This window comes from Phyllostomus discolor, chromosome 8 (genome assembly GCF_004126475.2).
Source record: "Phyllostomus discolor isolate MPI-MPIP mPhyDis1 chromosome 8, mPhyDis1.pri.v3, whole genome shotgun sequence".
In the NCBI taxonomy this organism is placed as follows: Eukaryota; Metazoa; Chordata; class Mammalia; order Chiroptera; family Phyllostomidae; genus Phyllostomus; species Phyllostomus discolor.
Genome location: NC_040910.2, coordinates 24408869 through 24480957, shown reverse-complemented (window position 1 = coordinate 24480957; position 72089 = coordinate 24408869).

Sequence of the window (72089 nt, the reverse complement as noted above, 5' to 3'; positions counted from 1 at the left end):
CTTAAGAAAAAGTGGCATTTAGTAGATAATCACAATGTCTAATACTGTCATCATTTTATAATAGCCAGTTGTTTTTTAGACTATTGCTGCTAAGAATATCAAATTGAATCTTGCTCATGTTGAAAACATGGTGATAAATTTGGGGCTCCTCTTTCAAGACTTAATGGGGACCAACTTTGTTAGAAGATAATCTCTGGTCACTTAGAGTTGTATTTAGGTTTATTCAAATATATTTTGATGTATAATCTAATAAAACCCGTTATTTCTAGAGATAATTCTCCCCATATTTTATTTCTTCAAATGAAATTCTTAGAAGATGACTTCAATTTTAAATATTTAAAATACCTTACTGTTGCCTTCTGCACTTTGAGTAAGGTCAAAATTTTGTTTTTGCCTAAAATGTGCACAGTATAATCCAGGCTAAGTCATCTGTAGATAACTAATATGTACCATATTCTATACTCAATTTTATCATCCAATATAATTCTACATTACTATAAAGCATCCACATATTAATTTAATGTGGCTGGACAAAAATTAATCATATACATATGTATGTAGAAAATCCTTTCATGGATTTTAATTTGAATTTGAATTAAAATGATGAGGGAAGTTTTAATTTTATTTACATTTTAAGTTTATTCATGTCTGTATTTCTTCATCACTTTGTATAACATATAGTTAATTTTATTTGCCTTATCTTTAATTCCACTTCTGTGTGCTTTATGAAATTTCTTTTCTATTATTTCTATCTTGGATATAAGATTTTGACACAGTATAAATGAGAGTTTTTAATGCATATTTCTAATGTTTTCTTACAGTGTTATTTGTCACTAATTTTACTATTTTATTACCACTTCTGAAATATATGAAACACATCAGAGTTTGCAAATGCATTTCTTGTTTACATGTAGCATAAATCACTCCATGTGATTAATAGCCCAGAAGGAGGCTAGAAAGTAAACGCACATTAATGTAATTATTGTTTAACACCTAAGAATACATATCTTCCCCCTACTGGAGGAAGGAGGTACTACTGTGAAAGATGAGAAGGCTGAGTATTGTTGACCTGTAATCTGAGGGCAAAAAAATGAAATGAAAGAGTCATCGCAAACCAATGCTGATTTAACTCTTTCATTCTGTGAGGGAGTTCAAGTATTAAAACTTAACATTGCCATTCTTGGGCATTAAAGAAAATAGTAAAACAAAGTATACATGGATGTGTTAGGCGGCTTCAGCAGAGTTCTGCTCTCTTAATGGTCTTTTGTAATTCAACCTATTGAACAAGGGGAATGAGTTTGTTAGCAAATGGCTATGCTTGTCAAGGAGACCTATGCTCCCTGCCATCAGCCAGGAGAGATGGGAGAGAAAACATCTCAAAATGATTTCTTTCTACAAATCATTCTATGAATAAAACTTTCTAAACATCAATGATGTTTTAAAATGAAATTTTTTAAACCAATTTTGGGACTCACATATGTTTGATATTTTAAAATGGTAATGTGTGAAAGAAGTACTGTCTCTCAACTGATGGCTTTTCCTTACGAAGCTGCAATTTACATATCTGTTCAAATCTGTTCCTTGGAGGACCCCTCCCTCCACACACATACACACAGATGCACTTGAATTCAGGTAGTCATAGCTTCATTTAGTATTTTTTCTCCCTCCCCGAATTTTTTCTTGGTGACTTTGCACTCAGCCTTAACACTGTTTTATCTAACAGATCTGCTTAAAGAGAGGACTGAGGCCAGCCATATCATTACTCAGGAATTCATGGTTCCCAGGCCCTCAGAGTAAGTCTGGTCACTTTCCAGCATCTGTAATTTTAATTATGCAGTTGTTGAAAGTCATTGACAGGATGTGATGAACACATGGCTGATATGTTTTAAATGATAATTCTCTCATTTTTATCTTCGGGATCAAAAGGCTGTTTATTTCCTCTGATAACACTTCTGTTACAGAATTCTGTGGCTCTAATATTCTATTTGAAGCTCCATGTTATTGTATTTAGGACATGAAATAAATTCCATGTTTTAAAGTTAACTCACTGGGCAGACATCCCATTATAATATTTTATCATAATTTGGCATAGATTTGATAAATTTTGAAGCTGCAATATTTATATAAAAATAATTTATATTTGGCCCTGGCTGGTGTAGCTCAGTGGATTGAGCATGGGCCTACAAACCAAAGGGTTGCCTGTTTGATTCCCAGTCAGGGCACATGCCTGAGTTGTGGGGCAGGCCCCCAGTTAGGGAGCTAGCAAGAGGCAACCACACACTGATGTTTTTCTCTCTCTCTCCCTCCCTTCCCCTCTGTCTATAAAAATAAGTAAAATCTTTTTAAAAAGGCTAAGAGATCCTGACTTAATTTAAAAAATAAAAATAAAAAAATAAAAATTATATTTGAATTTAGAAAACAGGATGAACATGAATCTAAAAAATACATATGTATATATTTTTTGAAAGACATGGAAAAGCAGTATTTGTGAAAGACAATGTGGTGCTGAATGTAATAAATAATGATACTACATAACCATATATATATATATATATATATATAGTTATATGTGATAGTTGACATATTGAATATTTACTGTAGAAGACACTGGAATAAGGTCTTCATGTCATTCTATGCTTGCAAAATCTTAAAAAATATATCATAAGTCTTATGAATTCAGATTTTGGAGAGATTTCTCTATGTTAAAAGGACTAAAGTTACTTGTGGAAGGTGAGAAATTTGATCTGAGTCCTTAAGTGTCTGGTTACTAGAACCAGACATTTCATCATTCTAAAGTAGAGAAGGGGGCGTTATACTGAAGAACTCAGGTTTGGGAAGGAGATGTGGCAGCAGCTTTGTGAAGACGCCATTTGGAAGTGACTAACAAGACCAGTGTGGCCATGGGAAACCGGACTTGGTGGCTGGGAACAGTTTTAGTTTCAGAGTGAGGCTTCAGAGGAGTTTGTGCACAGGGCTAAGATTGCCAATCTTAGGTATCGCTTAATATACATCAGATATTGTGTGAAAGGCTTATACGGAAGAAATAATAACACACTTATACTTATCAACCATATGAAATGGGTACCTTTATCTTCATTTAACCATTGGCAAAACTGAAGGACCGAATTGTACTTGCCTAAGGTCAAATAGTCAGTTGCAAAGTGAATGTCCCCAAGTCAGGAATGGGGAGTCCTGGCATGTGATCAACTTCAACAAGAAAGGGAGAAATGAAAGATGAAAGATGACAGTTCCTGAGACTAGTAAAGTGTCAGAAAATATTACCACTGTCAAAATAGGATGTTGGAAAGGGAATCCAAGAGGGAAGACTTAACTGAAATGACATGCTTTCTTCTGCATTTTCATGACATGAAGGAACTAGAATAAATTTCTCAAGGGCACTATTATAAAAATTGAATCAAGACCTACTCTCCTTTCTTGTTAATTTTACTTGACTTTCTAGAAAGATGGAATCCCCATAAAAAGGTTTAAAATCTTCAGAGAGATAGTTCTAGACAACGTATTATTGGAAAATAATCTCTAGTATACATGTAAGTGTCAGGCTTTGGTACACAGCCAATTTATTCATATAATCTAAAGTTATACAGTGAAACATGGTCTCAGGAGAGGAAAAGAGGGAAAAGCCTGAGAGTATATTTGCTCTAAAAACAATAGTGCTGACAACAGGTCATTTACATATAATTTTTCCGTTACTGAAAAGATTGTATGCTACAGTGTTACTGAAAGATATGTACCATCTCCTGGGGAGTAAGGCCAAGCTGATCATCTGTGGAGAGAGAAACTGTATATTCAAGTCTGGTCCTAAGACTTACTAATTTGGCACCAGGCCGATCTGTTTTATTGTCTCAATATTTTAATTTGGAGCATGTGAATAATTAAAGATGGCTAAGATTATTATTTTAAATGATAGTACTTGTTAATGTGCTTCAAAAATTATTATGTCAATGTGGAGAGTTCATATTGTAAGCCCATGGGTGACTGTGCCAAGTGGCAGACAGACACTGTTAGCAGGGAGACTGCCACATTGCAGTCCTCTTTGTTAGATGAAGAAAACTGATTTCAGTATGATATAGGATCAAACTGCCTGAGCTTTGAGTTACACATTATAAAATGTAGGTAGCATTTTGAATTAACAGCCAAATTTAACTTTTGTTTTGCAAAAGTGCCTGTATCATCCCATGTTTTACTTTTTTTTACAAGAAAAGGTATTAGGAACAATTTATTTTCTACATTTTCTTAGCCATCAGAGAAAAACAAAAACAAAAACATGAGTGTGTGTGAGATTCTATGTGTACCTACTACATTTTTAAATCAGTCAAATAAATAATGAATTACTTCTGTAATCTCATTCTATCAATCTGGATACCCATTTCTTTAATTTTTAATTTCCTGATATTTTTATTTTATTGCAGCATACTTATACTGGATTAGACTTTGAAATAGTTATTTTAATAATTTCTGTCTGGTTGAAAGTGTTCCATTATCAATGTAATATTGCTGACCAGTCACAACTCTCCAATTTGGAGTCTCTGTAATTGAGAATTAATTAGAAAAAGAAAACATCGTAATGGTTGAACTTCAGCCTTTTCCAGGCTGGAATGCCACTGGTAAAACACTCTTGAAAACTACATAATCAAACAACATCCACTGGGCTGGCAAAGTCTAAGACTGACAATTACACCTGGTTGCTGCTCACCGGGTCCCTGAGCATCCTGCCATTTTATTTACCTCATTTCAGTGAATGAGATGTACACAAACCATCACCTGAAGGCTGAGCAGATTGAGTTGGACATTGTATCCTCATTGGAATTCACCAGAAGAATGAAAATGAGAATATAGTAGAAATAAAATAAAAGATTGTCACAGAGAGAGAGACAGAGAAATAAAGTGGAAATAAAACAAAAGATGGTCATATAGAGACAGAAATCTGTCATTTCTTAATTAATGTGAGGAACAAAGTATTTTTTTATGACCTTAAGTTTTGTTTTTCCACCACCTTGTAGGTTGGTTGGCATATGACTATAAACTTAATTGCTTTGAATATTTCTAGTTATTATTCATGAAACCTTCAAGAATCAAGCCCGGTCAAAAGAGGAAGCAGATGGAGAGGGCATTGTCATACACCCTTCCTTCAGCGAGCATTGTCATGGCGTTGTCATTCAAAGCGTAAGTCCACAGACCTGAAATAGCATTCCAAAAAGCATGCACCACCCACAATAATTGAGCTGTATACAACTGTCATAAAACATAGATAACATTTTAATAAAGAACCTCAAGATATTCTAATGAGTGATTTTCATTAAATTAAAAAGATCTGTGGAATAAATCCAGTTTAAAGAAAGCAGATGTTTTATTTTATATTTACTCAGGCTTGGAGTGACACTTCACCTCTGTAGTTTTACATGTAAGTCTAGAAATAAATATGTACTACAGTTTGTTTCCAAGAATTAAAAAAAGTTGACAATTGGAACAACTAATAAATATGACAACTACTCTGTCTTTGGGCTGTCATGAATTTTAGTTATGAGCTATTGTCACTAATTTAGAAGCCTAGAACTAGTTTGGATAAATAATATTAAATATAGCTGGCTTTTGGGGGACAACTTTATGATTGAGCTAGTTAAATGTATTTTTAGTCTCACAAATTCTTTGAATACATGTACAGCAATGGAAAAAATCAACCTGAGACTAGTGGTGAATGTGGATTGCATATATTAAAACAAAATGTATTTTTATAAAATGATGACTGTTCCATCTCACTTCTCTACTAATTGTATTCATCTTTCATAAACTGTGGCTTCATGTATTCAAGAATCCAAAGTACTCTTTGAGAACATATTCCAAAAATTTCCTTGTGTTTTTCATATCATTTGAACAATAAACATTCTTTTGTAAAAAATGTCTATATCTAATTCACCTAATTGGGAAACTGATTTCTGGGAACAAAGTATTTATTGTTCCTGTTTTAAATCAATCAGAACATGACAATTGACATGACCACCAGCCTGCAGTGACCGAGGAACGCTGCGGATGGCTCGTTGAAACACAAGAAAAACATACACAGAGACAACTAGGTCCTGTGGAGAAATAGGGATGGAATGGCCACTCCCTATAGCGCCTCTGCCACCCTCCCTAGGGGAGAGCGCCCTGTTCTCCCACCTGAGCAGGCTTGTATTCGGTTCATTCACACAAGAATTCAGGTAATGCTCATTAATCATTGCCAGGCAGTAAGGATCAAACAATAGATAACAAAGAACTCTGAGGACCTATTTTGAGTCAGGGTCAGATAGCTAAAGAGCTGTAAAACTTTGAGGGACAAACTTACTTCTTGCTTGGATCCTTATCATTTAATTGAGAGCATTCTAAACAAAACAGGTTTCACAGGATTTTACATATTCTTTTTTAGTCCTGATTGCCCGGGGAACCCGCCCTTTCCAGCACAGGGGTGCACCACCCTCTGTCATTATTTCAGGCTTAGGTGGAACAAGGGAAGTAAGGCAGCCAAGAGATTAGGAGATTTCTCACAGACAATGAGGATTTAGGCTTTGTCAAAGCCGAGGGGCAAGGGTCCATCACCCCCTTTGGCTGTAGCCCCCAAAGTCCTTCCTTGGAGGCCCCCTACATGATCGTGCCTGTCTTAGATCGTTTCCCCCTTGGGAAATCTTACCCATTATTGGCTAACTGACCAAGCTTTGGGGGCCAGGCAGGGTGAAGTAAAAGGAGCAGAAGCGGTGCTCCTGCTAGGGAGATAAGCTTTTGTCTCCTTGTTGGCTTATGGTTCAAGGTCATTCCCTCAGCCTTAGCCTTGGCGGGGGTTACAGCTTCTGATACCGGGCAGGGAAGTTCCCAATAGACAATGATATATACTGGATTTAAATCTCTCTTAGAAATTTGTGTAATGATTTTTTAATGAGTACCCTAAAAGCATTTTCAACATTTTATATTATTTAGGCTAATATTGTTTCAAATTAACAACTAGTTTACATGATCTATATTGTATGATGATGCATATATAATAGTAGAAAGGAAACTATATACATTTAGATTAAATATTTAACCAAGTGGAGATATAATTAAAATGACCATTTTAGGACATAAATGGATTACTCCTTGTCGACTGAGCTTTAGTTTTTGTATTTGTTCCTGTGACTATTAGTCTTGAAGTGGTTAACAATAAAGCAATATTATTTATTAAAGAGATTCTAAATGTAAATCTATATTACATACTAAACACTGCCGAAGTAGTTTGATAAAGTTACAGGGGATTTAAAATTACATCATGAATAATCTCTATGCTAAACAGATTTAGTAAAAATCAAGATATGGATTGAGAACTAAAAGCTGAGGTAGCAAATACATACCTTTTTCTAAAATATTTCATATGAAAAAGAAAAAGAATGACATATATTAGTAGGTTAAGGCTATTAGACACAGAAAGAATAATGTGTAATTAAGGTTTGGTGACAGAAGGTTAAGAGTTTATACATGATGATTCTAATTTTACCATTAAATTGTGAAAAAAAGATAATCAGTGCTTGGGTCATAGAACTTGAATTCAGTGATGAAGATATAGAAACAACACTGGGTAGGATTAGATTTCTACAGAGGAAAAATAAAAAAAAAGAAAAATCTTTCTGTCATTATTGAAAGGCTTAAGATCCTGCCCTGGCTGGTGTGGCCTCATGGATTAAGCACCAGCCTGAGAACCAAAGTATCACTGGTTCAATTCCCAGTCAGGGCACATGCCTGGGTTGAGGGCCAGGCCCTCGGTTGGGGGCATTTGAGAGGCAACCACACATTGATGTTTCTCTTCTTAGCTTTCTCCCCTCTCTTCCCCTTTCTCTAAAAATAAATAAATAAAATCTTAAAAAGAAAGAATCCACCAAAAAAAAAAGTATGAAAGACTTAAGATACTGCTTTCTCTATGTTACTTCCATCCTCAGTTTCTGTCTTGAAACTTCTGCGTGTCTCCATGCGAGGTGAATGCAGCAGCAAACTCTCCAGTCCCGGTGGTGGGTCTGCACAGTCCTTTCAGCCTCCTCACTGTTACAACGGCAGTGCCTGTGTTCCCAGTCAACATTAAAAAAGTCAAAGGAGGCCGATATGTTTTACTATTTATATCTGAGTCAAGTTCTTTCAAGTACTAGTCTTATTTTCCTGGCAGAAAGTGGGTAAAAGAGGTTTAGTGTCTATCTTCAGATGGAAGTTACTGGTCATGCAGGCCCAGGCCTCACGGCTCCGTGGGCTCTGGGGGCTCCAGGGGCTCCTTGTGGAATATGATGCTGCTGCTGCTGCTTGTGTGGTAAGTCTTTGGTCATGAAAATGAGCCATGCTTTTGTAGGTGTTCTTGTTTCTTTTTTGTTGTTGTTGTTATTCAATCATATTGATAAAGGAATGCAAGTGAAGGCATTCCAAAATTTTATACAGTGATGTTTAAAGACATTTTGGTGGTAATGAGAAGTTTGAATTGTTGGTTTAATGCACTCAAAGTCTATTATTTACAACTCTTTATGATGAACATAGAAACATATAGGGAGAAACTCTCCAAATATTGACTTATTAAAGGGAAGAAGTATTATATTACAACGGAGGTGAAAGTGCAAGAATAAGAGTGTCTTTTACACCTGTCCTGATAGCTGGGGTTAGAAATGACATAGTGTAACATAAATAAGACAGTGAATTGATTTTGAACTAGTCAATAAAAGTTGCATATTACTTCATGAAAAGCTAAAATAAAAAAATCTGTGTAACATCATGACAGAAAGCACAGTTTGCCTTATACCACTTTGAATATGGGCAAACTTCTTAAAAACCCAGTCTTCCTTAATAGGTCACCTCATAGAAAAAAAAAAAGACATCTACCTCTCCCTAACCCTGAGCATGAAATGAGGAGTGTCACTAAAAACAGCATGGCTGTTTTTCTGTGAGAAGAGGTGATATTGTCACCACAGATGCTTAGCTTCTCTCTCAGTGACAGCACATATCAGTGATTTCAAATGGGGCTGGCATCTCCAAGAAAGCAATTAGGTTCTTTGTGAGTGATGGTGGTAAAGACACCAAAGTAATTAGGACAGATTAAAGCAAAGAAAGATAAATATCTTGCCCAAAGGGAGGTCAAAGCCTCATAGCTGCAATAACTTTGGCAGGAAGCAAAGCAGTGCATATGGTCACGGGCAGCAATGCCTTTTTTCCTACTGTACATTTCATTTAACGTGATTATTGAAAGGCTTTCATTTAAGATGTCATATATAGTCACATCAAAAATATACTTGATGAAAATACTTGTTGATTGTCTTTTAACAGAGTTAAGTGATGTATAGGAATGCTTCAAAACTATTATTTTTGAGAGGAACTTTTAAATTTTAGAACAGACTCTGGGAGATCATTTATGAGTTTGAAATCTATTCTATAATTTTGTACAGGCATTGCCTAACTGGACTGTAGAAACTTTTTTTTTTTTTACAGATATACTTGCCTATTTCTACATTATTGCTAGCCTGCTATCATGATCTAGTGGGCTAGCATCTTAAATATGATTTGCTGGTGAAATACAGGTACATAGACAAGAATATGTAAAATTACTTAGTTTAGGTATCAAACCAATAAATGCACCTAGAAGAGTGCTTTGTCATAGTTTATTTTGTTTTGGTAGTTTTAACATCCAAAATTAAAGGTTAGAGTGTTTCAATGGTTCGAAGATTAGAAAAGGGAACAGTTACACAAGATCTACTGTCAAAGGCACAGACTGATAAACCAGCCTCTTTCAACAGGGAATACATTTCATGGATACATGAATTTCATGGATACATGCATTTCATGGATAGCTCTAGGCTGATAGGAATAATTCCCTTCCATCAGAGAACACCAGTCTCTTCTCCTATAGCGAAACTCTTCCTCCCCCAGCATAAACATGGGTAACCCTTCCAGATGGACCCTAAGACCCTGGAAGATATGTACTCCAGGGATTCAGAAGAAAATCTTGAAACTACTTAGGGAAAATGGACAAATAATAAAGTGACAATTTTACAGCTACTAACTCTTCTCACATCCTCTTTTTATACACACAGTTTAGATGTTTTGGCCCTTTGGGGTCTGAAGAAAATAGAGCAAGATTGAGAGACACATCTATTTTACCATGGGATTCCAACATTTTTGTGTCCAAAGCTGATTTTGTGAAACTGCACTAAATTTACATAATTTGTAAAAATTTCCTAGGGCCTCTAGGCTCTTCCCAGTTCCATCTCCTGCCAACGCCATGGCTACACTCACAACTATACATGCTGTTGTCAAGACTTCTGATCCTGCTTTTTGAAAGACTTTCTTAATTTTTTTCTTTGGTAATTCACTATTTGTAGACTTAATAATTTAGCCGTTGTATACTAAATATTTCTATAGATTTATATTTCCTTTTTTACAATATAGAAGTAAAGCCAACTGACTAATATAAGAAACAACTCTCTTTTATTTACTCTCTTTATGTATCATGGCTTAGATTTAGTAAATTTATCATCTCTTATAAAGCACAGAAAATTAGTGGAGAGATAAAACATTCTTTTGTTTTAAATTAGTCAGTGTCTAAGTTATTCCATAAAAAATTCACATCTAGATTTATGTTGAGAAAATTATCATTTTCAGTCCTTTTTTGTTTAGCTCACTATGTGGTAAACTGACAATTTTTGTTTGAGTATCTGTTTAATAGAACTGCTTTGCTGATTCTATTGCTGGAGTCAACATGCATAAAATGAAACAGAGTTGACAAAAAGAATAGCAAGTCCGAAGCATAGATTATATACTCAGAAAACCAGCATGTAGGAATGATAAGGCAAGGGAAATAGAAATGGTTATCTATATATGTAGAGTGACTGGTACTGCATAATGAATTCTTATGAATTGTTGGAGAACATATTAAAGGTATTACAGATTTTCAGTTTGCATAAAAGAGAAAACCTTGATGCTATCTTCTAGGAAAGAGAAGAGGAGGCTGTTTTCCCATGTTTTTTTCTTTTTATCCTCTCAAAGAGAATTTTTCATCATTTGCATATTCTGATACACCTCTAGTGATACATATTTTTAGGCTGTTGAAACACTATCAATGAAAAGATGTCACAAGGCTGACAAACAAATATTGTCTGTCCTGCCTTTTTTTAGCCACTACTTTGTAGGTGGTTTGAACAATTCCTGGTATCTCTTACACCCTGCTTTTGGAGCAGATGTTCAATATCCTGTAGCAGAGGCCTCATATTGCAGAAGAAAAAATTACATAGAAAGTCTGGATGTTTTTTTCTAAGTATCATTTCTCTCTCTGAATTATATGACTTATGAGCTAATGATTTTGTGTTAATTCACAAAACAGAGTCAGGTTGGTTATTTAATTGTCCATATATTACATGGACAAAGTTGGACCTACCCCTGTTAAAGTCCCTGCTTATAACCACACACACTTTTACTGTGCTCTTTCCCCATGTTAAAAAACACATAGAGTTCCATTTATCTCTTCTGTATGCACTCACTTATCTCTCTATGTTCTCTTTCCATTAGTTTCTGATTTTTTCCCTTAACTTACAAGGGATTAATCAAAAAATAACTGACAGTTTTCCTGAGTCATCCAATGAAAACCCCTTAGTTATCCCATCATTTGGCCCTTAGGCACATTGCATAAATCTTCAATTCACATATTTTTAATATCCATATATGATACGCATGATGCTACAAAAGTGATATGAAAAATTTCTGTGAATGAAATATAACATGAAAAGGAAAGTGGTCTGTTGTGTCCTCCATTAATTATTAAAAACAAAGACAAAATCCAGCACAATGTTCAATTCTATAAGCATGAATGCATGGTAAAAAGCTGGCCTCTAATGGAATGTTCACCATTGTCACATGCTAAGTGAGATAATTACATAAATAACTGCCTAAGATACAAGATGTTGAAACATTTTTTGAAGTAAGACTAGATTTTGTCTTTGCCAGGTTAATTTTCATTCATTTTTTTCTTGCTTTCACTATTCCAAGTTACTACAAACAATAGTCTGTGGGAAACATGCAAAAGCCATGCAGAGAATGTATCTGTTTACCTGCTTTCATTCCTGTCTGAGAGCATAACACATATACTCCAAATTCGAACTGTTTGGGAAGACTGAGTAGAATAATATTCCAAGCAAAGTCTCTAAGATAAGAATGTGCTCTATACGTTAAAAACATGAAAAGAAGGGCAGTGTAACTGGACCATAGAAGCAAGAGAAAGAGAACTATTGGGTGAAATCATCTTTCAAGTCTTGTGAAGAAGGCAGATGATTTAGAGTTATTTTAGCGAGAAGAAAGTTTAGAGTATATTTCTAGTGCCAATGGAAGACATGTTGAAGAATTTTATGCAACTATATAAAGAATAGTATGCAGGGGTAAAATGTGGTTATGAAGAGAACAAATAGGAGATGAATTAATGAATCTAAGAAGAAATTATGTTGACTAGCACCGTGCTAAAGAGCTAGTACAAAGTAGAGATATTAGACATTACGATAGATTTTGAAGACAGGGAAGACTAAGAGTTACTGATGTGTTGGAGTGAGGGGCAGGTAGTACTTAAAGACAATTCCTCAACTTTTAACTTGATTAACTGATTGAAAGCGATGATCCCTATTGAGCAGGGGAAGATGAAGTCAGAATGAGATGAGAGTGTCAAGAACAGGAATCAAGACAATTTTGACATGTAAAATTTGAGATCACTAGAAGTTCATATAAACAAGCTCAGTGATAAGTCAGAGATTCAGAGAACTCAGATATAAAATTAGGGATCACCAACATAATAGCCCATGTTGACAAAAGCCAGTTAAAATGGAGAAATGAATAGTGTAGAAAAGAGTAGAATAACTTTTTAGAAAAAAAAAAAAGAGAGGGGAGAGAGCCCAGAATATAAGTGAAGGAACTAATAAGTGCAGGGTAAATGCAGGGATATGTCCTCCATGGTAGCAAACAAGAGGCAGAGAATGCATGTGAATGTGCTTTCTTTCTAGTAAGATGAAGTTCAGATTGTTTTCTCAGTGAAGCATGAGCCGAGGCCATTAGCTGAGTCTGAAGAAAGAATAGCAAAAAAAGGAAGTTAGAAGGGAAATAGAAAGTGAGCAATAAAGATTTGGGGTAGTAGAAAATTAAAGAAAATGTAAAAATATACTCAGATTTTTGAGTAATACAAAAATAATTATATGGCATGTGTAGTCTTAAATTTCAGGTGGGGAAATTCAGTCTGATGTGGGCAGATATGGAGAAGTTAGAAAACTGAGTTTAATTAGGTATCAGGTAAAACATGGTGAAGAGGAAAGGGAGTTAAAAGTGCTTGCAAGGGTTTTGTTATCATTGTAAAGCACTGAATCCAAACTGAGGAGAAGAGGAAATGAAGGCATGGGTTGAAGAAAGCATCTCATAGAAAAAAGTCAATTGGAGTTTTCAATAAGGCCAAAATGTTGATAGAAAAGAAACTGAATTAGAACGATAGGAGCATGTTCAGAGAGTATTTTTGTGGTTGTTTTCCTGTCTCTGAGTCCTAATTTGAGTGGTGATTTAACAGAAAGTAATTTTTAAAATGTCCATTTGAGAACTGTCAAAATAGCAGTGTCGTCAGATTACGACAGTTTCCGTTATAAAGCGGTAGATGGACGTACAGGAATAGTTTGAAAATTTGCTTAATTCGCTGGCGGATTATAGATCTGCCAGTCACTGTAAACCATAGGATGATATTAAGGTTGTATAAGTAGAAGTAATTATGTCAGATTAATAAATATGTATCATGGAAGTGTACCTGGAGGCTGGGTTACTAATGAGGTATAAGGCATATGAGGTTCATAAAGTTAATTGTGGTAGCCTCTCACAGGGAAGGCAGGGAGCCAGTTCAACACGGGTGGTGTGGGCAGTATTCATTTTAGTCCTGGGGGAGTGGTAACCAAGGTGAAGACTGTGTCTGAGGGCTTGCTTGAGAGATGGCTTCTTTTTGGTAGCTGGTTCTTCTGAGGGCCTTTATATTCAACTGTCTTGCTTTATGTCTCATGGCCTCTCTGCTGGCAGAAGCTAGGGAACTTCCCTCCTTTCTAAAGGAGCAGGATATATTTGTGGTTGGACAGGTAGGGGCTTGCATGCAGCTTTGTCTCTGTACAACAATGACATGAAGATATAGATAGATAGATAGATAGATAGATAAGAATGAACCTGGACAATAAAATAGATAATTTTCAAGATACTAAACTTATTTTCAACCCTGTGAAATCTGATTACTGGATTTACTGTTTTTTCCGTGATATTTTTGTTTGTTTGACGTTTACTGCTTACAGAGTTAGCAGGTATGCACTTTAAATGTGTTTTCTAGTGCCCTAAATTTTGTGTATAAACATAAATCTAACATGTCACACAGCGTGCGATTTAATTCTTCTATCCTCAGCTCCACTCCCCTTCCACAGCCCCGTGGTCAGTACTTGACTTGACCCAATCACCCCATATTTGGTTTGCTTCAATAGACTTCTTTTCTATCCATTCACACTCCCTTTCAGCTTTGACCCCATCTGTGACCCATCTCCACATTTCTTCTAAATTTAATTATTGTACTTCAAAACTGCCGTGATTGCTACGGTGCTGCTGATACTTATCACATTGGATTCTAATCCCTCAAAACACATTTATCATCCTCAAAAGTTTAAAAAAAAATCACCTGGGTTTCTATTATTGAATTTATCTTCCTTTATATACAAACATAAAACCTTTATTACAAAAGTTTCAATTTCCCATTTTACCCTACAGGGTCCATTTTTATTTCTTATTCTGAGTTTTGTTTGATCTTTTCCATCCAAGCTTCTCTTTTTGTGATTCAGTCGGTGTATACTGGGAAAAATATATATGTCCCCAAATTCCTCTTTAAGAACACAATATTGTTTTTAAGAAATTAGCTCTAGTGAAGTTAGAAGCATGATTATACAGAAAGACACAAAGTGGTCTCTAAAATTGCATTCATAGGAAAATGGATCTTATAAAAAGAAAACACTTTTGTTTGCATTGGGATATGTAAATTTAAAGGTAAGGCATAGGCTCATGCTGAGATGTTCTGCATAATAAAGAGGAGAAAACTTCGAAAGTCTCAAAATCTGGGAGCAGAAAAGAATGTTTCTAGCAAGGTTTTGCACTGCATAGGAATACTGGAGAGGAAATCTAAGAAAAAATTACATTTTAGAAACATGTTATATAAATTTTCTTCTCTGTACCCATACTTTAATAACATTGACATCACCCAATTAATTTTTTTTGAGTTATGCTTTTGAGGAGAGTGAAAACAGTGCTGCTATTCAATCTTGGGGGGGGTCATATGAAAAAAATAAAATAAAAACAGCATGCACAGCTTTAGAAATAGAAGCTGAGAGATTTGTGGTAATCTTAGCCACAAGTGCCTTGTAAAGTACATTTTAGGTACCACAACTTTCTGTATTCTTCCTTAACATTTTCACCTTAACATTTAACATAATTAGTGTGTCAGGAACACAAAACGGAGACCAGCCCTGCCTGTGCTATTGGGAAACATTGCTAAGGAAACCTAACGTACACTAATCACCATTCTCCAACTCAGCTTGAGCTAGCTTTATTTTCCCTAAAAAATAAGACCTTATAGCCTCAGAAGGAAATCCTCAGCCTCCTAGCCAATCACACTGTTTCTGCATTGCCTCTTCTAAGGTTCTGCAAAATCAGTCTTGCTCCAAAATCTCTTGGGAATAGTGCCCCCTTGCATGTGACTCACGGTAGTTTCCCAATCCATGGATTATTTTCCTTTTAACAAGGCCATCTGACTGGTTACTGAATTGTTTTAGTTTTTTCATTTGACATATCCTGCAATGCTTTCCTCTTAATTTAACTTTCCTATAAAAACTGTTTTAGCAAATATTACAGCACTAAATATACTGTTACCTATAATATTAGAATTATTTTATACATCTTGTTGTCTCCATTACGCTGTAAGAAATTTAAAAGCAAGAATATATAATGGAATTCTTTACCTTTAGAGGCAACATTTTGACACAATCTTTTCATAATGCTAGTATTTTAAGTTTAATATGTGCAAATTGAATGTATATACATGGTTTTTAAGTTAATATTGCATCATTCACAATATACAGCTTCTTTAAATATTAAGTAGTAAAAATATTATACATTAACTTTTAACAGTTATTACTTACTTTTCATGGTTTTTTTTCTCTTTAAGTAAAAGTGGTAGAGGAATGTTTTGTGTGCACGCAGAAAATATTGCCAGGAACCTAGAATCTTACATTATTTGTCTTCATTTTTTATTTTAAGCTCGTATTTTGTAAGCTATCAGCAGATTTAAGAAACCCCAGGTATGGCTCCTGAGGATAAGTTGGTGAGGACAGATGGATAAATGCTAGCAATAACTATTGAGACATCTGGGGAGGGCTTGTAATTTTGGTAGTTTTCCCCCACCGCCCCAGAGAGTCTCCTCTATCAGGCAGGAAATGTCATTGTAACTAAGCAAAGAAAGACCATTTCCAAATACTGGCTGCCAGTAGTATTGCTGTCAGTAAACATCCTCATTAACCTTTGGGGTATTGTTTAAATTGCTTGGCTTTATTTATTGCTTCTTTCCCTCCATCTTTTTTCTAAAAGTTAATGTGGGAGTAAACCAAATTATTAGTTAACTAGTTAAATTGTTAAAACAAGAAACAGAATATGTTGGAAACTTAAATGACAGGAATCATACTTGATTAAGAAAAAACTCTTTTTCACGTGACATTTTTTTTGAATTTATACCAACAAATAAATTGCGAAAGTGAAGTAATATATACATTATAGTTATAAAGAGGACCTATCCTCAAAGAGTAAAATATATTACAAAATTTTTGGCATCTTTGAAAATGTATTTTTAGCATTTTATATATTTTTAATTTTATATTTTTGTTCCACAATGGAATATGTAGAGACTGGACTTGAAAAATCAGTAAATTTTTAAAATGAAGATAAAATTGGGTACATTGGAAAATCTAGTTATTCCCAGGACACTAGAATTGCATTAAGGACAGGAATTCTAAACCTGTTATTACTAATATGTTTATTTTCCAGTAGCTAATTGTATGAAAGAGTAAAGTAAAATTAAATAATATACTGAATAACTGAACAAATATTATTGTATAACATAAATTGTCATAGCACCCCATATATGTTGTCAACGAGAATGTGTGGTACCAGAGAAAGCTCATTGAATATGTATGAAAACCTGCAAGCACCCTTAGCAGTGGTGTTAAGGTATAATACAATAAAGTGGAATCCTTGAGAATAAAATTACAATGTCAATAAAAATATATATTGATAATAATGAACCCTATCAATTGCAATCAACTTATCCAAAATTTGTTGAATTCTCTTGAGCAGTTACCGGTACTTGGTTCTGAAGCTTTACAGATAATCTTGAAACCCATTTTCTACCTGATTTAACTAAGAATTGGTTTTGTTTAAGTCACTTTACCCCAAAATAGTTTTTACACTGGGGTCACATTTGTTGTCACAAATATATGGCTTTGATAATAAGAATCTTGTAGATTCTTGTTATTCAGGAGCATTATTTCAAACAGATATGTCCCAAAATTATTCAAAAGTAACAGAAGGCACATGCAAAACACAGGCACCGTCATTATTTCCTTCCTGTTGTTAAACTCATTTAATGACGATAAAGAGGATTCTGGAGGTAGCAGCCAGGTTCAAACACTGCCAAAGGAACCTAAAACGTCTACCACTGCCTCTGTAACCGCTGAGTGGATTGCTGCAAGGCATCCCGATTTCACTCTCTTTTCCCAAGCTGCTATTTAATTAGAGTCTCTAGGATTGATTTTAGGATGGATTTAACGTTCTTCTTTCCATTGAATTTATTGAGGTCACATTGGTTAATAAAATTATTTAGGTTTCAGGTGTACAATTCTACACTATATTGTGTGTTCACCATCTCATGCCATTTTATTCCCCCTTTGCCCTCTTCTACCTCCCTAACGCGTGCACACACACACACACACACACACACTACCTCTCTCTATATACACATACTCATGTATATATATTCAACATAAAGTGGTAGTCTTTTCTTGGTTCAGAGAAAATCTTTTAAAATGAGACATTAAGGATTTTATATTTAAACTAAGTTATTTGATTTAGAAGAGAAATTTGGTTTAGAGAGAAATCGATCACATTCCAAGAGACTGGTAAGGTATCATGCATTTAATAGTTGTCCATTAAATAAATAATAAATAATATACAGATACAGGGGCTGATAATCGCATTCACCATTATATATTTAATGACCATAAAATACCTATATTATTTTCAAGTGTGTTTCCATATTTAAACAGAAGACATAATTATTATAAAGCTCTTGAATTAATGACCAATAACTTCGTAATGATATTTTAATGATCTTGATTAAAAGTTACCTGTTCTGTCAAACTTCTTTATAAATTGTATACATATGTGTAAAGCAATATATGTATATGAATGTGTGTTTATGTTTATCTATGTCTATCCATCTATTATCTGTTAAATCATCGATGACCATTTTAGAAAGTGAGAGAGACTGAATTGAATACAACACTTTTATCACTAGCATAATTATTACACTGTTATAGAAAATGATAACATGTTTTTTAGTCTTTTAGGAAAGATAAACTTAAATATTTTGAAATGTTTACTTTTTATTAAACTTTTTTCTTTTTCTTTTTACTAAACTTGAAATAAAGTAAATTAAAACAATAAGAAATTTTTTTACATATCAATAAAAAAAATATGTCCTCACTGCAACTGATATAAACACAGCTGTTTTTGGTTGTGCTGTTTCTATAAACAGGTTGGAAACAACCTCTAGATACCCCAGATTGATCCGGATGGATTAACCTTTACAGAAGCTAGAAGTAGGGCCACAGATCATGCCCTCCATACAAGACTTTGCCGTGGAAAGGCTGCCTGAGGCAGCATATTAAAAAGACTGCAGTGTTACTTAACACTTTGAAATGTTAACCATTCCTTAGACTTGGCTACAACTGCTCACTTCCCCCAATCAACGCTTTTACTATCAGATGACTGCTCCGTTTTTCAGCACCGTAGACTTTATGGCCATTCACTGCTACATCATACCCTAAAGGCATTAACGTTTGGAGATATTCATGTTGGCTGTATTTTCAGTTCATGGTCAGAAATTACTTCAGCTCAGGTCAGTTTTATTCTCATTGCTTTGTAACCTAGTTAAATATAGTCTCTCACCATTTCCTCAATAAACAACCAGTTTACCGTGTTCTCATTAGTTCAATGCCACATGTCCAAATTCCACAAAAGCTGCTGCCCACTACCCTTTAACTTTTTTGTGTTTTTTTTTTAATATGCAAAGTGTCTTCCATACAAATTCTAACCTACAACTGCTGCAGCACATTCTCATTGCCGGGCTTGAGGCCGTGGCTTCGTTCTTCTAAGCAATGTGAGTCTTTCCAAGTATGTAGGGCTTTCCTCCTTTAGTATCGCTATTGCAGTCTTCTCCAAAACTTATACACAATTCATATCAATCAATTAAATAATGTTTTGCTAAAAATTTACTGAGTGCTTAGTACGGGTGGAAGCATTAAGGGAGATTATGTATAAAATAATGCCCAAATCTAAATGTGCAATACTGACCTCACAAGGTTTAACCCTAATATGTATTTTCTTGATATTTTCTATGTGTCCTTTTAGTGTTTTGAATTATTTACACATATGCTTTAGAAGAATATATCTTCTTTCTCTACAAATGTTTTTTCATTCTGTGATGTTTTGAAATTTCAAATTTAATATGAATTGTGCTTCACCCTTTTTCAGTCAATGGGAAAATTCTGTTTTACCATAATAAAGACTTTTAAACCCACACTCTCGTCTAGCATACCGATAAACAAATTCAGGCCCTCATTGTCCCCGACTTCTAGACATCGGTAGATGTGCCCTAAAGATTTTCCCTTCCTTTTCTTGGTATATCCCATTCTAAAAATCCATCTAGATTGGAATTCTTAGAGTTCAGAACTGTCACTGCCCAACACCTGGATCAGCTTGTGACAAAAAGAAGGTATTTCATAAACAGCTTCCATAGAATTAAATATACTTTGGTTTCCAATTTGACCACGGGATCAATTTTGCACCAACTTTATCAGTGACAGGCACGTCACTGTGTGTGCTGACACAACCACCCACCTACCCCCACTGCCTACAGTGTTCCTGCCCTAAGCTATCTGCATTGGCTTTTATTGGCTAGGTCCTATAGCCAATAGGCTCTTTTTTTTTTTTTTTATCCTGCCCTTCTGAGACTAATACATATATCTTATGTTGTTTTACATTATTCCATAAGTTAAAGAAAACTTGTTCATTTTTCTTCACTGTCTTTTCTCTCTCTACTTCTACTTGAATATTTTCTATTGCTACATTCTAATTTTCACTGATCTTTTCTTTGGCAATGTTAATCTGCTGTTAAGTCTATTCAGTGAATTCATGTTATCATACATATATCTCATATATACATATATAATGTTCAAGTTTTAAAAATTGTATTTTTTTAATGTCTTCCAAGTCATTCCCCATCATCTTCATGGCTCACTTGACATTTTTGTAAGTATTATAACTGTTTTTTAAGTCCTTGTTTCATAATTCCACTATCTCTGACTTTTATTTCCAAAACCACTATGTGGCTGTATCTCACCGAGCCTCACCGCTGGCCTTGCTCTCTGGCGGGGCAAGCTGAGAGAGAGAGAGTTCCACCTTGCTTCTCTGAGTGGTTGAATGCCAGTTAGTGGCATATTTTTCTTTTCTGATATACTTTCATTGATTATATATTTTGTCTGATTATGTTACATGCATGCATTTCACACTGAAGTTTTTTAAACTGTGTTTCTTCTAAGAATGTAAAAGTATGATTTATCCAATTAATAGATAAATTGCTTCTCAATGACCTTAATTCTCTGGAGATTTGTATATAAATTTCTGTGGAGCCAACCAATAATATCAACCAATAATATCTTTATTCTAGGCCTACTCTAGTACTGGTACTAAAGAATGACACTTTTAATGTGTCTTCTGAATGCTCTGTATACACAGAATGATGTTTCTTAGCATCAGCTGGTTAGAACTCTTCACACTCCCAGCCCTCTGGGAGTTTGCAAATGTGCTCCCCAGTGGTGTGAGTTTCCCCAGCAGTTGTTTTTCACTTGGCCTTTTGGAATTTCATCTGACATAAGCACTGATTAGTATTCAGTTGCAACATAATTACCTCCCCTTTTGATTTCTACCCTTCATTCCTTAGTTCAGTGTTCATAATATGTCTCTATTTATCCTTGTCCTCCTTAAGTCTCATTTAATTGCAACTTTAGATCTTAACTCTGTGGCTAGAGTTTGCCTTTTAGAATACAGATACAATTCTTTTTGCTTAAAATTCTTTGAGTCCCTATTACTTTCAAGGAAGACTCCACAATGTTTAGCATACTTCCTGATTAGTCTGTGGTTGCCTCTCCAACCTCATCTACTCTACAACTAATGATTTGCAAATAAATAAATAAATAAATAAATAAAAAATGTTGTATTTTCTAACCCGAGATCTCTGGAAACCTATAAAAATAAATCTGAGGCTCATAAAATGAGTTTTTGGGAAAATGGAATGGGGAGATACATATCATCAAGAAACCTTTTGTACGTTGGGCATAGTTCTCTACAGTGTTCTTAGGATTATTCCAATTATATCTTTCTTACACAGTGAGTCATGTATACAAAGCTAGTTTTTAAAAAACTGCATCTTTTTGAAAGTGGGGTTAGATGTCTCTTTATCTTAATAGCTCCCTAGTCATAATGAAATGCAGCCAGGGTTGCACATCACTGTGCTGAAAAGCAGGGGACTGTATCCCTCTATTCTTGGTGTCTGACATAATGCCTCAACTTTTTATTTATAAAAAGTATAGCTTTACTGCATTTACATGTATACAATTTATATAGCTGATATTTGCTTAAGTTGTATTTGCCTACACATGTACTTGTTTAAACTCATTTTTATTTTAAAATGGAGCCAGGTTTGAGGTGGAACAATCAAAACTATTCATTTGTGATGTTCTGGTTGATAACAATGGATTTATTTTGCCTCACAATATATTTGTACACAAAATGTGCAATTACATGTTCTTTTCCCTCAAATTATTTGATTCTGTATAAGGTGGTGATGGAAACATTTCATATTTATTCTTATTAAAAATCACTTAGACTGAAATATTTTTGCAAATATAAGACATTATGAAAAAAATTGTGAGAACTCTATACTATGTTTGGTTTTGTTAAATGTATATTAGTTAAGTTAGCATACATAATTAACATAACATTAGCTGTTGCTAGAGGGCAATCCAAAAATTATAGAATAAACAACTTCATCTTTAAAAGAAAAATACAAAAATTACTATTTGAATTACAAGTCAGATGTGAACCTCACTGTATTGTCAAAATCAATTTTTATTTCAGTAAAGTGATTCATGATGAAGATGTATTATCCTATCTCATAGTTAAAATGTTTGAATTTTGTTTTAGCAGATTTGGAAATCCTTCATCCAAGGATTCATCCACAAAGAAAACATAGCTTAAGATCTAGTCATCCAACATCAATATATTAGGCAAGCTGTGCTGTGCCTGCTTTGATAATGATGCACTTTCAGAAACTGAAAAGCTTTAAGAATAATGTATTTTAGAAATAAGCATGTGTTGTACACTGCTCTGGAATGACCTTATTTTAGAAGCCACCCTTGCTTTATTTTCAAATTTGAAAATCCTGCTCGTATTATTTTACATTCTTTGCCTTAGCACAAATAGGTACAATGCTTTGAGTGAGGTTTTTCTTATCTTTCAGTGTTGGTTATGTTAAAGAGACCTTTCTCTAAAGAAGACAAGCAGATAATAAATAAGCATAAGAGAGATGTTCAACATCATGTCATTACAGAATTGTACACTAAACAAAGACAAATGCTACAGCACATCTATCAGAATGGCTAAAATTCAAAACGCTGACAACACCAAATGCTGATGAGAATGTGGAGCTATGGGAACTCTAATTCATTGCTGGGAGAAATGAAAAATGGTACAGCCACTGTGGAAAACAATTTGGCAGTTTCTTTTAAACTAAACATACTCCTGTGTGTGACCCAGCAATCATACTCTTCAACATTTATGCCATAAACTGAAAATGTATGTTCATTCAAAAACCTGCACAATGTTTATAGCAGCTTTAGTCAAATGCCCTCTGGCAGGTGAATGAATATACATTCCCCTGGATGTGGTACATCCACACAATGGCATATTATCTATCATTGGGCTGTCAAGTCACAACAACACATGAAGGATCCTGAAATGCATATTTCTGAGTGAAAGAAGCCAATTTGAAAAGGCAGTGGTCTCCATGATTCCAACTATATGACATTCTGGAAAAGGCAAAATCAATAATATACTAAAAAAGTTCAATACCTGTCCAGGAGTTCCCAGGAAGGTAGAGAAGGATGAAGAGGTAGAATATGGGTTTTTTAGGGCAGTGAAATTATTCTGTAAAATACACTATAAATAGAAATAAGGATACATGTGTGATACATTTGAGATGATAAATCAGTTGGTGATATATTAAGGATAAATTAATAATTCCTATAATTTTCAAATTTGTATTAGTTTGGAGTAGTAAGGCTGAAGAAAATAAATCTAAGAAAAGCATTTGGAAAAAAAAAAAAAAGAAAGGCATTTGGAGATGGGATAGTGATTTCAATATTGAAGAGGCTTAGGTAAGTTGCCAGGGACACATCCACCTGGAGATCACAACTAAATCACAAGATTTTAGGAAAGAGAACATAAGAGAAAAATAAATTTTGATGGTCATTATTAGATTTCTGTATTTTGAAGTTTCTTATTTCAGATAACTTTTTGTGTAACAAACCATTCTAAAACTTAATGGCTTAAGGCAGTAGAAGTAGTTATTTTAGATCATGTATTTGCATGTTGGAAAAATATCTGGGTTATTCCTCTGGACTGGATCATTCTTAGTCATTCTCAGCTTAGCCTAAGCCTACCCATGACTCCTCCGTGGTGGCTGTGGCTGGTCCATTTCTGGATGGCATTCATAAATGATACCTGAGAATGCTTGGGTACCCTTCATGGAGTCTCACTCTTCGGCATGCTAGCCTGGGTTTGTTCACATGTTTTCAGAACTTTAAGAGAGGGAGTAGAAATATACAAAACCATTCAAAGTCAACTCTACAGAGAAGCATACCACCACTCTCACTGCATTTTATTTGTCAGAGAAAGCCAACCCAAAATCAAAAAGAAGTAGAGACTCTACTTCTTGGTTGTTGGAGCTACTACAAAGAGGAAAGGAAAGAATATGGGACCATACTGAATAAATTCTCATAGAAAAATGCAAATTCAAATAATTTCTAACAAGGACCTAAAAATAAAACAAGAAATGAAATTTTTGGTAGTATGAAAAAGAGTGAAACAATGAAGGAAACTGGTTAAAGACAGAAGAGGTCAGATGCATTGTGGAAAGACTATGAGAGAACTGTTTAAGGAATTGCAAATCAAAAAAATTAAGGTAATCCTGAAAATTCTTATTTCAGTGTTTAGTTTGCTACCATTACTTTCAAGGTGGGGCAAAAGTAGGCTTACAGTTGTTCATATAAAAATAAAACAATAATTAATAAATACTAATATAGAATAAACTCTGTGTTTCACATACTCACAACTATAAACCTGTGTTTGCCTCACCAGGTAGTATTACATCCTGGCACATACTCAGTTATAACCTGGACAATTAAATGTGTCTTTAACTGCTCTGCTATCCACAGTGTACCTTAGTTTACTCCAAATTTTCTAGAAATCTTTATTATGTAAAATACCTCATAAAATTCATTTTTTCTTGATACCTTTTAAGGAAAATCATATCAGATACAAAAAAAAATCTATTGTAATCAGTTCTGGGATATATAGCATACATTGCTACCTTAATTCCTGATCCTCTCATCCTATACTCCACCTACTCCAAAATATTTCATTTATCCCAAACCTCTCTGTCTTTGCAAATGTCCTTTCCTCTGCCTAGACTTCCCCAAATTTAACATCGTTGTGTGTTGGCTATCTTACAACTTACCCTGCGTATGACTGTTATGTAATCATACACAATGATGACAAGCACATATTCTCATTGAGGCAATAATACCTTCCACTGATATTTTAAAACCCTTTGAGTTACTCACTCAATAATATGCATTGTTTTTTTATGAGACTACTTTTGTTTTCTATGATATTATTGTACCAGCCATATTTTTCTTCCCAAAGCCTACATTTCCTTCAAAAAAGTTAATATTCATTCTTTTTTGATCACTGTAGACAACTCAATTATGAACTTTTTTTTAAAAAAAGATTTTATTTATTTATTTCTAGAGAGGGAAGGGAGGGAGAAACAGAGAGAGAGAGAGAGAAACATCAATGTGTGATTGCTGGGGGTCATGGCCTGCAACCCAGGCCATGTACCCTGACTGGGAATAGAACCTGTGACACTTTGGTTCACAGCCTGTGCTCAATCCACTGAGCTATGCCAGCCAGGAGAACTTTTTTTTAATGCTTTAAGAAAACAAAACTACGAGTTAAATTTGCTTCATGCAAATAGATCTGATACCACTGGAGGTGACAAATTTTCTGTCTTCTCTGTACTATCACATAGTTATCCTATGTCCTTTGGGACTCTGTGCATTAAAAAATTCCCACACCTCTGTTATCCTCAAACTTCCAGTCATTGCTATTGCTATTGACTTAATTGTTTTCCTGAGGAATTGAAGTTGAGGAAAAATAAACATGAACTGAACAGAATAGAATAGAACAGAACGGAAGGAAGATCGCTCTGGCGGGTAATCATTGAGGCTAGGCCTGGGAACAGGTATCAGGGTGGGAAGGCATAGACGAGCAACGCCAACTCCTCGGGCACCCTCAGAAGTACTGGTGATGGTGGTGGTGGGGGAGTTTCAGCAGGACCTGGGACGAAGGCTGGAGCCGTTCCATTTGGCTAAGTGGACAAGGTGACTACAAAAGGCTAGAGGGCCAGGAATCCAAAGGACTGTATCAGTTTGAATATTAAAGTCATTTTACATGTATTCAAATGTATGTGGAATGCTAGTCATCTGAACAACTGTTTTTTCTTATGAGCTTAGTAATAACAAAGTCTCAGAAATAGTGATTAGGATTAGAGCTGGAAGACAAAACTGAAAAGAGGAATAAAGACCATTGGCAATAACAATCCAGATTATAGAAGCTGCTGCCAATGAACATTTCACAACCAGATTCGGAAAAATGAGGTGGTATCAAAAAAGACCGAGAGACCATGTTGAAACTCATGAACAAGGGAGTACATAAAAAGTATAAAAACTCCAACCAGGCTGTTTGGCCCCAGCTTGTTTTCTAAGTATTACACATCGTTTCTGACTTGAAATTTGCTTAACTAACTTCCAGAGTAATATGAAGATTTACTTAGTCATTCAATCTGACACTGAAATTGGGGAAATGACTTGTTCTGTAACACTGTAAGATATCATTTTGGGGACGTGTGCATGAGATGTACAAGCCTGATAAAACCTCCGCACTGCAAATTCAGAAAACTACAGTGAGATTTATCTCCAAACAATTTATTTATAGTCTAAGTACTTTAAAAGAGAAAGAAGATGTTGTGTGAAACTTTGATACCTAGTCAGATACATTACAAAGTCAGTTTTGAACTGTCAATGGAGATGGCATAGGAACATGTCCTGAGGAGAGATGAGAACTTTCAAATTATTTATTTAGTAGGGAAACCAACTTGCTTGATCTGATGCCTGGCAGTTTCTTTCTACTCCTTTGTCTTGTTTCTTTGATGCAGTTCAGGGAGCAAATACTGTTGTATCCTGTGCATTTGGTACGCACATTTCCCCCTCATTATCACAGCATTCTTTGTTCAAAGGATATTTGATATATGTGACAACTTTTGAACTTTAAGGATGAATATAAAGAAATATTCAAATGATCCTTTGATTTCATGTGAAGTACACATCAGTATTTTAGAGGACAAACTGATCAGAATTTGCTCTACACCACAGAAAATTTATTTTTGATAAGGGAAAATAATTAGCCTTGGAAATTTGACCCCCTGTGCTTGAAAGAATCAACAATTATGGGAGCTTTGTTTGATGTGGACTACCCAAATTAAAAACAGCTCCCTCTGATCAAATACCTGCACAGCCTTCAGGACTGCCAGAATTTTGCCTCTCTCTGCATTAGTTTTCATTTTTCCACAGAACCTGTTTTTTAATTTTATTTTTAACTGACTAGTGGGATTATCAAAACCATCTTTATGTTTCAGCCACTGCTGCTTCAGTCAGCTTAACATTTACTTCTCCAGCTTGGCACAAGCAGTAATGTCAGTTTAATGTGAATGAGGAAATAGAAATGAAACATGAGACCTATTTCTCCACAATTAAACCTACATTTTTTCTAAATTACAAATCAAAGTGAAGAACAGGATTAAAATGTCCTAAATTCATTTTAGGATTACTAATTTTATAAAAGGATTTTTAAAAGCTTAAAAATAAAATAAAAACATTCTCTTGCTCTTAATAAGTGGAAAAGAATTTCCTATTTTGATCATAAATAACAGAGTTATAAGTAAATAAATTAGTAGACAATACCTAAGAGAAAATGTTACTAAAAGTTGAAATGTTAAAAAATGCAAAAATAATGTTTAGATTATTTTTAGAATCAATATTTTAGAATCAATATTCTGAATTGATTTAATATTTTAAACACAGGAATGAATGTAGCCAAGGACATTGAAAATTCTCATCATGTTAGAAATTAGGTCATTCACAGTTGCAAGTCTCAGACAACAAAACAAAATTATTTCGTGAATATTTCTGGGCTCCCTATTTTTTTCATGGATCTATTTTTCTATTCTTTTAGCAATACCACACTGACTTAATTACTATAGCTTTTATTTGGTCTTAAAGTTAGGTAGTATCAGTCTTCTGAATTTTTTCTTCTTGAATATTATTTTGTATATTCTGGGACTTTTACCTTTCCACATAATCTTTTGAATTGATTTACCAATATCTAAAAAAACTATAACCAGATGGAACAAACAGGAAAGAAGTGTAAAATTCAGTAGTAAACCTTGGTATTTCTAGTGCCTATCAGTCATACTCACCCACTGCAGGGATGAAGACGTCTTCATGAATAGATCTCTCCTCAGCTCTATCTTGTTTCTGAAACTCTGAATAGATCCAGCTGTTCTCTTTCTCCATCTCTCCGAAATATTTCTCATTGGCTGTCAAAGAGTTAGCTCTCTATGTGTATTTTGTAGACTGCTAGTCAATTAATTACTTGTTTGACTTACACATTAATTGAATTATTAATGGATTATGCAGATCCATTTTTTAATAACTATAAGCAAAGTAATTTTGCCAAGAATTTTGCCAATTTTGCAACTTGTGGAAATATTTTTTATATATTTTGGAAAATATGTTGAAAATTGAAAAAATCAATTTTCATAAATTGATTTTTCACATCAATTTCTTTAGTTTGTTTACATGTTCATTGAAACAGGTATTAAATCTCTCTATATATTTAATTTTACCCTTTGATAAAGAATCATCCATTTCATTGAATGGGTAGTTCTATGAATTTGCTCATTGAAAATTAAAGTTTTTATTATTTACTTTGACTAAAACATTCAACTCTTTTTAGTCCAACCAATTAAAAATTTTAGTTGTTAAAATATTGATGTTATATTCTTTATTCACTTTTAAATAATTATTACTTTTGTCATGTTTAATTAATTTTTTATGTTATGTGTTTTAAGGAATTATTTTTAAGATTTGAAACTTCTTTTTCATTAGTCACACTTTCAACTATTTTGTTTTCATTTTTTTGTAGGATGCTTATATTATTCATTTTATCTTTATTATTATAATATATACATTTGTGTATATATACATTATAAACAGTTTGCAATATATTTATAATTAGTCTCTAACTGATTATTTCTTTAGATTGGTTTAATTTTCCAAATGATTATATCTTTTTGTTTTTATTTATTTGTATTAATTTTCAATTGGACTTAATATTTAATAATTACTTGAATTTTATTCAGATTTGCTTCTGTAACATTATATAATTATGGTCAAGTTTTTTGAAGTTTCTAAAGATGGTAAAAAAATGTATAGTATTTGTTTACAAAATCCTAATAGTATCTGAAGTTCTAAAATATAAGCAATAAGCAAGTATAGTCAGTGTACTTCTTAGATTTCTAAGATTCTCTTCATGAAAAAAAATGACTTCTATACTTTAAAGTTTAACTATATCACCTTCTCTGATAGATGATGACACAATGACAAACTTTGTATAATTTTGTGGAAAATATTCAGATTTAGACAATTTATAAAGAATTAAGATTTAAGAATGAATAAAAGAACACTTTAATCTCATCATCTATTTTTAAATTCTTTATGTCTATTGATTAACTATGTACTTGATTTTGGGGGAAAAATAATGTCTTTAACTCTGAAATTATAATTGTGTAGTCTTGTAGTTCATACAGTATATCTGTTTTTAGTATTGATATTATAATGCAAACAGCATAAGAACAGTGAGTGAGTTTAGGAACAAATGTTAAATTAGACAAAGAAATCCACAGGAAATGTTTGATGATAATTTAATAGACATTTTAGGAAGAGAGGAGGCCACATTCTAATACTTGATTGATTGTTATCCCATCTGTACGATGAAACTGCTGTAGCCCCATGTTTAACAATATTTATACAAATGGAGGAGCTAATGAAATCGATATTTTTTGTCAATAGCTTTATATTTTTAGACTGTCAGGACGGGGAGGTGTTACAGCCACAGGCCCATGCTCTTTCACTGCTATGGAGAGAGTAAACTGATATCTTTCATAGTTGAACAAGCACAAGGTGGAATATAAAGATAGAAGTATGGAATCCGAGTTTTATCTTAAGATGAAAGCCAATAATGTTACAATAGAAACTTTTCATTAAATATTTAATAAGTAGAAATGATTTTGAAAAAATATGTATGCTGTGGTTATTCTATATGTAGAAGAGATGTCTCTGACAGACAAGCCAGCAGGCCTGCCTTTTGAAACAGAGCTTCTACCCTAAGCTGTACACCTGTGGGGTATAAATACTTCTGTTTGTAAGCAAATACATTTTGAGGTGAGGAAAACACAGCAGTATGGTAAAAAAAAAAACAGCTGACTAGCACAAGAGCTACCTGCATACATGGAGTAATAATAATTTGATGGGAAAATTCTAGATTAGTAATTAAAATATAACAAATTACATAAAATTTAATGTATACAAAGTATTTTAAATATGGCATAATGATCTTTATATAATATCTAGGGTTTCATCAAGTTGGGATATTTATTTAGAATTTTATATCCAAGGCTTGGTACTTGTCAAAACCTTGTACTTAGGACAAGCAGTGAAAAATATTTTGGAACCATTCAAAAGCATACTTAATTTTTATGAATCTATTAGTTATTAACCTTATTGGCAGTACATATTTTAACATGGAAAACTTGTTAATAGCAAATATATTAATCGAAATAATAAATTATTCCTAGGATACATAGTAAATAAATTGACCTTATCCAAAAATGGTCTGGGAGTTACCCTTAGCTTTAAGGAAGTAATCTCTAGCCTGTTGACATTCATGCCTTGTAAATTTAGGGTTATTCTGATTACCATAATCATATACCAATCCTTTATTAAATATCAAAGATTTTTGTTGACAGAAGTTTAAAGACCTATGAAGCTTAATTTTATGCTCTTATATTAAAATAATAGTATTTGGTTTATCTGTAATTTCTTTTCATCACTTTTTAAGAGTGTATCATTACATTTTCTTATTTAAATGAATCTGAGAAGCATTATACTCAAAATGACTTCTTTTTATTTTTTAAACAATACTCTTTTCTTTTGCTCTTCTAATTGCCTTTTGGTTTTCATTCAAAGATAAACTCTAAAAATCATTTCTTCTATTTCAAAATAACTCTTTTAGATTTTGATTTAAATTACATTAAACATAAAAGGTATTCAAGGTACATTCAATCTTTTTACTTACAGTTAGTATATTTTATCATTATTTCTCAAAATCTCTCATTATTGCTACAAATAATTGTGTTCTTCTGACAGCTCAAATATGTTTTTAAGATCATTCCTAAGTATGTTGTTGTTTTTTAACTGACCATTTATTCAAAATTGAGCAATTATCTTTTACCTAATATATACCAGGTATTCTGCTAGATATTTAACATGCTATGTTAAATCTTTCATATAAATATTTACTAAGGTAAGACAAAGTTATACATGTTCTATGATGATAACATATCACCACCAATTTTTAAAAAATTCCACTGAGCTCTGAAATAGCCTTTGAATGTTAGTACACTTTGTGAACCTGGGTTTCTCTGATGAACTACAATGTTTAGAGGCCTTTGAAAGGATGGTTCTGTTTTCCTATGTTCGCCTATGACAGGGTCAACTAGATGCCAACATTCATTTTTGTTGCTGATTGCAGACATCAACACTTTTGCCTTAGATGATGTCACTATGTTTTCTTGTTACACACATCCTCAACATCCATTTCATTCCCCATACATTCTTAATATATCTCACTGGTACACTTCTTAGCAGTTCAGGGACTACACAAATTTAGTTTTTCAACATACGGTCTATTCAGTTCCTAGAACTTTTGCCCTCCAATGATTCTGTTTTTCTATTTGCTCCTAACACATGGTCATTAGCAATAAAAATCTACTCTTTGTAGTTATCAGGTCCCTGACAGGTAGAAGATCCATTAATTGTAGAATAATTTATGGGAGATTTATTTATAAGACGGATGGCTATTTGAAAATGTCTGGAAAGAAAATAAAGGAACCTCAATTATAGTGCTGTGGACAGAGTTGTATTACTCCCAAGTCCCAGAGAATCATCCTATAATAATAGCATATTGTCCATAGATGACTACTTAGAGAGAAGCAGTAGGTTGTTTGAGAAACAGAGCTAGTCTAAGGAGATCTCACAGAGAGTCCATAAAATAGACACTCTGATCTCCTCTCCATTGTGGTTTTATGTTTGGGTTACCCACTGGCTGGACTGAATCTGTATCCACAAAGTCTGGTGAGTGTGTCCATATGGGAGGATCTCCTGGGGAGGAGATACACATGAAGGAGAGGGAGTAGGTCAGGGAAGGCAAAGAGAATAACCATCCCTGAGGTTCAATAATTTCAACTTAAATAATTTTACTATCTATATTTTCACACTTTAGAGCATTTAATTTCAATGTTTTAAATCTAGCACCTAAAATTTAATCATCCTATAGTATTTATTTCTTTCTTAATCTGAGCATGTCTAAATATACTTTAGCACAATTCAATTCCATTGTCAACCATTGTACTCACAACTTTGTTTATTTAAGCAATTGATTTCTCCCTCACTTTCTCTTTTGAACTAAGCTGGCAAACTCCAGCTCTGGCTAAGTCCACCTCTCCATTTGCTCTGAATTTTAAGTAAAACTGTATGTGGTGGGAAGAAATCACACAATTATGATAACTGACTACATTATTTGTCCTCTTCAGTAATTGCTTTTCCATGGTCATTGTAACAAATTACCACAAACTTGGTGTCTTAAAAAAGCAGAAATTCACTTTTTTACAGTGCTGAAGTTAGGTAGTCCAAAATTAAGGTGTTTCTAGTGTTGGTTCCTATCAGATGGCCTCGAGGTTGAGTCTGTTCTGAAACTATTTCCCAGTTTCTGGTGAATGCTAGGGATTCTTGAATTCCTAGGCTTGTGTGGTTGCATAAATTCAATGTCTCTCTCCATCATCACGTGATGCTCTTTTGTGTGTGTTCCTAATTCCTAATTTTAGAAATCTCTCCCTTCTGGCTTATGCAAGTATCTTGCTCACCAATTGTTACAAACATATCTAGCAGCAAACAAGATAAAAACCTTAATAATCTTAAATGTTTACCAAACATGCAAAGATGTAAACATTAAATGAAAAATATATCAATCAAAACCAATCTGAAGTTTCAACTGATGTTAGATGTAGCAGACAAAGACATATAAGGGGTTCTTGTACATATATTGATACATTTAAAATGTAGGGAATAGGAAGATATCTAAATTATACACTGAACTTGTAAGAGATGAAAACTACAATGTATAAGATGAAGAAATACATTGAGTGTTGTTTACAATGATTGTATAGTAGAGAAAATTAGATTCATATACTTGAGGACAACAAAACATAAATATCCCAAATGAAGGTCAGAGAGGGTGGAGAATTTTAAAGACTATAAACAAGGAATTACTGAGACATAGGAAAATGTCAACAAGCCTAATATATGTGTATTTGAAGTTCCTAAAATGGAAGTGGTGTGAATAAAAAAATAAAAAAATAGCCCTACTCTAATTTTACTCTAATTTATTAAAATAATCGAGAATCTCAACAAACCACAAGCCAAAGAATCATGAAGAAAACTATACCAAGGCATGTCACAGTGAAATTATTCAAAAGCAGTTATAAAAGGAAAATCTTAAAAGGAACCAAAAGACAAAGATATATGAGTTCTGTAGGGAAAAAGTCCAGCCATTGTTAATATAACAAGGATGGTTTGCACAACATCAAAGTAACCTGGCAGCCAAGGAGAGTGGACTGGAATGCACATGCATGAACAATGACAACTTCACTGTGCTAGTCAGTGGGGGTGGTAGATACCATTGAGTGAGCTTGTGTACTGTGTGGCTGTCACATTCAAAATGACTGAGCGAGTAGAGCAGCAAATCTGCATCAAATTTTGTGTTAAGCATGAACCCTCCACGGAAACTATTTGGATGATGCAGAGGGTCACAGCTATGGGAAACTGGTGATGGCAGCTTCCTCACAATGCTCCCACTCACACATCATATCTAGTGCAGATTTTTTTTGTGAAACATTAAATCACACAGGGGAGTCAGCCCCCCTACAGCCAAGCTTTGGGGCCCTGTGACTTCTGGCTTTTACCAAAACTAAAATCAACTTCAAAGGGGCAGAGATTTCAGATTCAGGAAAATTCAACAGGGCAGCTGATGACAATTAGAGGAACTGTGTGAGGTCCCAAGGTGCCCAGTTTGAAGGGGACTGAGAGATGTCGAGTTTCTCATATCTTGTATCTTCTTCAGTAAAATTCTCTCTTTTTCATATTTCATAGGCAGGGTACCTTCTGGACAGACCTCATACAGATCACCATGGAAGCAGATGTCCTGTCAGAAACAATGTAAACAGGAAGACAGTAGAGAAACATCTTAAAATATTGATGTAACAGAAATGACCAAGGATTATATACCCAGGGGAGATAGGTTTCAAAAACAATGTTAAAATACTCTCTCCCAATGCAAAGGCTGAACGAAATTCAGCCACAGCAGATTTGCACTATAGAGGTGTAAAAGGAGATTCTTCAAGCAGAAAGAAAATATTGCCGTGAAATATAAATCTAAAAAGAGGAAGTAACACACCAGAAATAGTAAATATATGGTTAAGTATGTGACATTTGTAAATTAAATGTTTTTAAAAGAAAATTGACATTATTAAATAAAAGTGTGGGATTTATAATCTTAAAATTAAAAAAAAAACATAGGGGTAGCACAAAGTTTAGGAAGGGATAAATGGGAGTACACTACTGTATAAGGTTCCTTTTATACAGTACTTGAAATGGTATCATTTCATTTGAAAGTAAACAGTTAAATTAAAAAAATTATACTGTAAGCACTAAGGCAACAACTAAAGTAAAACAAAGTTGTATTTAATGTAAAACAAAATAAATCAGACAACAAAATAAAAAATGTTCAATTACTCAAAAGAGAATAATAACATACACCCTCCCCATTTGACCTAAGCATGGACGTAGAATTGCTTGAGAACGGAATGGCAGAGAAACAGACACGTGCCACTGAAGTTTTATGAGACGTGTGGTTCTTTTACTTTTTCTCGCTGCTACGAGAATAAAATATCTGAGATAGGGTCTGTTCTTTCATTCTAGGGTGAAGAGACCACAAAAAGCAAGATAAAGAGAGAGAGAGAGAGGTAAATAATTCTTGCTGTGCACTGAGATTTGCATGCTGTTTCACTAAATATCTCTATTGTACCCAGGCAGAAGGGCTCCTACCTTAAAACCGCATATTAGAGGATCCGGCATAAGAAGAACAATCCTAGTATTTTGGAAAAGCCTGTGAGAACTTTGTCACTTAGAATATAGTGCTTAATCCTTGCATAGCATAATCCATGACCCTAAATATCAGCCATAATGACTAACAGAGATTAGTGGTTTAAACAAAAGCTGACTAGGTCTGAAGGCTATAAAAGTTTGTGGTTTGTATAACTGCCAACATTAAAGTCCAATACTGGTTGGACTGAGGAGACATTTGAATGGCAGAAGTATGTAAGAGCAAAAGCAAATTAATCTGCATCCTAGCTCTGCCTCTCAAGGTTTTGAATGCCAAAGAAGTAATATTTTCTAGCAGTAGCAAACATCCATTTTCTATCTTTTCTTCACATTTTATTTGTGCTTCTAAAAGAACTAAAAAGTTAGCATAATATTAGGAAGATTTACACAGAACCTAAAGAACATTTGCAACATTATGATTAACAATGTTTTTAAATTTATAAATATGTAGTTCTAAATGTAACATGCATTAATTTTTTTCCTACACATTTAAAGTTATCTCTGAACAAACAGCTTCATCTATTTATAAAATATGTTAATCTTTCTTTCTTTCTTTTTCTCTTTTTTTTTTTCTGTCTCTCTCTCTCTTTCTCTTTCTTTTTTTTTATTTCTTTCTTTCTTTCTTTCTTTCTTTCTTTCTTTCTTTCTTCTTTCTTTCTTCTTCTTCTTTCTAGCCATCCATCCATCTATCCATCTATCATTTAACTATGTAACAATATACTTACTAATGTGATGATCTAGGTCTGTGAGGAGACAGTTTGATGATCCATATATTCTTGAGTATGATTTACTACTATTTTCTCCTAATTTCCATATCAATCAATTAATTCTTACACAAATTTCTTGGCAATTGTGAAATGACTGCCAATTATACTCCAGCTATTCTTTTAGATACTTGAGATAATGCTGTAAAGCAAGAATAATGTGGCTTTAAGTTTTATTTGAGAGGAGAGACAGATAGTAAGAAAAGCCCCATTATACAACTTTAGTTGTAATATTTATAAGAAAGAGAAAACTGAGTCCTGTTTGATTGAATCTGAGAAGGACTCACGGAATGAGGAATATTTAATCTGAGACGTGAAGGATGTTAAGGCATTAGGTAATCTTGCAGGGGAGAGTTCTAAAGCAGGGGGGTCAGTACTTGCAAAGAACATGAAACTTAAACAAGATCTTAGAAAGTTAACAGAATATAGTGCTAAAACCAGAAGGATACCTATATTTATTTTATGCAGCTATGATATTAAATTTTGGACCTCGTTGTAAGAGCTTCGCAAAATGAAGTAGATTCATTTACATCACTCTCTGTATGCAAATGTTCCAAACAAATTTTGATAATAAGGAAATTATGTTTCATTAATATGGAAATATATACATAAAGGTATTAGGTTTTTGGCTAAGGTAATTCTATTATATTAATTTTTCATGTTTTTATAATCACATATCTATTTATATACTCCCTACTGAAGTCCAAATTTTATTTTGTTAATTTTGGTTTTTCTCAACAGAAAAATATTTATATCATTAAAATTTGAATCAAATAGCATAAATATTTTTCAGTTATATACTATCTCTTATTCTAGTTTTTCATGCATTTGCTATTTTTATTATTTCATCAGCTAGGTTTTTCTCAAAGACTATTTGTTAGTCATCTCTAAGCAGAGGACCAGACCCAGCAGTTACAATGTTTCAAATAAATTCCAGATTCCAGGGGATATTGCAGGTAGTTTGTGAATTTAATGTATGTTAAGAGATGTAGATGCATTCTTACCTTCCTCCCTGATGTGCTGTGTCGAACCTGTGCAAACCTCAGACCTCCTTTTGCCCTGCTTCACATTACTTGTTCTATTAGAAACTCTAAGGAACAGTTCTTACTCTAGTAAGAGCAAAGATGCTTTCCCAAGACTAACCACACTCAGTTTTGCATATTATAGAGGACTAATGGGCAGAAAATAGGAAAAGGGCAAGGGAAGCAGGAAGAAAGGGGAGATGGATAGAGGGGAAGAGGAAGCAAGAGAGAGAGATTGGTCACCTTTTCCTTTTAATTCTATGAATACGTATCCTCTCATGATCAAATCACTCTTATCCTTTGAGCCTACACTTAAGAATAGCAATTAGGACACCACTGCTATTTCCACTAATAACATCATCATCAATTTTTTTATCAAGGTGCATAATTTTCTTTGAGTAAACTACTATTCTAATATGACTCAATGGAAATATTTCAAAGTTTTGATTCATATAACTAAATTTTTCATATACTATTTCATACAAATTAAAATTCTCATTTAAGATAATTGAAGTATTTTACATTAGACTTTATACTTTCTGAACATCCTTTTGTAAAAACACTACACGTAAAGAACAGTGCTTAATTTCCAAAATACATTTTTAATTATGACTTAATTTAATGAAGTGTGATTTAAATTTCATTTTGTGACACAAGAGAGGCTTTATAAACAGACTAATAGTCCACAGACTGTGAGTTTTTTAGCTTTTGTTCAACTTTTGTTCACCACTGCATCCTCAATGTACGGCAGACACAGAGAAAAGTAATACTAATGCAGACAAAATTTACTGCCAAGTTTTACTCTAGGAAAAAGAATGGCCAGTATAGTAATCAAATCAGTGTGATTTTAATTATGTTCTTAACCACACAATTTTACTAAGCTGACATGAGTGTTTGGTAGGAGATACTGAATGAACAACCTAAAATGAATATTTTACCCACATCTAGTTACTTATAAGATATATGCATGTGCCTTTGTATCAGTCTCACGTTGTACATGTTATACATCACATTTACTCTGACTCAGAACTCAGCACTTCTTCTCTCCAAACCTTTCTCCCAACCTTTACCCCAGTGTGCAGGTCCACGAAATTGCAGAAGCCTTTTGCTCAGAGGTTTCTCTGCATTAAGATGGCCCCCCATCTGTGCCACTCATCTGAGTTATCTGTTTTGAGGAATAGAATGGAAAGGAGATGGAATCAGTGCTTTCTCTGGTTTAGGCTCTTACACTACACATTATCACAGTCGATGGATAAAGGCTGGACTGTTAGTTTTATGTTGGCTTATTGTCTTAATGGAATACTTCAATACTTGATATATAGCTCAGGTCCCTTGAACTTAACTGAGAATCTTATAGTATACATTAAAAAGGAAATCATTCTTGAGATAAAAATGTCATAATGATAAAAATCCAATCCTCTTTGAAGAAATCACTATTCTAAATCTGTAAGCATAATCTATGTAAAACAATACTTGACAGAACTTAAAAGATAGTGCCACCTACATATCTTTCTTAATAACTAATAGGACAAGCAAACAAAGCATCAATAAGAATATAGTGTGTTTGAAGAACACAATTACCCAACATTATCTAACTTGCATAAGCGGAACACGCTACAAATCAATTTTGAAAATAGCATGGCAGTAATAGCTACGACTCAACATGTATTTCCTATGACCTCAGTCTTTCACTCTTAGGGAATTACTGTGCAGAATGTGTGTGTGTATATGTGTGTATGTATATATATCCAAAAGCCTGAAAATGACCCAATATTTGTCAAGAATAGTTAAATAGATGTAATATATATTTACTCAATCAATTATTACTTGGCCAAGAAAATATATCAACTATAATCACTCAACAGTAAGGATAACTTGCAAATATGATGTTTAATGAAAGAAGCCAGATACTGAAGCACATATACTATATGATTTCATTAATATGAAGATAAAAAACTGAGAGTACCAGAGTTTTAGAATAACCTTTTTGCTCTCTAAAGATGGTGATGAATATTTAAATATTTAAAAATTTACAGTGCTTAAATATTAGAAAAGTAAGTTTATCTTCAGTTATAACAATGACAAAATATGTAACATTAAACTATTATTTAAGCTGATTCCATAAATAAATTTATCCCTTAACTCTTTGCATTGTTTCCCTGTAGCACCTTCATCTTCCTGAAAACGTGGTCATGGAAGATGATGTATATCTAAGGGCAATTGTTTCATTCCACTTTATGGCTACCGCTTAGGTGTCAGAAGGTGAATATGAGAATCCTGAAAAATGTCTCATCCAAAAGGAAAGGTCATATTTATGATCTAAGGTAAATCCTCAATCAATTGGAAACACTAAGAAATATACTCCTTACATACAGGCTTTTCATTTTGTTTTGTTTTGAAACCTAGATAGCATTATAAGACTATGGTAGATTATCTAAAAGCATATCATGAGGTTATGTGTATCTTAAAATTAACTTCTGATCTTGGTAAAGAACACGTGATCAATAATATTTTGTGTTTTCTGAATCAGTTTATTAGTCAATGTTACTTATCTTTATTGTGAATATTGGTATAACTAATCATTTTCAAGCTTTCAAATAATGGAAATACTAAACTACTTAGTTTTATTAGCTCATTAAATTCCCCTTGGATGTGCAATATATCAGAATAGTATTGAATAATTTTCTCCAAAAATTATGAAATTGACTTACACATTATTTTGAAGATCCCAGTGGAGTTTCACTTTGATATAATAAATACTTACTGAATACCTAACAGTGATAATGTATTGTAAGGTATTGGGAGCACTACAAATTTGAAAAATGTGCTGGCCTTACCATAATTTCATCTTAACTGATGAACAAAATATCTAGAATTGCTATCCAATATGTTATACATGAATTTAAAAAACCCACACTTTGTCTATTTATGACTTAATGTATCATAATATATAACTTACCTCATCACAGCCACCCACATCTTTATTTTCCCTTGATTTAGGATCAAGTATATGTTCTTGAAAGGGAAAAAGGAGTGGGTGACACACACACACACATTATATATATATATATATATATATATATATATAAACCCAAACTAGTTTCATAAAGGTAGTGCTTATGTTAAAAAAAAGTAAATGACATTGTATGTTGTTTTTAAAATTTGGAGTATTTAAATACCCCACTCTGAACCACTGGAAGAAAACAAGCTATAACTTTCTAGCAAATGTTTCCTAGATAACTTTGTGATGCAGTATAAATAGCAGGAGGTGGGGGAGACTTAAACTCTGACAGGTTCTTGGTATTAAGGTACAAATAGCAGACAAAATATAGTCCCCATGGCTTCAAAACCTAATGCTCTCTGAAATGCCAGAAGCACCATTTAGTTCTTCTCTTTTTGCCTTATTGCACAGAGTCCCCAGACGATGTTGTATGTGATATAAATTACACAGACAGTTTATTGAATCTACTTTTAGTCCTTCTTCTATAACACACAAGGCATCACTTTCAAGGTGTCACTTCAGAGGAGTAAAGAGAGACTAGAGCAATATTTTATGTCTGACTGGGTAAAATATGGCTTGGAAAACTGCGAGTGTCTTATTACTAGAATAGCTCAGCAAGATGCACAGTGTATTGGATGCAGTTTTAACTGTGATTATTGAGTCAGTTTCTTGTATTTGCATGAAATCATGTGGTATAGATTCATGCAATATTGGGGGTTCAGCATACATTTTTCCATTCAGTTTATCATTACCATCTCTATCTCAAAGGCATGACGCATGCAAATCTCTGAATTTCCACTGTATCATGAAGCTGGAAGAGAGACAAATAATGGCTAAACTGTAATAATTTACACAGCTTGTGTATTCTATGATCATCATAAGTCAGGCTATATATACTCTACATTTATAGAAAGATAGTTTTAAAGTTACCATTAGAAGGAATAATTCCGAGACTCACATAGATATCCAGTCATAGCAGGTAACATTTTGAAAGAGAGATAGATTGTAGGAAGTGTGAATAAATGACTCTTTAACTTCTTATGAAAATACCAATAGTCACTAACAGTGGCCCTAGTATTTAAGACAGATGAATGAAAGAAAAGAGTGTTTACAAAATTATACTTCATTTTGAGAAAATGTATTTCCTTGGAGCTCAGTTTGGGTTTCCTTTCAGAAAAAAACCTGATATAATGTAAACCATATTAAATGAGGAAGAGTAAGGTCAGTATCATGGCATATAAGATATCTCCCTATTTGTCCATCTTTACTGACAACCAATTAGGCAATCATTCATGAACAAAAGAGCCCATGTGAGGTACTGGGGCCCAGCACCGTATGCCAAGGAAATTCAGGAGGATACCCAGGCAGCTGGTAATAGGCAAGTAGACTATAAAACCATCAGGGGCCATAGGACTTACCCCAATCCTTCTTGGCCATGGTGAAGGAAACCCTGGAGAGTGCTAACTTGGGCAGAAACCTGTTTACAAGAGAAACTTTGTAGAAGTCCAGTTTTCCTAATGGAAGATTACAGCTCTCTATTGGACCCAAAATAATAATGTAAGTTTGGATGCATTGGAGATGTTAAAGGGAAATTTGCCAGTGGGCACCTTCCCTCCAGGGAACATTGCGTGGTGACCTCTCATGCTTGGGAAGGGAAAGCAGTGAGTAGGTGAGTGGGTGCTCTCCAGCAGGACCCAGAGTCCTGAGGTGGGAACTCTGTGATGGGAGGAAGGAGGAGATTAGTTAAAAAGAGGAAAGACTATCAAAAGGATGCATTTTCTGCTGACTTCACTCAAGAGTTCCACAGGAAGTCTGCCTAAGAGTCTTTCGGAAAATCCAACAAGAGGATTCTCTGACCAGGTCTGTGGACACCTCAGTTCCCCAAGTATTAAACCTCCCTCTGCACCGCACAGGTTTGTTTGTGAAACACACTGTAAAATGTGGTATGCAAACTCCTACGTGGTGAGTAGTCTTCTTAGGGGCTGTGTGTCTAACCTGCCACAGCACCACTTGACCCTCCTATTGGTGTGGTGCCTGTGTGGGACTCTCTGTATCCATCTGGGAGTTCCCAAGGAGTAGATGAAGAAACAGGGATACATTTTAGTGTCTAATCGCTGTTGCTCTCCTGTTTCAGTGACCTCCTTGTCACTTTCCTAAAGAATGGATATATATATATATATATATATATATATATATATATATATATACACCCATGCATATACATACACACACATATGTTATATACTTAACTGACAGCCCTCCTTTTGATCTATGTTTGCACTTCAAAATCTGGCAAGAATTTTTAACTCCTCCATCAAGAGCCCATTTCAAACATTAGCAACTAAGTAACTAGTCAGGAACCCCACATTCTGTAGAAAGGCCACATCTACGGTTGTGGTTTCTGGCAAAACAACCAGAATTTGTGGTGATTTATTTATTTTTCTCATGCACGGCATTTTGTTTTCTGTAAAAATAGCACCTTATGTGTTTCTTGGAATTTATCTCATATGATTTAAGGTTACCGTATTTTGTTATTTTCTCCCTGCTGCTTCAGCCCATTTTGGCCTTTCAGAAAGGCTGTGCTCAGGCGCCAAGAATGTAACAGGCATCCTAATAATATGTAACAGGCCTCCTAATATGAGTGAAAGAATAAACCACCCAGGCTTCCAACAGGCAATTGAGGTCCAGGTATTTTATCGTAAGATTACATTTTATAAATCAAGTCTATTACTTCTTCTAAATACCCTTTGTTCAAAATGTTCTTAATGATGCCACTTCAGATACATTGTCTAGGAATTAAATTTGGGTTTACTGCTGTCTCAGAATTTGTATAGTAACAGGCATCACATGTTTCTTTTTTACTCACCATTATTTTTTAGCATAGTGATTTGATAGATTGGATTTTGTAAAGTTCCTATGAATTATTACGGATTATTTTGGAACCATATTGTATCTCATTGGAAAAGATTCTCTATTCATTCTCTGGTTTTTAAATTAGTCATTAACATTACAATTTTAACATTTGTACTTGATAAATTGGGTTAGTTTTTCTGTAATGGTCCAAATAGTAATTGTAGTCCTCAATATTACTGGTTGTGGGAATTGATTCACTTACATACTAAATATTAAATTATTAAAGAAATCTGAATGCTGTTTTGAATGAAGTAGATGCGATAAAGTGAAAGAAAAATAATCACTACATGGAGTAGCATTTGAGCAACTCTTTGGAAAGTGGTATCCATAGCTTACCTAAAGTCATTAGGGAATATCAGAAAACAAAATTTATAATGGCTTAAGTGTTTGAAATAATAAGATATGCAGAAGATATCCTGTAGAAAAAATAAGATACCATATATAAAATGAAATGACCGTTTTAAAGGACTGTTGAACATTATAAGCTTTGAAGAAATATATTTAAAGTTGTTTTTATGGGAAATGCTTACATGGGAGAAAAGAAGACAAATGGACTTGTGGATACACTTGGGACCAATTTTAGAATGGCTAAGTGGAGTGGGAGCAGAAACTGTAGCGTCTAAGGCAGAGGGTACACGCTTAGTTAAAGAGATAGAAAAAGATATCCAAAGGGCATGACAATCTGTAGTGAAAGTTCAAGGAAATGAAAATGTAGCTCCAGAAATTACCACAAAGTTATGACAGTCTGAGTTGTTCCAGGTGGCAGTACCATTTTCTTATTCTGAATTCTATTTGTATAAAATTATTAGAACCCAGGATACAAATCGTCTTTTCTGACACCAGCATTTTACATGTGATTATAGTTGGCTTCTGGAGAGAGTGCACACTATGTGACTCAGGGAAAGATAGACTCAGAAGCCAGCACCTAACCTCTCTGGGCTTTGCCAACGTATAGCCATTTATTTGCCTTTTTACTCTGAATCCTTTGCTGTAATAAATACTGCCTGTGACTTTAACTAGAATTGTATCTGAATGAGTCCTTCTAGAGATTCACTCAACTCGAGGGTGTTTATGGGATGTTGAAACAGTATTCAACATATCAAAAAGAATGTGATGCTAGAGTTTGTCAAATGTAATTATGCAATCCTTAGTTGAGTTCTCCATGAAAAATTGATATCGAAATAAAATTAAAGCAATGTTCAGGCTTATCTTTGTGAAAGGTTTCCAACCTTATAAACCCTACAATCATGAAGAACCAGATAAAAGTTACTATTTAGATAAGAAAATACTAATCTTACTGTAATGTGAAGCACAGGCAAGAAGAGGAATGACATATGTTGGTTTAGTCAAAATTAAAATTTGAATATCTCTATGCATGATGATTTCAAAATACCAAATATAAAGAAATTGAGTGGTGACATGGATAATTAAAAACAGCTGTGAATGAAAAGGAGGAAGAAATACAGAACCACTTCCAATATCAAAACGTGCATTCATTAGAGCTCAACCAGAGAAGAATGAGTAAGTGATGTATGTTAAGATTCACTGCTTAGATACCAGGGCTTACGGGAATATGGAGCTGTCTAAAATCTATAGGCCCAGCCATCAGGATGGGCAGGCTGGACACCTGGGCATGACCTGAAGCTCTGTACACAGAGAGTGTTTTTATTTCTTTAGGAAAACCTTGGCTCTGCCTTTGAAGTTTTTCAACTGATTGAATCAGACCCCTTCATTATTCAGGTTGATGTCCCTTTCATAAGTTAACAGATCGTGTGTTTTAATCACATCTGGAAAATATCTTCAGAGCAATTCATAAACTAGGGTTTGGCGGCCTTAGTGGGGACTGTAGCTTAGTCAGGTTGACACATCAAAAAACCATCACCTATACCTCTAAAAAAGGTACAGGCATACCTCACTTTACTGTGCTCACCTGATTGTGCTTCACAAATAGCGTTTTAATCAGCCCTGAGGCAAAAACCCTCTACCAACAAAAAGGATAAATGACTCACCAAAAGCTCATGATAATGGTTAACATTTTAGCAACAATGTTTCCTTTTAATTATGTACAATGTTTTTGTAGGCAGTATGCTACTGAACACTGAATGGACTACAGCAGTGTGTAAACATAGCTTTTACGGACACTGGGAAACCAGAACTTTCCTGGGTTTATTGTGGTATCTATATGTTCCCATTAGGGTTCTATTCAACAGCTTTTGATTTAAATATGGTAGGAATCGACACAGTTGACTTATGTTTATTCACTTGTAGATACTTATTTTGGATATAAGATTACATTTACAAACTTAGATTGGCTTTAAACTGACATTTAAAACTTTAAAGAAATATTTCAAGTGATATCACCAGGAAAATGCCTTCTGTTAACCTGCCAAGCAATGATGCTTTTACATATAAAAATGAATCTTCTCTTGGGAAAAGTAAGGGAGAGAGACAAACAACCACAAGATTAAATAAATATTGCAGTCCAGACCACCCTCATAATAACATCAGTTAACTTTTTTACTTGCTGAACAATGGCAGGATATTTTTTATGTTTTAGTTTTGCAAAATGCTGCTTTATTTACCAAGTCAATGTAGGGCTTTATGACTGAAGTATCAGAAGGAATAAATGGAGTAAATGTTGACCTCAATTGGAAAGACATCTATTTTACCCAATTCTATGATTTAGAATATAAGGAAAATCATTATTTTTTTCCAATAGACAATTTGAGGCTTCAAGAGAGAATATTGATATTTTATTGTGCACAATGAATTAAACATATGGTACTTCAGATAGGTGTTAAGTTAATTGCAGAAGATAAGAGCAAATGGACACTCTTTGGAAAAGTTCAAAGTTTTTGCAGTTTATATCTCTGAAAATCATTAAGATGACTTATTTTACTTTTAACTATAGGATTTTTTAAAACAAACAACTACCTAGATGTCATAAACAAATTAAAAGGTGAAATGTTTAGCTCAAAATAGAGCTATACATAAAACAACATGTGTGTGTACATATATGAATTTATGTTACATATATGCACAATGCAGAAATGTGCACATACATGTATATATGTACTTATATAAGTATATATACACAGAAATGCATTATTAAGGGAAGTTATATTCAGTGTAAGGGTGGGACTTAAATTTCTGGAAAGACATTCTTACATTTCAAACTAAAAGGCATTTTGGAATTTCAATGACTTACCAGAAAAAAAGTTAGACAATTAATTAATCAACATGACAGGTGAAAATTAAAATGCCTGCATTATGAAGAGCAACAAAGAGAAACATTATGGCAGAGACTCATAGAACTGTAAATGGAGGGTTTCAACAAGCCATCAAAATATGTGGGATTAAGGATAATTCACTTCCAGAAAAAGGACATTGGATTTACTTACAATATGTTAATATCACAAGATATAACAATTTCATTACAGAGAAATAATGATATAAGGATTTTAAAAGGCCAAAAATATGTCCCCCAAATGCAGATCCTAAACTTGAATACAAACGAACGCTATTCCAGCTTTATACGCACTTTATATAAAGTTTATATAAATACATAGACGAAAAGAATTTATGTTATTTTGAAAAGTGTATTTTTATTGTACACCTTCAGTGGAACATATTCTAAGGACACAAAAAATTGCAAAACAAGCTTGAATTTTGCCTAGTAATTTTGTTGTTTGGATGGTATTCATTTTGCAGTTCTGAAACTATTTCATCAGCATAATGTAAAAAGATCAAATGAACAAATACATTGATAATGCTGACAGGCATAATTTTTACTGAGAGAGAAAGAGAAGGAAGAAAACCGAGGAGTTATATCTGAAGCTGAAACGTCCAGGGGTGTCCAACCTGTGGCTCCCGGCCACGTGCAGTCCAGGATGGCTGTGAATGTGACCCAACACAAAATTGTAATTAACTTAAAACATTATGAAATTTTTTTGTGATTATGTGTTGCAGTGTATTTAATGTGTCGCTCAAGGGTTAAGGGAAAGAAATAAATGCATGTATAGGCCCTGAAGACATGACACAAAGAAAACAGGACTTAAAACTGCTAAAAATATAAGTGGCTTGGTACTAGTATAATATGCAATATTATTCACAAAATGGCAAAAGATGAGGCTGAGTATGAAAGCTATGACAATATGAAGGAAAGCAGCAGTGTGCAGATGAGGTGTGGTGGAATTGTGCACCTGAAACCTGTACAATTTTGTTAACCGGTTTCACCCCAATAAATTCAATAAAAAGTGGGGGAAAGGCAGGTCATATTAGCAGAAAATGTTAGTTTCCAGGGTCACAAGTAACCTGACCTGCCAGCTAGACTGGGAGGCAGAGGGGAGTACGGGGACGGGAGATAAAGATGTCTCAAGGATTGGAGAAGGGCCACCATGCATTCTGTCTCTGCACCTGTGGTTCAGGTGTCAGTTCTGCTGGGAGGCAGGGAGATGAGCTGTATCACCCCAAAGCCTTCTCACCCTTGTCAGATGGTGTCGGCTCATCCAGAAAACAGGCAGGGCCGTCCTGCAGACAGTAGGTTCTGAACCTCAGAAAAACAAAGGATGTGGGTGGGGCCAAAAAGCTGAGAGCGTCGCCGGGGAGGGCGGGGCTAGACGTGCTCCTCCAGTGTCTTCCTTCCCTGACTGGAGCTGGGAGGGAGACGGTACCAGGTCCTCCTGTTTCCCATCTCAGCTCCTGGGGTCTGAAAGTTTCTGCCTTAAAGGTCGCCAGTACCATGAGATCTCCACCGGTGATGGCCTAAGGATCGGACAGGAAAACTCAGGGAGGGGTTCATAACACATATATAGAAATTTTCTTTTACGGCGTACCTTGCAGAAGAAAATGTTTTAGGATACGGTAAAAAAAAACCTGCTGTGTGTGTGTGTGTGTGTGTGTGTATAATCTGTAGGTCTCAGGTGCACAGAACTGGTTTAACCTTTAATTTATGACATGATTTTATCACTGGTATATATTTGTTTGCCTTTAAGAATATATACTGTTCACGCAATACGAAAAATAAAATGACAACAATTCATTTCTTCCTGTGTGATACTACCCTACTCAATTCTCTTACCTTCCACAAACCAATATAGCCATTCTCTTAGTCTTGATTTTATCATTATTTTGTTAAAAATGTAGTTTGGCCACACTTCAAGATATTTCTATTAAGTATATGATCTCAGATAGTTTGACTATGAAAATAGGATCATATTCACACAATCTTTTGGGAATTTTAAAGCAAATGTTATATTAATAGGATTCATCTATGCCATCACGACCAGCTGTAGATTGTTTACTCTGAGTACTGAATAGTATTTAATTGTTTGAATATCCCACACTTGAATTGTCTATTCTTCTGTTGATGGGCTATTCTGAGCAACGTGGCTGTTAACATACTTGAATATTATTGTAGAATACATTAGTACTGCTTTTCTTTCATACATACTTATAAGTGAAATTCATGAATAGAAAAGGTAGAGGTAAATGCTAACATTTATAAGATAATGTCAAATTACTTTTTAAAGTGTCTGTACAAAATGGCTTCCTACAATATCTGCAGAGTTCCAACCATTTATGAGATTGTGATGGATACATTCTTTCAAGCACATGGTATTGTCTTACTCCTAGATTTTCCTATTTTAAAGAGTATAAAATTGAATTTCATTCTGCTTTCAGTTTACATTTTTCTGATCATAAATAGGATTGAATAACATCCATATTTTTACTAATCATATGTATTTTCTCTTCTATAAAATACTTTCTCATGTATTTTTAATTTTTATTTTGGGTTATTTTCATATTGACTTGTAGTACTTCTTTATATATCATTATTGGAAATCTCTTCCTCTGGTTTGTAACTTGTGTTTTCAATTTCAATAAAGTAGCATTTGAATTTATGACTTTTGCAATTTAATGTTATCTCATTTGTCAATCTTTTGCTGTATAAATAACAATTTTGTTTTATTTAAGAAATACTTCCCTGTCTCAAGCTCAGAAATAGAACCAATTGAATTTTATGTCAAATTTTAAAAAATACTAGTTTGGGTATTTAACTTCTTAATTTATATAGGTTTGGCATTTTCATTGGGGGTGTGAGGAATCTAATTTAACTTATTTCATAGCAATTATTAGATTTAAAGGAATCTAATTTAATTTACTTCATATCAATAATTATTTACTTGCTTTACTTGTTTTTAAATTTCCTATTTTTCTCACTTATTCTCTAAAGTATTTAATTATATCCCAGACACATATAATCTCTCACATCAATGTTTCTCTCTTTCCCTTCCTTTCTCTCAAAAACAATGAAAAAATGTCCCTAGGCGAGGATTAAAAAGGTTTTAAAAAATAATTTTAAAAATTGTCTATTTGGCTCTCTATTCTACAAATATAATTCTCGAATCCTGTGTATTAACATATTCTAATTGCATACAATATTAATTACTGTAGTTTCATAAGTCTTCATATCCTATAATGCAAACACTCCCACCTTGGTATTCTTATGTTTCTTAGTTATTCTTATTCTACAGTACTTTCATAGAAATGCTTGAAATATTTTATCATGTTATAGAAACTCTATTAATATTTTGAGTTGCACTGAATCAACAAACAGAAATATTTGTCAAAAATCTATTTCTTTGCAGTAATTATTTTCCTATCCATAAGTGTAGAGTTTTTCCTCATTATGTAATAGTCTAAAAAATAGACTATTGTTTAATGTCCTATATGTTTTATCCCAGGCCTGTGTCCAACAGTAAGAACAACGTTTAATGATGTTCTTGGTCCAAGAAATCCAGAAAAGAGCGCTCTTGGTGAACACTTTAGACACTCACTCATTAGGTCCCACACCAACCACTGAAAAAAGCTTGAAATTCAGGTTTCTGTATAGAAAAGACAGTCCCAGTCATTTATATTGCACGTACCATAGTAGGATGTGTTCTCAGCTGCTACAAAACAAAATATACCCAATTTATTTCCAAAAAAATGCAAATGTCATGTTTAATTTTGATAGTATATTAGTTTCTTTGAACACTGCACATGCATAACATGAAAGTAGAAGTTCTATAATTACTTTCAATTTTTTTTGTTAATTTTACCTGATATGAATAATTAGTACATATATAAATGTTGAATATAGATTAGGCATGCAGAGAATACATTAAGTGTTTGAAAATGAAAACTCAGGAGTAACTACAATGTGACTAAACCTGCTCTTAATTGTGAAATTGCTTAATTGAAAGTAGCTCTTGCTTTATGATCTATGTACCTGAGATACAGGCACACACATAAAATATTTTGATAGTTATATATGGCATTGAAAAAAAATTATAACATTCTAACGGAGCCAGTTACAGAATTTTTGCTTCATGGGAGAGCACATATAAACACAAAATATTCTCTTTCTATGTTGATGGTCTTGGCCTGAATCATTATTTTTCAGCCCTTGACATATTCTCAAAAATTCACAAGCCTTAGAAAATTCTTGTCATCAGATGTTAGCATTATGTTTAATGAGAAATAAAAGGCACTTTTGATTCAGAACTTTTCTCCTGTACTTCTTTCAGAAAAAATCAAAAAGGAAAAACAGTAAGAAACAATCTGGGATAATTAGCAAATCAAACTCAAAGATCAATCTAGTTCAATTAGTCTTCTTAATAACATGGAACAATGTTTCCTGCTCCATCTTTTTCAAGGAGATAACAGAGAATATAATTGAACATGGCAATCCCACTTTTGTGGCAATTGCTAAGCAAAAAAAAACTTTTCATTTTTATAAGAAATTTGAGTCTGAGTCTCTAATGCTGGCTTTTTTTCTGAAATTATTCTCTGTATGATATCTAAAATGAAATTGAAGACTTTTACAAATTTATTCCTGCTGCCCATGTTTGTGACCAGAAATGCTGTGTAAAATGATTTCTTAATGTAATAAATCAATAAAACTCTATTCCATCAGTACACAAAATTATTGGTATTATGAGAAAAAGAGAAAACCAAATCAACAACGCGAACCTTTCTTCTGTAATGAATTAAGAAAAAAAATGCCTGTATTTTCTTAACTTTATTTTACTCATGTTAGTTTTATAAAAGTGAAAGAAGTTAAAGAAATTGAAAAAGACATGAAAGTAACATAATAATATAGTAAAGGTACACTGATAAATGGATTCTATTCATCAGGATTTTTTATGGAGTCAAGCTTATAAATAATATTTGAAACAAACCATACAATGGGGCACAAGGAAAAAATTGTCTCATACACGTTAGGTTTAGAGGGCTTTATTGGCTCAAAAGTAAAATGGAGATAATAATCATCTTATGGTTATTAAATTAGGTTACATTCATGGAAGTGCTTTAGTGGTTTTGAATAAAATAGATATATAGTATTCAAAATAAGGTATAATTGGTAAAGTCTATAGAATAAAAGTACAGAATTATTATTTTTTTGTTCAAACTAGAATACAAGCATTTTAATACATTTAAAATCTGTCCCATATTTTATTAGACTTTAAAATATTTACTTAACTCTTATTTATAGTATATTTTGCTATTTTACTTTGAATTGTTCTTCAGATTTTAGCAATGAATATTACAGCATTATTTTCTGTACACTTGGAAAAACCTACTTTTCCCTAATGTACATCTTTCTAGAAATACATAAGAAATACTGATCCTTAGGTTTCTATAAAACTGTCTTCACTAAACTTGCATATAAGATTAATCACACTGTTTGAAGACCTCAGTGTATTCTAGCAAGTTTTATAAAATATTATCATTAATCTAACAATGAGATCTAGAAATATTACTAGAATAAATGTTTCTTATATAAGCAATAAAATCATATTTTTATATTTAGAGATAAAAAGGATGATGACAATACGTGAGTTTATTATTTTTCATTTTATTAAAGTATAGCATACACACTGAAATGCATAGATCATTACTGTACAATACAGCACATTCTGAAAGAGAAATCACATCCATGTAATGAGCATTAAGATCATGAGAGAGACCTTGTCAGCCTTCCAAACCCCCTCTCCTGCATCAACCGAGACACTACCTGTGTAAAGGTGAACTCTGGTGTGTAAAATATGTGTTACTTTTGCCTACCAGAAACAATATATGTACAAAGAAACCATACAGACAAGGACACTTTAATGTCTGACTTCTTTTACTTAGCATAATTTGTGAGCTCTACCCATGATGCTGTGTAGAACGTTCATTTCTAATTTCTCAGTGCTGTATAATGTCACATTGCCTTAATTCCCCACAATGTAATCATCCATTCAGCCCTTGATGGGTACTTGAATCAATTTAATTTTTTCTTATTATGAATATCGCTTCAATAAAGATTATTGTGTGTGTGGCTTGAAGAATGTATACATATATTTCTATGAGATTTATATTGCCAGTTTTCTAGAGTTTAGTGATCAAATTGCTTGCTCCTAAGATGTTTGTAAAAAATTATCCAACTGAGGCTGCTTTCAGTTAGATTCCCTTTCTATCCTTTTAAATCACACAGAGAACATGGAGGAATTCTCAAAACCTAAATTTGGGTTAGTTTGTGATTATGAATTATAAGGGGGAGAGGCTGCTGTTCTATTTTTTCCTCTCTTTCCAGTGCCAAGTTTAAAGCAAGCAGGTTCTTTGAAGTTGCACTCCATGTAGAGAGACACTTTTCTTATTTCCCTTACAATGAAGGTGTAGGCCCATGGGAATCTAAAAATATAAAATTTTAACATTAGATTGCTATTGGCTAAAGGTTATTCTTTATCATCTGTTTCCCTGCATTCCCTGAATTTCATAAAAACATGAAGATATATTTTCCAAGTTTCAATATAAACTGTTTATGCCAAATTTAACTTTGATATTGGTATACCTGTTCTGAAGAATGGTTTGGAGGTATACATATTGGTTTATATAGTAGATTTAATATAGATATTATATACTTGAAGACTATATGAGGTCTGTCCAGAAGGTATCCAGGCATGTATTATGGAAATATAGACATTTATTGAAGAAGATACAAGAAACATTATACACAGGACAATATGCCTCAGTCCCCTTCAAAGTAGGTGCTTGGGACCTCACACAATTCTCCCAATCACCATCAGCTGCCCTATCATATTTTCTTGAATCTCATCCATGGTCTGAAATCTCTTTCCCTACAAAGGTGATTTTAGTTTTGGGAAAAGTCAGAAGTCAGAGGACACCAAATCTGGGCTGTAGTGGGGCTGTTTCACTGGGGTGATTTGATGTGTTGCCAAAAAAACTCTGCAGGAGATGTGATGCATGAGTGAGCAAATTGTCATCATGAAGCTGCCAGTCACCAGTTTCCCATAGCAGCAGCCTTCTGAATCAGCCAGTTTCTGTGGAGGAATGTTCAAGCTTAACACAAAATTTGGTGGAGATTCATTACTCTACTTGCTCAGTCATTTTGAATGCGACAGCCACACAGTACACATGCTCACTCAATAACATCTATCACCCTTACTGACTAGTACAGTAAAGTCATCGTTGTTCACATGGGCACTTTCCAATCCAGTCCTTGGCTGTCAGGTTACATCAATGTCATGCAAACCATTATCCTTGTATTAACAAAGGCTGGACTTTTTCCAGACAGACCTGATATGTGCTATATATTCTTACATATAATGTGTATTGTGTATAATGTATATATGTTATATATGTGTATATATGCCATCTTAGTGACTCATCACAATATCTGTTTTATTTTTCATTTTATATCAAACACTTTATATGTTAGGTACTTGGTCAGGAGGCTCCCTTTGAGTCTCTGATCTGCCATCCTCCCTGATGTGGAAATCGAGGATTTGTATAGGGCAGGCTCATTACCAAATGACAATAGCCACTTCTTTGGAGGGATATCCTCTGAAACTTCTATAGGATGTCCTTACTTTCTCCACCTCTCTATCTCATAATGCTATTTTATTTTCTTCACTCACCATTCTTTAGTTAGTTAGTTAGGAAAATGCTGGGTTTTTCCATCAGAAAAGGAGCCTAATTGTAGAGGAAACTGTCTATTGTATTCTTTTCTGTATCACCAGGCACTATTTTATTAGTTTATTGTATGACACATAAAAATAATTTTTTGAAAGGGTGAGTAAATGACTTGGATCAATACCCAAGTTTGGAAATTTTAAAAATATAGTTCATATTTTTAGGAAAAAAATAGTTTATCACTAAGTATATTCACTTGGTGCTTGGGCTACCATGCTTCTAGGTGTTCCTGTCTTATTTTATATATAAAGAATATGAAATATAAACAATTCATTAAAAATTTGAGTAGATAATTAGAAACAGAAAACAATTTTTAAAATTGAGTTTCCTTAAATATCTAATCAACCGCTAACATGTCTGCTAAAATGATACACCCAATATAATGATAAAGTGATATAATATTCCATTTTTATGCTCAAGAAGGAAATGAGGGCAGTGGAATGTAATCACATCTGAAAGTACTGTAATTTCTCCTTATATTACTTTAAAGCATAATAAGAACAACCTTATAAACTGCAAAAAAAAACCTGTGAAAGGGCTCAATTTAAAGCTTTATTAAGTTTGATCATTTGCCACTGGATCAAAAATGGCTAGCAATAACCCAGGAGGGATAAAACATTATAATATTTTACAAATATTTTATGAGTGAGCAACCCGATCACCAAAGTTAAGCCTACTTTTAAAAGGAAATGGATAGACCGGCTAAGCCATACTACCTCATTTTATTCATTCACATAAATTCTCCACAGTTTGAGAAATAAATGTCTCATGCCATAAGATAGAGTATATTATTATTTTATTTTATTTTTTGCTTACTTACAGAGTTGTAACACAGCCCTCAGCAAAACAAAGAGGAAGGTGGTGCAGTCAGCCAATGTTCACCTTCCATTTGAATGACCTTGTTTCTTGCTCACTGTGTAAACAAACAGGCATAGGTGTTTTCCAGAAAAAAAACACTTGACACAAATAGGTGACTAGCCTGCTTGCTCAGGTTTGACTGTCTCTGCTATGGAGTCTACATATAGTTTATAAGAATTAAAACTAGAATTTGATCTCGCTGTTTTTACTTTTGCAAACATTACTCGCAGGACTCTTCTTCTACACGAATCTTTGCTTTTATGTAATTATCAATTGAAGGAGCGTATCTAGAATTAAGATATCAAGTTGCACACACCTTCGAGGAGTATAAAATTCTGCCCTCTTTAAGATAGAAACGATTTCCCCAAACAATTTGGGGAAATATGCATTTCCTCACAGCATTGCCATCTCTGTGTTTTGCTTGTATTTTACAGCTGCTGCCACAGTGATATCACATTGCTCTTTCTTTTTGTAAGAAAAAAACAGCTGTTCCAAGTCTGAGCTGACACACAATCTTTTCTTAAGATCTTCTGAATCTTCTGGAATGACCAGTGCTCCAACTGTAGCCTACTGACTTACCCAGTTCTCTTCAGATCCCATGCACTCTACAGGCCCTTGCATCTTTCTGTCGTGCTCCTGTCCAGGGTACCGCATCACATTTAGTTGTCTCCTTAAGCTTCTCTTGGCTGTGACATTTTCACAGACTTTCCTTCTTTTGGATGGTTTCTAAGAAACCTGGTCAGGTAGATTGTAGGAAGTTCCTGTATTGGAATGTGTATAATTTGTTTTCCAAACACATTGGGAATATGTGTTTGGGGGAGGAAGATCACAGAGACAAAATGCCATTTTTATCACATCAAGTCAAAGATACACTACTGCCAAGATTTCTAAGTGTTGATGCTGATCTTGATTACTTGGCTGAAGTAGAGTTTGTTAGGTTTTCCTTCTTATAAGTTACTCTTTTTCTTTCTTTCCATATGAGTCTCTTTGGAATGAAGTCGCTACATATAGCCCAATCCAGGGATTTTTGCTCCTTCTTCTTTGGGATAGAATATCTATATACACTTTTTGGAAATTCATATATATAGGGTATTTGTCTGTTTTCTCCTTATTCATTAATTCATTTACTCATTTATAGATATCAGTATAGATTCATGGGTATTTTTTCTACTACAGTGTGTTTAACAGAGTTCACTAAAATTTTTAATATCAACAGTTTTATTTTTTTAAGAAATCAAATTAAAATGCACTACTTTTTAAACTTGTCCATTTGATTAATAGTATATTAGTTCTGTGGTAATATATATTTGACTGTAGGTATCTGAACTATTACTATATTGAAGTAATTAATGATTAATGTTTTTAAAGGATGTAAGTGAATAGATGAAAAATGTTTAGTCTTCACAAAACAATTATTATCTTTGTGACCTTGTCTATAGGCAAATAACTTAGTTCTTCATAACATTTAATAAAAAAGGTCAAATAGATATATTAGACATCATAAATATCTTTTGAAAGATTACATTTAGAACTTGACTATGAATATATGTGTATAATTAAAAGACATGCATATTAAAGTGTATGTTTGTTTGTTTCTTTAAAAGAGAGGAGTGTATGTATGACAGAGTGGAGGACACTGGAAGCACATTACAGTATGTTATTTGGGCAGATATTTTCTTCTCATAGAAAAACAGAAAATTTAATTTTTGTTTTATTTTAGCCAGATGGCAGAGATTTCACCTCACTCAATTTAATTAATCTCTTCAAAAGGGCATTTACCTTTTGTCTTGTTTTTACACTTCTTAGGAATAGGTCATGGTTTCAGAAGTCAGAAAAAATCACCCAGCAATGTGTTTCCTTCGTCTGAAGCCAAGCTAACATTCCTAGTATCAGCTCACTCATTCGACTTTACAGGTGGATCGCATGGACCCCTGTGCACAGTCCACCTGTAAAATCTTCTAAGTGTTTGTGAAATAGTTGTACGTAGGGCCTCTTCTCATGCACTGCATTCCCAATAGGGGATTTCACAGTTCTCATTCCAATATTGTTAGTAGAATAAATTAACTGACCCATTCAGTCTTCTCATTATCCAACGACTTTGTCTCTTCTCTAACATCGGCCTGAATTTCCTGCTGTGAATTAGAAGCCACAGACCACATACTCTAGAAGAAACATCAGGAGGTATTTAAATTTTTCATTTTCTTATAAGCTTATGATGAAGGTTCTTTTTTCTTTCTTTTTTAATGTGTAATCCTCAATTCTGCAGGTTTCAAGTATACTTTTGTAATGGGATGAATTTACAGAAACCATTGATGTCCTTTGATAAAAGGCATGGGATTAAATTTCTCTTATTTTAACTATAATACACTTGTGAAATTCAAAACCACCTGCAGACAATGCCACTGCCAGGGTTTAGAATGATTCTGTTGAGAATGTGATCTGTGTATATACATCGATTACTTGTTTGCAAAACTACTCGGAATGCTTGCAAGATCCGTTGTAGTTTCTTTGCTTTTGTGTAGGTATAACTACTTGCACAGGCCAATATGGTTTATCTGTCTTTCCATCAGGGTATGATTATGTACACCGGGGATGTAAAGCTGAGGTATTTCTTTGGGCTTTGCCTAAATTGCATATTAGTGTTGATGTTTATTTTGAACATTAAATAATGGGACCTGTTTGTTTTAATTAATGAATTTTCTTATATCTATAACACAGATATGAGGTGATACTTGGATATTTAGTAAAATCTGTTTTGTTACATTTTGTAGCAAACTCTTTCTTCCTAAATGACTCCTCCTAAATCCCTCTAGTAGTTCACATGGAAAACCTTGGAAATATTTTTCAGCCCTTTGTTTCTCTTACCTTAAAAGAAACAAATTTAGTTTGTCAACCATATTATCTCCAGTTAAAAGTATACTAAGGATAAAAAACAATTTATCTCCATGCACTGCTATTATCCTGTTACAAGAGGTCACAAACCAGCCTGGATTGCAGTGTCATGTTAACTGGTCTTTCTACTTTCCCATATAAATTCTCGCCTCAGTAGAGGAGTCAAATGATCCAGGTTAGCTATGGGTTACATAATCTCACTTCTCCATGGAAAACACTTCAACGGTTTCTTTGTCATCAGGATGGAAACCGTAGTCCTCACACTGAGCTCTAAGGCCTTTTATAATGTGTTTCCGATCCCTTCTTCCACATGTGCTCACACGCCAACAGTCACACTGACTCTCTTGATGCTTCTTGAATTCATTAGGCAGATTTATAGATACTTCAGGGACTTTCTCTTATTTTTTCTCCCCGTCTAGGACACTCTTGATGAAACAATTCAATCTTTCATTTTTTTAAGTCAAAACGTCCCATACTCAAAAGTCTTTTTGGACTGCACCACTTAAAATCACACTCTATATTCTGCTCATCTCTGCCACTCCCACACCTATCTTAATGGCATCTGTCTCCTTCTAATTTAATATGTACCTTAAAATTTTATTTTCTGTTTTTTTTTAAAATCTTCCCATAAACAGTAAAATGTAAGCTCTATTAGAACATAAATTCTATCATGTTTTTTTCACTGCTATAACTTATGGTCTTAGGTGCAATGTCTCTGTCATATCTTTACAAAGCTAGGTTTTCAGCCATTGCTGTCATAAAAAGCAAGTGTCCCATGAAAATCAATGTGAAACTGGAAATCAAGATGTCAGTGTTTAATTGGATTCCAAAGTTTGCCAAACAGATATGAAAGTGTTAGGGCATAAATACTTATTAAGTTGTGTGAGCATAAAAACATAATACATGGCACTATTAAATATTTATTTTGGCTTTGGAGCACCACAAAAAAACATTGCCATGATACTAGGAAATATCTGCCTTATATGGGTTCTGAGAAAACTAACCCAGGATCAATTATTTTCCCAGCTGCTGCCAGACAACTGATTCTTGATCATGCTGGCCAGCCATTTGCTTGGAAGGATTTCTAATTGCCTGAGGCTGAAAGAAATCCCACAATTCTGCTTCCAGCATGTTGCTTTATGTCTCTGGTGAACCTTATATTCCAGTTGTCAATGCATCAGAAAGACCAGGGAGCTGGAACTTCATCAAGTCAGAGAAAAGGTTGTATGAAGACATTTGTTCTCTGCTCATAGTTGTTGATATAATAGATATCAAGGCTTTCAGAGTTATGCATGTCCAGATTAGTTTAAATAAGTGTACAGAATCTGATTGAAATCTAGTCATCTTTCTAAAAACATCTAAAATATTACATCCATAAGTATTAAGGTTTCTCTATCACACATCATAGAACGGGGTATTCTCTACATCTGGCAGTTCTAGGAATGGAAGCTTTATAAATTTGGCAGTTGGCAACAGAATTCCATTCAGAAATGAACATATTCTATAAAAATATAGAATGAGCTTAGATTGTTGTATTGATGAGTACATAAAATGGAGAAAAGGACAGAAATCATATTTATGTTTTATAAAAAACAGATATAGTGGTCTGTGGATGTTCATGAGTGGAACACCTAAAGTGTATCTTAAGAATCATAATGCCTAGGAATATGCATAGAAGTGATCTACGACTTTTCCACCTATTCACAAATATTGACCCAACACTACTTTATTCACAAATGTTCCGAAAGTTGGTGGTCTATTTTCTTCTCTTTCTTTTACACTTAATGTGGATACCAAAGAAGTTACAGCTTTTTTTTTGGTACCTCACATGCTGAAACAAGAACTTAGATATAGAAGGGACAATAAAATTATTGGCAGTTTTGAATTAAAAGAAATCTTAACTAGTTGAATTTCTCTAGATTTGAAGTAATTAAAAGGGTATACATAAAATGAGGATTATGGAATTTTTACAGTTTTTACTTATAAATATTTTATTGATATTTGATCAAACCTATTTTTCTTAATAAGCTCAAATTTCCAAGAAAAATTCACTTGTGTTGTTTTGTTCAAACTTTTAACCTTAGTGACTATCACTCCGCCTGACGTATTACAGGAATTAAATGAAATGAAATGAATAGTGAATGTTGGCAGTCAGTTTTTGGAGTCATCAAGCTCTCTGCTGTCATATATTCCAGAATACAGTATTATCCATAGACTTGCTATGGTACAACAGATGAGTACAATGTAAACCAATTTCTCATATTTAAAACACAGCAAGAGCTCCTGGTAGTCATGGAATGTGATTTATTAATTGCCACAGCTCAAACATTTAATGCAGTTTCTGACATTAATGGGTTCTTTAGCAACATTAGTTTATTGAAATGAACTGAAGGAAAGAAAAGTATGATCGTTCCCACCCACTTGCCTCTGACTTCTGCCCTATTTCTCGTAGCTTATATAAGCATTGTTTTCTAGTTATAGTGGTCCTATATTCTTAAATCCATAAGAGAACATTCTCAAAGTTGTAAATGGAGTTTGAAATTCATTCTGCAATTATTAAAAATAATATATTTATTACAATAGTATTTAAATTATATTGCTAACAAAAAATCATCTTTGGACATGAGGATTTTTTATTCTTACTGGTAAGTTGATTTTTTTCTAACTCCATATTGATTATTAAATGGAGGAAGATATTTGTGTCACATTTAAGTAATTTACAGCATTAAGTAATTTACAGCATTAAGTAATAAGCATTGCTATAAATAGTATAAATCCAAACTGCAAATTCTTAACTGTTAACAGTGTTTCTTTCCACATCTGCCCATTAACAATTCAAACCCTCAAATGAATTATTCCCTGATAAAAAGGAAATTTTCAACACAAATAATGCAAATCTCACTCTCCAGTGTGAACAAAATGATAAACTATTACAATAAATTTAGACACCCAATAAGAAAAAAAAACCCAAATTTTAAAACAACTCAGTTTTAAAATGGCAAAATATTTTTAAATAAACGAATAAAACAATTAAATATTTTACTTATTTTTCTGGAATTATATGATAAGTGTTGAAAGATTAGATTTTAGTTTGGTTATATATAATTTCAAAACTGACTATGTTTATGAACAGTCTAAATTGAACTAGAGGATTTTTTTTAAATAAAGGACCCTACAATGCATATTTTCAGCATTGCAGGTTATATATGGTCTCAGTTGTACCCATTCAAAACTGTCATTCAGCAGGGAGGAGGAAAGAGGAGAATGGGGAAAAGGTACAAAGAATGAGAAGCATAAATGGTAGGTACAAAATAGACAGAGGGAAGTTAAGAATAGTATGGGAAATGGAAAAGCTAAAGAACTCATGTCTGACCCATGGATATGAACTAAGGTGGGGGAATGATGGTAGGAGGGGGAGTGCAAGGTGGAGGGGACTGAAAGGGAGAAAAAATGGGGACAACTGTAATAGCCTACAATAAAATATATTTAAAAAATAAAAAATAAATAAAATGCGAACATTTATAGATAGTGATAGGTGAGTGAGTATGACCATGTTTCGATAAAACTGTTTTCAGAAACAAGTGTTGGGTGGAATTTTGTCCACAAACTATAGTTTGCCAACCCTTGGGCTAGGTGGACACAAAAGAAGAAGGTCGAGCTATCATATTTAACTTGATCTTGCTGTGTGACTTCGGTGGTAAGAAAAATACATAGGAAATCAAAATAACAATTTAATGTAGTTATGTGGAGAGCTACTGTATTTCAATTGACCTTTTGTACTATTATGGTGAATTAAATATGTTGGGAAGCTGTGCTTCTCAAAGATTTTTAGTGTTAGCACTACTAAAGGTCCTTGATGGGATATTTTACCATCACAATCATTCTTTGTTCTTGATTTATACAATATTTGCCCTCAATCTTATAGAAGTTAGATTTCAAACACTGTGCAATAAGGATTATTGTCTTAAGAAAAGATTTTAAAAATCCTTTTGAATGAAATTTCAGTGAAGAAAATCCATTCCATCAGATAAGCTAGTTGGGAATAAAAGAAAAAAATGAAAGTGGAAATGAACAATTATCTAAGACTTTACTTAGACTGTATTATTCTAGTTCAAAAAATAATTTTTGAGTTTCTTAGAAAATTGTTTAATGGTAAAATATTCTTTATAATAAATATTATTAAGCTCTATTATTTTTATTTGAGGAAATACAATCTGATAGCAATACATATTTAGCTTTGGCAAAATCAACTGTATCTTCAGCTGCATGAGGGATACAGATGAACCATTAAGTATGCACACATTTTCAGTGACACGTGGCTATTCTAATTTATTTATTAGAAATTAATTAGAAGAGAAGAGCTTAATGTTGATTTTGCTATTAATGTGTTTGTATACATATTATATTACTACATGTGTATTAAAATTTTATAGAAAAAATATGAATTTATTTGCCATCAGAAGGATCAAACAAATGGTGTTAACTCCATTTCCTATTTATTCTACCTTACCTTTTAATAACACGCTAAATTGCTAATGATTAGGGAAACGAAACAGAAGCAAATACTTCTAATTTCTCATTCCCTAACATTCATCAAACAAGCACATGACAAAGCCTCCGTGAGTCGACATTGTGGTCCGCACGAGGACTGTGCATGGAGAAACCCACAGGGTGCCTCCGGGAAGGCTTGCTCCTGGGTGGTTGGTCGGGTACAGAACTGTCTCCCACGAGACGGACACCAGTTTGAACATTTCACCTAAAAAGTTATATAGTGTGCTCGAGTATGACATTGTGATGTTACAGAATCGCATGCTCATGATTTTGTAATAAAAGATTTTGTGATAAAAGAGGGACTTTATCAGTGCCGGACCCTGTCTATTTTCTGTGAAGCTTTAAATGAAAACAGAACAATCCTTGACCTTCACTTCTGAAAACATTTTGGTAATTAAATACAGGACCAGAGAATCACCTCAAACAATGCTTTTAAAAAGAAGATAAAAGAAAGAATATCTCTAGTAAAATTTTCCAGAGTTCAGAATGAATTTCAAAGGTGTAAGTCAATGGGGGAGAGAAAAATACCAACAGATTCAAAGATGAAAAGTAATTGTGAAACATTGGTATAGTAATTACTTTTTAAAAATCCTACAGACTCCTATTAAGTATGTAACACTTTATGACAACATTTTCCAATGTGCCTTTTTATTCTGTCACATATTGTTATCATTACCACAGATACATGGGTACCAATGATGAGCCATTTTCTGAAAAAAATCACTGGGACAGAAGCAATAAACAACATGCCTATTCTTATGTGGTTTCTAGCACAGGAAGCTTCTATTTAAAGACCTAAATTTCAATCATAAATGGAATATATAGAGGTCTATGAATAGAAAAAAAATCCATGGTGGGACAGAAAGAAGCCTAAAAAAGGAAGTGTCAGTGCTATTACAGGGTGTAGCCAAGAAGGGGGCCCCAAACAGGGATTTGGAATGGGGTCCAGAACTCAAGGTGTTCAGGAAATATTAAGATGTTTTCACCCCCTCCCCCAGGCATGGGTTGGGGGAAGGGACAAATGGAGCAGGGCGACTGAGAGATGTTTTTCATAGCAACAGCTTTGCAGCTAACCTCTGGCATGGTCATTTAACACATCTATACCCTTTAACTGGTTGCATAGACATGTTAAATAGCTGTGGCCATACTCTGAGCCTGGGGAATGGAAGTAACTTCCCTACCAAGATGTAACTGGGGGCAGGTCCCCCAAGCGACAGTGCCTGCATGAGAGCTTGGAGGAGATTGTCTCCATGGCATGGGGCCACACCTGCCCAGACTCACCGTGGCAGCCCATTAAAGCTGGAAGGATATGAGAGTGCTGGCAGGTGTAGCCAATTGTGGGAGGAGTCAGAGATGGGGCTTCAGAGGAAGATTGGCGTGGGGATTTAAACCCCGACTCGGCAGCCACTGGGGAGAAAACCACTCAGTCTTTAGTAGAGTGGGGACTCTCACAGCCCTGCGAGAGAGAATCACCATGTGGCTTTAGCAGAGAACTGCCACTCCGCTTTGGCAGAGTGGCTACTCCCCTCCTTGCAGTCCTGGGAGGGAGAACCACACAGCTTTGCCAGAGTGGGGACTCCCAAGGCCATTGGAAAGAGAACCACGTGGTTTTGGCTGAGTGGAGACTCCCACAACTTTAGTAGGAGGAACCACCACCCAGTTTTAGCAGAGATCCCAGCGACACAGCAGATGGTGCTGGGAACCAAGGGAGGCCTACCAGCTGAGATTGATTACTACGAAGAACCAGGGGCTGCCTGAGCCAGAGACTTCTATTTCTTTTCCTGAGATATGGTACCCCAGACTGGGCAAAGGGGGGAAGGAAGGACTGTGTGTGTTTGTGGGTGTTTTAAGGGACTTTGGGATTTTGATGAAGACATTAGGTCACTACTTTAAGTTTGTATAGCATTAAGTAAACATTTCCTTTCCTTTACACAAATCTCTGGCATTGAGAGATGTCTATCCTATAAGGCGGCAGAAGTAACGAACTTGGGGGGGTTCCTTTTGGTAATAGTATATTGTCCCAAGCACCCCCTTGTTGTTCTGTAACACTGCTACAGAGGAAAAAATGCATTAAGAAATATATGGAATTTTAGAAATAAGTTGAAAAAATAAAAACTTGATATTCAGCAAGTCAAACTATTTGAGGAAAAAGAAAACCTTTCTAAGAAGAGATAATCTTCATGAGTAAAGACATTCAGCCATAGACATGTAATACTCTTTAATTAATGACAGTCAAATTATTTAATTAACCTGAAAACCTCTTCTTATGGCAGCCTCTATTCCCACTGTATACATTTTTTATTCATTCACTCATCCATTCATTTATTTATTCATTTTTCAAAACTGATATACAAAAGACATTTTAGTATGCTAATGTTTTAATAAGCATACTTATTTAACAAAAAAGCTATAATTTAACCAAAAAGTTGTAATTTATTGGTGTATGAAACTGATTTTTAAATTTTATACCCAACTTTCTATAGTAATGGTGACACTGCATTTCTTTGAGTTTTAATTCTTGGCACAGTAAGCAAATCCAGTTGGTTTTTCTCAACACTGTACAGGGTGGTAGCTTAGAAAATTATTTCCAAGCCCTGTGCCTTGAATCCTAACATGCTCACAAGTGGCCAATGAAAAGCCACTGCAGTTTCAGGGGTGTTGGGTCAGAACTCTGGTAGTACTCACTCTTACTCCACAGTTAAATTCTCAGAAGTGGTCTCAGCTAAAAATACAGTATTTTTCTTGCTTTAGCCCATGGTGATGTGTATGGAAGTATTGTGTCTTTAGAAGATTCGTTTGCAACAGATATTGTTCAAGTCATATATGAGAGGGAAATTAATGTTTATTTGTGAATAGGCATTAAATAACTTAAAATGAGCCTAATTTATGGTTAATATTCTATAGTTTGGTAGGCATGTTTAGTATGTTGTCCCAAAGTACTGCATAAACCTGCTAGGAAGATGATGAACTGGTTCTGGTCTGTCGTCACATTCTTCCCCTCATTATGATCCCTGCATAGGCTATTTAAATTATGTGTGCAACAAATGTACTCCCAGTTGATAAATCACCTTGATTATTTAAAAATAAAAATTAGCTAAGATACACATACAATGAAATTGAGAAAAATTCCACTCTGGTTATTTTCGTCAGAGACCTTACTCTAAAAATGTTCTTTAAATTTTCTGAATCTGCTTTAGTTTAAATTATGATTTCTCCTCTTCTGATGCCAGGTACAAAACATCACATATTACATGGATTCCTTTTATATGTTGTACCCAGAATGGGCCAATTCATAGAGACAGAAAGATTAGTGGTTACCAAGGGGTGAGGGGTTTTTTCTAGGGTGATGAATGAGGTTGAAACCAGAGAACAGTTGTGACTGCACACTGTTGTGAATGAACTAAAAAATGTCCTTGAAGTGTGCACTGATTTGATCATGTGCTATGTCATTTTCATCACAATTAAAAAATAAAAATATATGTGGAAGATTTTTAGTATGTTCTTTTAAAGTCACCAATTTTTCAATTACAGCTAGATAGGGGTGTCCAACCTTTTGGCACCTCCGGGCCACACAGGAAGAAGAAGAGTTGTCTTGAGACACACGGTACATACATTGCCACACATGATCACAAAAAAATCTCATATTGTTTTAAGTAAATTTATGATTTTGTGTCGGGCCTCATTCATAGCTATCCTGAGCCATATGCATCCCATGGGCCACAGCTGGACACCCCTGTAGGTTACTTCTCTTTGCTTTTAACTCCTTTTTTTCATTCTCATGTTCATGTTGTTAAAAAATTCGGAATTTTTTTCTCAGGTACAACACATTAATATTTCGATGACTTTTGACAACACTTGTTTTTGGATGACTTTTGACACCACTTTGTTTATCCACTTGTGTTTTTACCAAACCATTTGTTATAATATACAGTTCTATTCCTTTCCTAAATAGAGTATTCTTGTTTACTTTTTGGCTTGCCTATTCACTGTCATTTGAAAAAGTCCTGTCATACAATTTCCAGAATTGGAACTATTTCTTTGACTTTGCTGGCTTCTTCAAATTATGCTGTAAAAATACTCATCTTTTCCTGTCGCTCATGTCTTACTACATGTCTCTAAATTAATCTTGGGATTCCTCTATTCCATATAAATATATATTATTTTAAAGTCAAATTTCTCTATTTTATGTAAATATTATACATTTTGACAGAAGCTTTTATTCAAGAGTTCAAAAAAGATTGAGTGCATAACGAGAGATGTACCTAATATAGCAGTCTGTTTTAGAAGGATATCTAAATTCATCAGACAATGTTAAGATTTTATTGAGTACCTAATTTGTACTTAATTTGTGTAAATCATGACACTGGGCTAATTAACAAAGTATTTACAGAGCTAAAACTGAAAGGATACAGAACAAATATAGAAAAGCATAAGTGCTTTTTAGAACAGTTTGACCTCTGAATATGTACAATGGTAAATGTGAAATTTTTCAAAGCAGGCAAATATATCTCCTTATTTAAAAATAGTAAATACTCTATAAGATATTATCTATTTTTTCCTATATATTGTTTCTTTTTCTTTTCTTTTTTAAAATTATTTTATTGTTGTTCAATTACAGTTGTCTGCATTTGCCCCCCACCACTCACCCCCACCCCAGCCATCCCCACCTCCCTCCCCTGCTTCCATCCCCCCTGTTTTGTCCTTGTGTCCTTTATAGTAGTTCCTGAAAAACCTGCCCCTCTTCCCCCTCATTATCTCCTCCCACCTCCTCTCTGGTTACTGTCAGATTGTTCTTAATTTCAATGCCTACAAGATATTATTTACATGTTAGATATATAGTTTAGGGTGGCAGGTTGGAGACCAGTTAACCAACTGATTACTTGATGTGCCCCAGGGTTAAGTGAATGGAAATGCGTTGCTTAAGGATCCACGGCACACTTACCTCTGTAATAGGAATCTTATGTGTATAACAAGTTTACCTTGGGTGAGCCAGGACCATAAAGGTTTTATATTTTGGTTTTTATTTTTGTCTTTTACAGGAATGTAAAAAATAAAATATAATATAGCAATTTCAAGTTCCATATTATTTTTTCCTTCAAGGAGATGAAAAACTCATTTTACTTTGAGAAATACCATTTATTTTTGGAAAAGAGCATATACTCAAAACATACTTATGCAAAAAGACATTAAGGGTATTGTTTAAAATATATATATATATGTATGTACATGTATAATGTGTACATATGATTAAACAAACTTGGCAAAAGAGGCTATTTTTGCCTACTCATATAAAAGGTTGTTATGGGTAGGTGTCTTCTAGAAAATGTTTTCTTAATCATCTATTCATATAACTATGCATATTCTTGGCAAATTAGATATGATTTCTCTGGGTTTTGTTTTTGATTTTTTTCAGTTGTCCATTTGTTATTTTCTTCCAATTTATGCAGAGCTAGGGTATAGAGTACTTTAGGATATACACGAAAGCATTTTAAAAGATCTTATATTGTAATAGAGGTGGAAAGGAACTGACTGAGATTGTTGAAGTGTGGATCCAGACTACTTTATCCTAACATTGATGTTTGTTACATAATTCAGGAATTACTAGTTTCAAATTATCATATTTTCTTGTATTTTTATGCAGGCTAAATGCTAAGCTTAGCCATTCATTGAGGCTGAATGGTTCTTGACTGAAATGAACGCTTTTCATTTGTTGCACTAGAGGTCAGTCCAAGGCATTTGCTGCAAATTGACATGCTATATACATTTACATCTTTTGTTTACTGACTACCTTTCTTTATCACCTGGCCAGGGATTGTATGCTCCATTTACTATTGTTTTCTGGGTCTGAAACAATATCTGCTACTGCATAAATATTTAAAATATATTATTAAATGAATAACTGATATGAAAATTCAATTGCACATTACTCTAGAACTATTTTTTCAGTCAGTATTTTAATTTTTTTTGTAGCAGAAGCAAAGATTGATGGTTTTACATTTTTTACCTGAATATGGAATTATTAGAACTGGAAGGAGAGTGTGTAGTTTATTAAGTGGAAACACAGTCTGTTGAGTTCTGTGTGTGTTAAAGTTGGGAGACAGTAGGTGCGCCGTAGCAGAAATAGTCAGAAAATCAGTTGCTAACATGGCTGAGCACTGGAGATCATGGAGAGCTAATATAAGCTTATTATATTTAAGTTGAAAAGGACCTTCTGTTTTGGAATATTGAAACTATAAGTGGGGATCTGACCATAAGAAACATGAAATCAGGCGTGTTTTCCTGCCTCCTTCTTGGATTTGTCACTCCCAAAGACCGAAATGCAATTTGCAAATTTTAGATGCAGATAAAGACATAGATAGTGATAAAAAGTCATTTAATTCTCTTGAAAAATATATAAAACTCTTAATAATATATAAAACAACTAAAATGCAAATCCTGTATGAAGGAAACAAGGCCGGGATAAATATAAAAGCTACAGAATGCATTCGTTCTGAGGGCCCCTGGCAGTTCCCTGAAGTCTAACTTCATAGTCAGCACGTGTTGCCCCCACATTGTGTCACAGTCCCAAAGGCCTGTTCATATCATTATTTTTAAATGTCATACCTCAAAACCTTAATTTGAAAGGATTGGCTAATTGCGGTGAAATGGACAGACCCCAGGGGCACAGGGTAGATTCTGAACTCCTTTGCTAGGTCTGAGCTTTCCAAAGCAGCAGAGCAGGCATGACCTGGACACAGGAGTTCAATATGCAGTAGCAGAGAACTAGTTTCGTACAAGTCCTGTGCTTATGAGAAGTTGACGTGGACATTTCCAAAAGGAAACCACTACTGAATCCAGCAATTCCATGGAGCATGTGATGCGTGTAATTTAAGGCCAAGTGTTTAGTATGGATTCTGGAAAGTTGTGAGTGTTCGCCAGAGCGAAGCTGACCTCAGTCCTGGAATGCACATGGGATGTGGCCTGCTAGCGAGGACGACGCCATGCTGAGCTAATGCCTTTGAGACCCGTCGTCTAGAAACTGAAATGATCCGCAGGAGTCAAAGAGTTGAATTTTCCACCTGAAGTGGAGTGAGAAATTGAAATTAGGCAGAATTTGAACTTAGGACTCATTTGAAATAAAACCATTGTAAATAAAAATCATCTGGTAGCTTAAAAAAGGAGGATTACATTCTGTCTTTTACAGAAGAAATGTCAGTGTAGCTATAGGGAGTAATAAACTACATTAAAATTATAGACAATATAATAAATCATAAAAATGCAATTAATAAATGTATCAGTGGCATTGGATTTTGTTTTCTCTACAACCAATGAACAATTTCTGGAAATCAATTTTGTAAGACAATTTACTGAAGATTTTATGTGGTTTCTGGTTTTATGCCATGAGATACTGATTATTTCTTAAATAATAGTCCCTTGTGGCAATGTTCTTCTACTGCAATGAAATGCATTATTCACTGTCCTGTTCATTCTTCATTTTAGCAAAATGAAGAAACTTTTTATTGAGGGAAAACCTTGTGTGGATACCTTCAGTTGGATAATAGTCATCTTTCTTCTTTTGTCAGATCAAAGCAGATTGTTTTCTCCTTCTTTGTCTATAGATGATAGTGTTATTATAATACATTAAGTGGCACATTAAAAAATGTGCTATGTTGTGATGCTGTGTTTCTCATTATAAAGGGCTTTAATTCACAGAAGTATTTATTCCAATAAAATATAGCTGCTATAAGCACTGATTCTGTAGACTGACATACAAAATACAATAAACATCTTTTGAAGAGAGAATAAAAAAGACAAATTTTCTATTAACAATAACACTTAAGCCCTCAATACAAATTAAACACACTACAATCAATTATTTCAGCATCATTTACATCACTAACCCCCATTTCAGCTCTCAGGAAGAAACAAGCATCATATAATTGCAAAACAAATTTTCTACATATTTTTACAAGAAGCATGGCCTTATGTGTCTTCTTAGAGCTGTTCATATTCATTTACATGTTAATTAAGATCACAGGAAATAATGTATATACTAGATACACATGCATACATAATTTTTGTGTTTGAAATGTGACTTTTAAGAGTGAACCAGAGTGGCTCTTTTATTTTGGTCACAAGAAGAATTGATATATAGTTATGAAAAAGATTCATACACTGTATTTCATGTGGTTAGTTTTGTTATTAGTTTATAAATCTACATATTTTAAGTAGTCCACAGGATTGTCAACTGCAGTTTTTAATCTACTAACTCTCAATTTCAAGTGGGCATTTCGATGCACAACTCGGAATTTTGACATTTATGTGATATTATATGCACTGGAGGACCTGGTGAGAAAGTAAGGAAAAAGAACAAAAGTACACAAGAGGGATTGTGGGAAAAAGAGCTACATAGGGGAACCCAGGTTCCCAGCACCACCACAAAGATCAACAATTGGATTGTTATCCATGATCAAAACCCGATATGGGAGACTTTTAACATCCAGTTAGGAAGTTTTAGTAACACAGTGAAACAAACAAACAAAAAAAAGAGAATAATTGCGCAGGAAAAAAAAGGAAGAAAATTTCATTTTGCCTGCATCAACACATCCCCTGAGCTGGCAACTCAGTATGCTAAATAGAATATTGAAAGGTTTATAATTCATATCATTCTATTTTACTTGTGCATTTGGTTGGTTTATATATAATAAACTGGGCCCATTTTTAGTAAGCTATTTAAGAAGCTTTTAGAAATATATATGCTGATATAATCCAGGTGAAGATTATTCCAAATATTTTCCAAACATTTTCTTATGCCCCTTTCTAGCCAATGGTTACCTCAATCTTAGACCTTTGCATCCATTTTTGCAGGCTTTCTTGCTATAGATTGAGATTAGTTTTGTCTTTTTAAGAATTTTATATAAATGCACACATTAACTTTACCAAATAATGATTTTTTTCTATTAAAGTCAGTACAACAACAGTGATTTGTAGTACAAACACAGAACATGATGTTTAAATGTTAACAATGTTGCCTTGGAAGCTGCCTTCCTATTCACTAGAAAGACATTGCCCTCCCCTCACCTCTTCATCTTTGCTACTGTTAACATAGGTGGACAAGACATTCCTAGGTTGTTGGCCAGGTTCCCAGTAGGGGGCGCATGAAAGGCAACCACACATTTCTCTCCCTTCCTTCTCCTCTGTCTACAAGTAAATGAATAAAATCTTTTTTAAACAGCTTGTAATTGCAACTTATTTGTCTGCCTCTTTGATAAAAAAAAAAAAAAAAAGCTTTTAAATGTCTCCCGACAGTTTTATAACCCAGGGCTGTCTTTCTCAAGGATTTATAGCCATCCCTTTGAAAGGTAATCCTCAGGGAAGACAGTCCCATCTTCCAGGCTCTGCGGGTGCATAGGGGCATATCTTGGACTTGGGTGGATGCCTTACTCAAAGTCTTACAACAACCTTCTATCATGAAGATACAAGAAAGTTTATTCCTCCTTTTGCTAAGGCAAGTTAACAAACCCAGATGGTCTAGATTAGATGAAATATTTTATCATTGGAAATTTGTTCCAGAGGTCTACTTTATGTGCATTTTAGTGACCTCTGATAAAAATAAAATAGCTGGCAGATGTTCTCATATGTTTGCTGGGTGGTCATTAATATATTAGATTAATATGATCACATTTAAAGTACTTATTTTGTTTTAATATATTGCTAT